This window comes from Lissotriton vulgaris, chromosome 5 (genome assembly GCF_964263255.1).
Source record: "Lissotriton vulgaris chromosome 5, aLisVul1.2, whole genome shotgun sequence".
Lineage (NCBI taxonomy): Eukaryota > Metazoa > Chordata > Amphibia > Caudata > Salamandridae > Lissotriton > Lissotriton vulgaris.
In genome coordinates, this window is record NC_141693.1 from 1563780398 (window position 1) to 1563852486 (window position 72089).

Below are 72089 nucleotides of genomic sequence, written 5' to 3' on the forward strand. Positions count from 1 at the left end.
TCGTTTCTTACTGTGGCCTGGTGACGATGTGACAAGATTGCGATGATCCAGTGCGATCCAGTGCGATATGATAAAATGGCATCTTTGATGCGATGAGACGTGGATGCGATGCGTGCACGCCCGACGGCCATGCGGCGAACTCTGTAACTTCTGAGCCGCAACATGCCCTGCGACCTGCTTCTCCGGTGATGCGACGGCGACCTCTGCGGCAGCGACACGCTTCTCCGGGGATGCGACACGCTTCATCGATAATGCGATGCGAATAGCTGTGGCACGCTTCTTCAGCCATGCGATGGCAACTGCTACGGTGGCAACATGCTTTTCATCATTGCGTTGTGCTCCCAGCAACACGCAGTTTTCTCAGAGGGCCCAAACAACAGTAGGCACCTCTCTGCAGGTAGAATTCCCAGCAAGGGAATTCAGGGGAGCTGGTGGTGAAGTATTGTATCCCTGAGACTTCAGGCAGGAGGCAAGCACACTTCAAGCCCTTGGAGATTGTTCGTCGAGATTGCATAAGAACACACAAAGTTCCTTTTCTCCTTTCCTTGGGAATAAAGTAACCACTGCAGGCCAACCCTTAAAGCACAGCACAGGGGCAGTCTCCTCCTTCAGTTTTCTTGGTTCTTCTCCTTAGCAAAGGTTCATCTTGATTCCCAGAAGTGATACAAAGTTCTGGGGTCTGGGTCCCCCTTCTTATACACACAACTCCTTTGTCTCTGAAGGCAGAGAGTGTCTGTACCTAGTCCAAACCAGTTCTGGGTGCATTCTGGCAGTGCACAGCTTCCTTTGTCAGTTTGGGCCAGGGCCATCAGATGAACCAGAGGAGGTGGAGCCAGCATTGTGGAAGGCAGGCACAGCCCATTTCAGGCACATGTGCTACTCCTCCCACCACTCCCAATGCAGATAGGTCTATTCCGCCTAGTGCTGACACCCAGTCTCCTGGAGCCGCCCCAGCCTCTATCACTCACAAACCAGACATGGAATACACAACATAACAGAGGCAGGCTGTATGGTTAGGCAAGAAAATGCCTACTTTCAAAAAAGTGTTATTTCCAAACACAGAATGTTAAAACCAACTTCAGTAAAAGACTAATTTTATCATTCTGAGTTCAGGCATACTAAACTCAAATTTCTACCTAGTTCCCTGAGGTAGTTAGGATTATAAGATGTATATTCAAACTGCCCATTCTGGCCTATGGGAACAGGTAGCCTTGCAATAGTAAAAGATGAAATTGGCTGTAATTCACTATCAGGGCATGCCAAACACATCAGGGCATGTCCTACTTATAAATAAGGCTCCCTGTTTTCCGTTTTTACTGATTTTTACAGATTAATACAGAGAGAAAACATTTATTTTTTTGTCTGTATTCTTTTTTAAATGTGGATAAAAACTGAAATTAGGGTGCTTTTAGAGTAATTCTAAACACGGTTTGCCATGACTGCCAAGCCAATAGAAGTGTGGATTGATGGATAAGGGGGTTAAAAAAAGAAAGGAATTTTAGTAAAGTGGCTTTAACAGCAGTAGATATGCACAAGGTGGATACTGAAATTCACATATTTTCATATAATGCACTGATTTATCTTCTGCGGGTGTTCACATCACTGAAACCTGACAGACATTGAAGCATGAGCGCATATTTATCGGTTAAATAAATGGGGAAATATACTAATTTCAGCTTAATTTTTCCACAAAACCCAAAATAAATATGAATATATACAGATAAAATTAGCAAAAAATAAATATGGATAAATACAGACGGAAATGGCAAAAAAATAAATTCCATAAAACAGGGAGCCCTACTTATAATCCACCCTACCCTTGGGCCTAACTTAGGGGTGTCTAACATGTAGAAAAGGAAAGGTTTAGGGACTGGTAAGTGGGTGCACATACCAAGTCGACATGGCAGCCCTGGGCTGCACACAGGCTCTGCAATGGCAGGTCTGAGTCACATTTTACAAGCTGCTTCTGTGGGTGGCACCACCAGTGATGCAAGCCCACCAGCAGCGTTTGATTTACAGGCCCTGGGCACACATGGTGCACTGTACTATGGTCTGACAAGTAAATCAAATGAGCCAATCATGGAGTCACTAATCCATTACAACAGGTTACAATAGGGAGCACTTGCACTTTGGCACTGAATAGCAGTGGCAAGGTGCCCAAAGCAGCTAGACCAGCAAAACACATAGCAACAATACAGGAGGCAACAGTAAAAAAAAAATGGAAGGGAGACCCACGCAAATGGTGCCAGGTCTAACAGTGAGTTATTCACATTGGAGAAGGCACAGCGTGTTTTCCTGATGACCGCATGATGCTGTTTGAGCTCCTTTTTATAGTTATCTCTGCTAATAGCAAAATAATCCTTCCGCCACTTGCGTTCTAGATGTTTACACTTTTTTTTGCCATAATTAGTTTCAGTAAACCAAGGCGAAGAGATCCTCGTCCTCGTCCTTTGTCCAAGGTGCTATTTCATCAAGTGCTTATGAAATCCAATTTTCAACATTCCTATTTGCCTTGTTAATATCCTCCTCCAGTTTGAGGCCAGTATTTGAGAGAATCTGGGAGAAGGTTTCAGAATTGAACTTAACCCTCTTCCTATGAGTAATTGGCTGACTCGAATTAGTAGGGAGGGGACAGTGGAAGGGAACAGAAAAGGCCATGAGACGATCTGGCCAATGGACTTAACGGGACATCCACCTCAATAATGTGGAAATAAGCAAATATTGGGTCAAAGATGTGTCCTAATTTGTGCATGGGAAAGTTTACTTTTTGAATAATTTTCAAGGTTTCTTACATAGCAATCGTGCCTCTGGATTGAGTTATTTATCATAATGCATATTCAAATCACCTAAGATTAACAGATTGATGTGAAGTAATGCTGGCTGAACCATTTTCTCTACCAGACTGGACATACATTTTGACGCCAAGCCTGGTTGGGGGGGAGGGGGGTACATTAAGAAACCTGCTATAGCGTAATAATTTATAAATTAACGCTAGTCCTCCTCCTCTTTTATTTGGGTGACCTGTCTAAGTAGCCCATAGCCTTGCGGTAGAGCGTCAAGAATGTCGGGTGCTGAACACTCGTTCATCCACATTTCCGTTAAAAACAAAGCATCTGGCTGTTTATCCAGAAGGGTCTCAAACATTCATTTTTATGTTTAACTAGAGAGTGGCAGTTAATTAGGAGAAACTGCAGTTTGTGTTCCTTGGGTGGGGGGGGGGGGTCTTTTTGGGTTTGAAGTTAAAATCAGAGTGAGGGCATGTAGACAGTCAAGAGTCTGCTGTAAGACTGTGCAAGCAGCACAGTTATATAAATGATGGACGCCTTACCACAGACAGGGGTTCAGGCCCCTGGCTCCATTCGGGAGCAGACGGGCCTGCCTTTGGCCCGCAGGTGGCGTGCCCACTGCACTTGTCCGCTGCTCTTCCGCACCGCTGCCATCCAGGAATAGTCTGCCTCCAGGGGCATTGCCAGTCACCAGCCAATTTGGTGTCAGTAGGGCGGGGAGTGGCTGCACTCGCCACACTCTGCAGTTCTGGCTCAACAGGTAAGATCCTCATAGAGTGATATAGCAGCAATCAAAGAAAGGTGGAAAAAACAGAAGCAGGAAACACCTGTACTGAGGTGCACAAGGAACGAAAAGTAAAAAAGTAAAAAATAGTGACAGAAGGGACCCAGGCACCTTCCCACGATAAGTGCTTACAAGGAAACAACAATTGCAATTTTAAAAACACTCCTATGTGAGTGCAGACACACTCAGGTGGGAGTGGAATACACGTTCCAAAGGAATGCTCCTACAGGAGGTTAAAACCAGCGCACCTGCATCCAAAAATAGTCCGCCTCCAGGGATGTGGCCAGTTACCAGCCAATCCGGTGTCAGTAGGGTGGGGAGTGGATGCACTCACCACGCTCTGCAGTCGCTGGCTTAGAAGGTAAGATCCTTACAGAGCGATACGGGAGTAATCAAAGAAGGGTTTAAAATAAAAAATAAAAACAAGCATTAGAAATGCAATAGGTCTCGCAGCATTAGAGTTAGTGCTTTTAGAATTGTTTATGGGTTTTTTGTAAATCTTTAGCATGAGGTTGAGGGTGAGTGAGGGTGAGTGAGGGTGAGGGGTTGAGGGTGAGTGAGGGTGAGGCTGAGGGGTTGAGGGTGAGGGTGAGTGAGGGGTTGAGGGTGAGGGGTTGAGGGTGAGTGAGGGTGAGGGGTTGAGGGTGAGTGAGGGTGAGTGAGGGTGAGGGTGAGTGAGGGTGAGTGAGGGTGAGGGTGGGTGAGTGTGAGTGTGAGTGAGGGTGAGTGTGGGTGAGTGTGGGTGAGTGTGGGTGAGGGATTGAGGGTGAGGGGTTGAGGGTGAGTGAGGGTGAGGGGTTGAGGGTGAGTGAGGGTGAGGGAGGGTGAGGGGTTGAGGGTGAGGGGTTGAGGGTGAGTGGGGGTGAGTGAGGGTGAGGGGTTGAGGGTGAGTGAGGGTGAAGGTGAGTGAGGGTGAGGGTGAGGGAGGGTGAGTGAGGGTGGGTGAGTGAGAGTGAGGGTGAGTGAGAGTGAGAGTGAGAGTGAGGGTGAGGGTGAGTGAGAGTGAGTGAGGGTGAGTGAGAGTGAGTGAGAGTGAGTGAGGGTGAGTGAGGGTGAGTGGGTGAGGGTGAGGGTGAGTGAGGGTGAGTGAGAGTGAGGGTGAGTGAGGGTGAGTGAGGGTGAGTGAGAGTGAGGGTGAGTGAGAGTGAGGGTGAGTGAGAGTGAGGGTGAGTGAGAGTGAGGGTGAGTGAGAGTGAGGGTGAGTGAGAGTGAGAGTGAGGGTGAGTGAGAGTGAGGGTGAGTGAGAGTGAGGGTGAGTGAGAGTGAGGGTGAGTGAGAGTGAGGGTGAGTGAGAGTGAGTGAGGGTGAGTGAGGGTGAGTGAGGGTGAGTGAGGGTGAGTGAGGGTGAGTGAGAGTGAGTGAGGGTGAGGGTGGGTGAGGGTGGGTGAGGGTGAGTGAGGGAGGGTGAGTGAGGGGTTGATGTTGAGGGGTTGAGGGTGAGTGAGGGTGAGTGAGGGGTTGAGGGTGAGTGAGATGGCCGCAGCTCTGTAGAGCTCTGTGTTGCTTGGGAGCTTCACGACTAAATGTCGGGACCCACGCTTCTATCATCTGACTTGGCAGATGACCCACTGCATTGGAACACAGCACCTTTCAAAACATGCCCGCATTGTCCGTTTTGAAGAAATGCTGACTGCGGGACAGCTGGAAGTCTGACTGACCATTGTGAGGCTGCCATCTTAAAAGCATTCCAAACAGCCTGAGGAGAGCGCATCCATAGCGCTTGCCACCTCCAAAACACGTGATTCAATTCTCAATGATTGAGGGAATCAGCGGAACAGTCGGCTCTGCGAGGGATATACCCCAGTGGTGAGGATTGCCGTGAATCAGACTCCAGACTGGTGGCCGCCGTGGAATCAAGATGGCGTCGGAGAGGGCGTAGGTGGAGGGCCCGTTGCCGGGGCGACGCGGAGGACCTGCTGCAGCATCGGGAGGGTGGCGGAGAACTGCAAGCCCCCAGGGAGCCAAGACACTGTGTTGGAGGTGAGCCTGGCAAGGGTCCTCTACCTGACATCACTGCACTGAAGTGGCAGCGGAGACTCAGAGCGAAGGGGAAGACCTGTGAGCCACACAATCTCCCGTGTGTCCCTCCAGTAACAGTGGAGAGTGCCGGGGAACACAGGGGGTGATTGATGGAGATGGCAGGCACATTCAACAACGTAGTCAGGAGGCCTGCGCCCGAGGCCCTGAAAGCTCCTGAACGTTCCCTGAACCGGTGAGTGAAGAGCGGAAGCGGCTCATCGCGGTGAGCGGGTCACTGGGGGCGCCTTGACTGCCTTATCTTTGGGGGCCTCTCTTTATCTAAAATTAAACTTCGGCACCACTAACCTCTAAATGGTGACCCGAGAGAAGCCCTTTACCCTCAAATGGTTATATTAGGGATCGGAGGGGCACCTTTACACACACAAGATACGTGTGACGCTGTGCTCTGCAGCTGGAGGACGGGCGGCACCGAGGGAGCTGCGACCGGCCTGTGGGAATGACTGGCAGGATCAGTGTGCCTGCAGCCCGGTAGATGAGCATGGCTCGCGGCGGACTGAGACGTAGTCTTGCTGTAGGCTGCGACACGGCGGGAAGGGGAGGGGGCGGAGCGGGTGAGCTGCGCGAGGGACGCAAACCGCGTGGAGTCTTACCGGGGGAGGGGGGGGTGGGCTTGGAGGACGGAGGGTTAGCCTTAGTGTTAGGAAAGACGAGTGATGTGACCGTTGCGGCGATGTTACACGGAAGGAAGTTAGATGGCGTTAGACGGAAGGAAGAGAGGGGAGGGGGAGGAGAAATGCGACACGGCGGGAGGGGGCGGAGCGGGTAAACAAAGACGGACGTGCACGCGCACGCGCTTTTAAGGTCAATGCGCATGCGCATAAGCTCAATGCGCATGCGCATTGACCTTAAAAGTCACGGGCACTGCAAGGAATCGCCACGATTCCTTGCAGTGTAGATAAAGAGTGGATAAGTCGCAATACTCTCGCTTGCTCGATGCGCATGCGCATCGACAGGCGAGACCTAAAAACAGAGCCAGGCAACACCTGCACTGAGGTGCTGCTAGGAAAGAAAATTTTAAAATAGTGACAGACGGGAGAGGGGAGCCAGGCACCACCTGCACTGAGGTGCGACAAGGAAAGAACATTTTAAAATACTGACAGACGGGAGCCAGGCACCTCCCTGCATTAAGTGATTACAAGGAAATGAAAATGGCAATTTTAAAAATACTCCTATCCGAGTGAAGACACACTCAGGTGGGAGTGGAATACATTTTCAAAAAGAATACGCTTACCAAAGTTGAAGTCGGATTTAAGATAACTTTTAATATAAAGGTGACTTTAGAAAGTAAACACTTTCTTTTCCTAGTTCTAGAGGTCATTTCTGACTACCTACAGCAGCATTCACTTGAGACAGCCTGCTGCTCTCCTGCCAAGGGGTGAAAAGGGGAACAAAAGGCCTGTTGGCGGAAGGAGGTGTGGCCTCCTCCTGAAATGAAGGCCGGATGGCCCAGCTTTAAAGTGGTTGCTGCATCAGATAGGCAATTCAAGATCTCTAGTGAAACATAAACTAGAAGTTGCTGACATGTTAGACTCTCATAAGCTGGATATTTTGTTACAGAAACTAGTGGGGCCAGGTTTTGTAGCAGACACACTACCAGGATATACGTCCTACAGGTTAGATAGAGAAATAAAGAGGCAGAGTCATTTTTTATTCCCTTCACAATAGTGAGTTTTAAACCGGTTATGTTATGTTATCGCATTGTGAAGCACTTTCTTTAGGCATAGAATTAACTAAAGCCCGGACATTTAACAGGCTACTGTTAGATTGCCTCTCCCCCCACCCGTAGACAACCGTTTTTCAGAGGTGTAAGTATTATCCTGGAATCTTGTACAAGCCACACTGATTTTACTCTCCTGCGGGACTTTAATTTTCATCTTGTAAACCTTATGGATAAAGATACTGAAAACTTAGTTGAGAAGACAACTAACTGTGGACTTAGGCAGGCAGTGCTAGGACCAACCCATTCTTCAGGGCACTCTCTTGATGATATATTTTCCATCAATTGAATGACTGATAGTATGGTTAATAATTACAATTCCTGTCTAACGGCCACTGTCATCCTATTTGCTCCACCTAAGTTATCCCTCAGCAAGAAATCACACCCTACGGCACCTTGGTTTACTGACTCATATATCCCCAAAAAAATGTACATAGGCAAAAGCGCATCTGGAAAAATAACTATTGTGACTTTCAGAAAACAAAAGTATAAACTAGAACTGTTCGTCTATAAATTACTGATAGGGAAGGAAAAGGCTTCCTACCTTACTCCAAAAAAATAAATGGCAAAAAAGTACACAAAAACACTTGACCCATGTCCTCCTTGTACTGTTAAGATGGCACCTGAACAAATTGCCCAAGACCTTATGGCATTTTACCGGCTCATGTTTAAGACAGGCAATTTTCCTAATAAATGGTAAACTGCTTTCATATTGCCTCAAATTTAAAAAAGTATCGCTGGACCCTACAGACACAAATAGCTACAGACCCATCTCAAGATTAACATTTCCTGCAAAAATTGCAGTAAAGATCATGAATCAGCAATTAGCAGTATCCATACAAGAAAATAATATTCTAGATTCAACTCAGTATGCTTTTTGAAACAGGTACAACACAGAAACTGCGTTAATTAAGGCAACAGAGAGATTGGAGAAACACTAGATCAAGGAGGTAGAGTAGCTCTTATACTACTCGACCTGTCTGCAGCATTTGACAATAAATCATGACCTACTGACGGGTTGTTTAGTGGACATAAAATCCTTCCTAACACGGCACAAACAATGTTTCGCTAAGACTTTTTACAGCAGATTTCTTTCCACCACCAGGTGGGGTACCACAAGGATCATTATCGAGTCCAACCCCGTTTAATGTCTAAGTTTCCAAACTAGCGATCTTGATCAGACAGTTTGGGTTCCCTGTAACCTCCTAAGCAGATGACAAAGAGACTGTTGTCTCGCTAATGGAGAGTGATCTCGACACGGACTTGAGATTTAGAGAATGTATGCTAACAGTCATAAGTGGTTCGCAACTAATTGCCTAAAATTGAAATTGAGGTCATTACGTTCGGAAAATCACCCTACTTTTGATCCTATTTGTGGTGGCCCTCAGAGTTAGGTATCTGCCCTATTCCGTTCAAATCAACCGCAATCTGAGAGTGATTATCTTTGAAAGACTCACTTACAAAGAACAGGTAAATGTGGTCTTTCTCCTCAGTTTTCTACACCATTAAAACCATCCACACAGTCCTGCGTTTTCTGCCTCCCTCTTTGCAAAAAACAGTAGTTACTATGATGGTGCTTTTGCAACGTGACTACTGTAATGGCTTCTATCCCAACTTACAACAAAAACATATGAACACACTTCAGACCATGAAAAACACAGCCGCTCTGCTGCTAATGGGCATTCACAAATTTAAATCCCTAGATGGTCCTCTCAAAACACTTGGTTGCCAATTAGAGAGAGTGTGGTTTTCAAGTCGGCCTGTGTTGTGTTTAAAGCACTGCATGGAATTGGGGGGCATTGGATTATGGAGCGATACCCATAGGCCCTTTCGGTTGTTTCAAGTAAGAACACCCTACTGACATTTAGACGTCCGATTCAGATTGATTTCCATACTATTTCAGATCACATGAGGGGGCAGAAACACATAGTCACAGGGTATCTGGCTCAGCGAGACAAAGGCAAAGGGAGAGAAGAAATGGCAAAACTGAAGGATGACAGAAGGATGGATGAATGGAAGAAAAAGGGAGAAAGTGCACTAGGGAAGATTAAACTAATGTCAGAAAGGAGTGTGGTAGCAAACAAAACTCGAAGTACGGGAGAGAATGTAACTGAAACACTAACCAGGTATACAGAAAGAGAAACAAAACACCAAAACAGCAAAAACACAATGAAGAAATTAAATGGAAAAAACAAAAGAAATAATGACAGAGAGTTGGGGAGAAGGAAGGGATAGTTTAATATAAAACCCTCCCTCTTCTGAAGGGGTGATGGACCTGCCATATGAAACCACAGATATACTTTATGGGTGTTAATGAAGTGGTGGATGGGGGTATGCTGGCAGTCTTGACTGTACAGAACGGCTCAAACTTACTAAACATTAATCACACGAGCATAGTAACGCAGGAGCCATTCCAGAACCTTTCAATACCTTCCTCATAAAATATCTTGTGCCATCAAGCTCATTTTTCGGCTTTCAAGTGTAGGTTTCTAGTACAGCCAAGTTTTAACTTTTAAAGAATGTTACAAAACATCTCTTATGGTAGACACCTCAGAAAACAGAAGTAAACAACTGCTGAAAGCAAAATAAACTACTGCTCAGAACCACGGTCAGGCATGGGTAAACATTGACTTCTGTCTAGTTGAACAGGCGCGGGCTAAAAGTCAATTGAAAAAAAGTGTCTGCAAAGGTGAAAGTGTTTCACTTGCGAGAGCGAGCAGTGCCAGGAGCAATAATTGCTACCATATGGCGCTGCGTGCTCCCGCAAGTGAATCGCCAGACGTGCATGTGTTGCAATTGAAGGCAATGGAACGCGTGCACGTTTTTGGCTGAAAAGCCGAAGCGATTGCTAAATGTCTTTTTGCCTATGCAGCGCATGCGCACTGCGTAGGTCGAGACCTAAAAACAGGATGCCATTGCTGCCATCTAAACAGAATATATGTCATTATGACCTGTATGGTGACTGTTGGATGAGACCCCTTATAAGGGCTTGCTTATCTTCTTGTGGTGCATGCAGCTTACATCCCCATCAAGTTTAAATAGTACAAACTGATCTGCCTATTGGCAATTGTAATGATAATGATATAATGTATTGCACGGCCACCAGGGTACCAAAACCCCCCACTATTAACAGACGGTAAAACGGGAGATTAAAGAAGGTTTTCCTGTAAAAGAACAGACCATCTGTTGAAAGTATTGGTAAGTTTCTGTTACCAATTCGGTCTTCAGAAACCACTTTAAATTCCTATAAACCGCGACTGCCCCACTTGTGAAACCAGTTCATTCACTGAAGAGACTTTAATGCATTTGGGCTGAATTCTGTTTTAAATTAGGTTAATGATAAATAATTCCAAACAAAGCTGTAAAAAAACACTTTTTATTATTTGGAAAAGACAAACGTTCTTATTTTATTCAAACAGTGAACTGAAAAAACAGCCACAATAAGGTGGAGGTGACACTGTCAGCTGGAGGCGCCAGATTATCTTCCTGGGAAAACCTGTAAAATATTAAAAATGGAGAAATAAAACAAAAGTAATAAATAATTAACACCAGAAAAATAATTAACAAACAAACAAGATCATGTACAAGAATATTGATTGAGCCTATTTGTGCCTGGGCACAATAAAAAGTTATGCAGATATTTGTATTCTGAAACTCACTGGTACAATCAAGTATGCAACGTCAGCAAAAACACATCTGCAAACCTGAAAAGATACAACTCAAATCTCAGACAACCCAAGACTTTGTACCACTCAGGCCCACAAAACACACAAGTAACACTAAGGTCAACTACTGTTGAATACAAGAATAAAACCAATCAAAGCTGTTAGAGGGGTCTCTAGAATAGTTTCTGCCGGAAGTTGGTTGGACTGGCCCTGGGAACCCCCAACTTTTTTATGCATGAAGAGCTTAACTTAGGTTATGGGGAGGATGCAATCAGATCCGCTCCTATGTTAGCGGTATCTAGCAACTAATTTACATCCCCTAATAGAGATCCCTCAATCGAGACGTGATTGAGGATTAGTTAAGTTGCAGGTCTGCTCGAAGAATCCTAAAGCTTGTGCATGTCAGGTGCTTTGCCAACTCCTTGGGTAGAGTTGGCAAAAGACTGAAGAGTACTCCTCCTCTCAGGACGAGTAAGAGTGCGTGCTATAATGAGAGAGCAAAATGTTTTTGGTGCCAAGGTAAACCGGGAAAGGGAGGCCCTTGGCAAAACCACACCGAGAGACTATGTGATTATTAGAAATAATGATGGGCCAGAGCCATACTGGACGCTTAAAAGGTGTCCCTGGGAAAGATCCCCGATTGAGAAATTTCAAATAGGATCCATTTGAAGTTACCTACGTTTAACAGCTGGTCAATTTCATCTTTCCCATATGCCCTCTTCTTTGTGTGACGGTATTTCCCCCCCAAACCGCTTGAGAACATTTATCTTATTCTGTAGTCATTATGCACTGTTTCGCCGTTGCCGTTTGCTACCTATTCTTAGAATCCGAGGTTTGGGCCGGTAAGCCTACTGCAAAGCAGACTGCTGGATCAGATAACGCACATAAAAAATATAGTGCCAGCCTTTATTTTTAGGTTTTGACTAGCCAATGCGTACGAAGTACGCATGGCTAGAAAAAACTTAATGATGTGTGTGTGTGAGGACTGGACCGTCCCCACTCTCTCATTGGCTAGCTCCATAAATGGAGGCTAGCCATTGGGAGAAGGCTGTGTCCGTCAATCTCGGACCAGATTCGGGGGCGTTCCTGAGAATTTTTGGCTTTTGGCTACGTCAGCCGAAAGCCTCTTCTCGTCAACGCCCCCGAATCTGGTCCGGTATTGAGGGCACCCGCCTTCCTGCTCCTGTCTCCTGTCTCCGGTTTGTGATTATGGTCCACAGTGAAAAGGCTCTCGTGAACTGTAATGTTTCCGCACTCATTGTGCACGGACTCAGTTGCTGACGAAGTGTTGAAGTCTGAGGCAGTCTCTGAAGGAGGCCTTTATGTCTTCTACAATTACACTGTAAGGAAGCCTGTTTGCATGAACCATCGTAACAAGGAAAATATTTTCAAATATAGGTTACGGCTGAGGCTTCGACTAGAGCGGGACAGAATTGTGTAAGAGCCAAGACAAGGGGGGTAGCTAGTGTGTTTCTGTTTACTTTGTGTCTTCAACGGAACTGGAGTGAGGAGCACCTGACACGGTTTCTGGCATACCCTATGGAACTGTCATTCCGCCACTTCCTTCCTTGAACTGTATTTTAGTTCCCCTTGTCTAAAGCGCTCCGAAGGAATCTCAAAGCTAGGCGCAGCGCTTGTGAAATTTTCTAGATTAGTAACTTTTCAAAATAGGACCCATGCGTCATCGTTTAGTGCAATACTACATAATACCTGAAGATGGCGGCAGCGCTCTTTGGAGTCCGATCTAACTCACGCAAGCAGCTCACTGTTCCGAGTTTGTTAGCCGGCTGCTGGCATCTGTCTCAGAGATGTCAAACACCCAGAGCCAGGTTTCTCCCCACCTTGTGGCTTGTCATTTTGACCTTTATCTGCATTCATTTGTTTCTTTAGTACATATAGTTTGAATGATCGCAGTTCTTTAAAAGCACCTTTTCATGTTGTTCCAACAGTTGTCATATTTCGGTTTATTTTTTCTTGTTCATAGAAAGCGCTGCAGAGCTCTCGTCGTCGCCTCGGAGCGCTCCATCATTTCTGATTCAGGAGTCGGAGCACGGGGCCGCGCATCCAGCCCGGTAAAAGTGCACGAGTACCATTTGTATGTGTACAGTAAAGTGCCTGTGATGGTGTAAACCCGAGTTGCAGCAGCTCCCTGGCACCGCCTCACTCGCACCAATGAAAAACCTTTTCCCAATGGTGTAAAGAGGCTGGTGTGACTCCAGCAACGCTAGCGCCTCCCTAAATCCGTTCCTCTCAAAGCCTTTGATAAAGTAAACAAAACTTGGCGTAAAAAAGTAAGACGCGTAACGAGCATGCCTTACTTTACTCCTGTGGTGTTGTAAACAAGGTGTAGGGCACCTGGTTTAAATCTAAGATGTTAATGTATCACCCTTACTTTTTACTCCCATGGATGTCTTTGTGAGAATGTTGAAAAACGGCTGGTGTAAATCTCGATTCCGAAATGGTACCTTTATTTTACTCCAGAGGGCGTCTTTGTGGACCCGACGGCTGGTGTACATCTAAACTGCTTAGACGCCATCTTTACGTTACTCCAGGGGGCGTCTTTGTGACTCGAATGTTACACCAGTAACCCCCCTCTCTCCCCACTGGTAGCCCATGTGTTTCTTTTAATATAAGATTTTTCATCCTGAATAAAGATGCAATCTCTAGTGATGAAAGACTTGTCGACTAGCGTGACGTAGGTTCCAGCCAGGGTATTTCACCAGGTTTGGCTATCCCCAGGGCTTTAAAGGACGGGCACTGAGTACCGGCACTTCTCAAGAGTGACGGAACACTTTGAATTGGAGAGTACCAGCACTTCTCAAGAGTGACGGAATTGAATTGGAGAGTACCTGCACTTCTCAAGAGTGACGGAACACTTTGAATTGGATAGTACCTGCACTCTTCAAGAGTGACGGAACACTTTGATTTGGAGAGTACCAGCACTTCTCAAGAGTGACGGAACACTTTGAATTGGAGAGTACCAGCACTTCTCAAGAGTGACGAACACTTTGAATTGGAGAGTACCTGCACTTCTCAAGAGTGACAGAATACTCTTCATTGGAGAGTACCCGCACTTCTCAAGAGTGACGGAATACTCTTGGAGAGTACCTGCACTTCTCAAGAGTGAAGGTACACTTTGAATTGGAGAGTACCTGCACTTCTCAAGAGTGACGGAATACTTTGAATTGGAGAGTACCTGCACTTCTCAAGAGTGACGGAATACTTTGAATTGAGACGGAATACTTTGAATTGGAGAGTACCTGCACTTCTCAAGAGTGACGGAATACTTTGAATTGGAGAGTACCAGCACTTCTCAAGAGTGACGGAATACTCTTCATTGGAGATTGGCGGCACTTCAAAGAAGCTAGCAGGTACTCTGGTGTAGGATTCCTGCACGTCTGTTTTTCTCCTTTCAACCACCGTCTCTCCCAGTTGTAAATAGAGACTTTCCGCTCTACAAAGCATTTTTCAAGCAGTGGCGAGCTGGCCTGGTGCTGGAGGGAGCCCCCCGGTGCGTCTAGGAGGGTGATGGGTCTGTCAGGCCTCAAACAGGGGTTCACGCGGTGCTGGTTTTTAGGTTTTGACTGGCGATGCGCACGTACGTGCGCATGCGCCAAAAAACCTTATGATTTGTGTGTGGGGTCGGGTATCCGCCCCAGTCTCTCATTAGCTAGCTCCATAAATGGAGGCTAGCCATTGGGAGAAGGCTGTGTCCGTCAATCTCGGACCAGATTCGGGGGCGTTCCCGAGAATTTTTGGCTTTTGGCTACGTCAGCCGAAAGCCTCTTCTCGTCAACGCCCCCGAATCTGGTCCGGGATTGAGGGCACCCGCCTTCCTGCTCCGGTCTCACGAGGCGCCGGGCCGTCACGTCCTGCTTCCAAAGGCGGGGGGTTTGTCACGGGCAAATTTGCGATGGCGCTTTAATCATGGCGCATGCAGCGCTGCCTCCTTCTGCTTCCCGCACCGGTCCGGGCTGCTGCGTGCAGTCAAAATCTAATAACCAGCACCGCGCCTAATTCAGTTACAGTCACTGCCACGGACGTCTCGTTGTGTCATGGGTGTGGTTTTGATGAAAGGGAGCCGACACGGGGGAAGCATTCGAGCGTCTGCGGAGCCAAGAGAGGGCAGAAGCTGAAGGTACCACCAGGGAGGGGCAGGCAGGGCAGGCGGCTGAACACGGGCTCGAGCCAGGAGATCCATTATCAAGGTGAGGAGGGGTTAGTGGGTGCTCTAGAAAAACATGCGTGTTATCGAAATGCTCAAAGGTCAGTGTTCACCTTCCTCCCTCTTTCACACTTATTTAACACAGCCTGTTATCGCTTGAGAGAACTTCTCGGGGGGGTGGGGGGTATTCCTCATACAAGTGCGAGTTCCTGTCGAGTACTTTGCAGCAGTGATAGCGCACATCTTTTACCCTCGCGCCGTTTACCTGCACACACAACAAACTGGGCCTCCATTTACTCGACCAGAGAAAGCCACCTGCGGCCCAGCCAAGAGGTGTAAACGGGCTGAAGGAATGCTGGAATGCACACAGTGCGGTGCTTGTTCAAGGGAGGGCTGGATGCCGCCGGTGTCCTCCAAGAGCAGGCTCCGAGCGGAAGTACTCGTGAATGAGTACCGTTTGTTTACATGGTAACGGGGGAGGACCGGTATTAGTGAATATGCTCTGCAGAGGCTGCTGTAGAAACCGGTGTGCTTGTGTAAAGAGGTGTTACTACAATTTTAGTGCTAGTGCTTCGCATACATTGGGCGCCTGCAGTAAAGGGCGTGGCCCCTTAGGGCTTTAATGCAGCCGGCAGCCAAGCCAAGCCCGATTTATCGACTTGCATTGACGTGAAGGGTTTTACAAGAGGGAGAAAGTTGAAGTACAGGCATTCTTAGCCCAAAAACTGTATAGCCTCGTGCCTAAATCGGGAATTATGGTATGTATTGCATACGTTGCGTTTCCACAACTCCCCCGGCTCCTGGTTCTCTCCAAACCCTTTCTCTAACATTACACAAATCAACAGCCATCTGACACACACACACGTGCATTTGTCTGCTCTCTGTGGACCGAACAGTACTATAGAAATAAAGTCACCATCTGTTGCGAGGTCCAGTGTTGTCGGGCCCGGTAATTAATGTGCAAGAAAGAGTATGCAGCGTTCAGCCTGTGGTACATGTGCCGACTGTACATGGTCAGGTGATTTCAGGTACGGCAAGCAGTGGTAGTGTGGCCAGCGGTTGATGTGCATTAAAACAAGCATTGGCAAAGCCAGAAGTTTTCGCATGTGCAAGAGCCATTAGGTTTGCCAATATGTTTTAGCCATGTTGTACACCAGAGTACCTTCTGTAAGGTGGAGTGTTGTAAGGTGGAGTGTTGTAAGGTGGAGTGTTGTAAGGTGGAGTGTTGTAAGGTGGAGTGTTGTAAGGTGGAGTGTTGTAAGGTGGAGTGTTGTAAGGTGGAGTGTTGTAAGGTGGAGTGTTGTAAGGTGGAGTGGTGTAAGGTGGAGTGGTGTAAGGTGGAGTGGTGTAAGGTGGAGTGGTGTAAGGTGGAGTGGAGTGAAGTGTTGTAAGGTGAAGTGTTGTAAGGTGAAGTGTTGTAAGGTGAAGTGTTGTAAGGTGAAGTGTTGTAAGGTGAAGTGGTGTAAGGTGAAGTGGTGTAAGGTGAAGTGGTGTAAGGTGAAGTGGTGTAAGGTGAAGTGGTGTTATGGAGCTGAGTGGGAGGAAGGATGTGTGAGCGGATGGATGAATAGGTGGAAGGATGAGTGGATGGATGAGTAGGTGGGCAGCTGGAGGGAGGGACGAGGGAGCGGATGTATGATGAGGTCGGCGGGCGCCTGCTTTGATAGATGAGTGGGTACCGGAATGGACAAGTGGGCAGCTGGGTGGGTGAATGAAGAGATTGGCAAGCGCATGCGTAGATAGATGAGCGGGTGGATCAGTGGCTGGGTGTTCAGATGGGTTAGATGAGTGGTTGAATTTGCTATTGTAAATGACAATGCCAAAAAACATAAATAAAAATAATGTCAAGAGCAATGCCAATAGCTCTAACTTTAACAAAGGCAAAACCATTGCATTGTAAATGCTTGTTTATGTATGTTATCTGATCCGGCAGTCTGCTTTGAAGTAGGCTCATTTCTAAAAAGTGTCCTTCATAGGCAGGACTCGTCAAATTATTATAAGATTTGTCTATCCACCTAGAGTTTCATTGAATTGAGCTATTTTAAACATGTTTTAATCGGTCCTGTTTTTAATCATGCCTTTGTGTCTTATGTATCATTTTATTGAGCATTTATGTTTCTTGATGTTTCTATGTATCATCCTTTTCTGATTATTTGTAATAATCAAATATAGATCAAAGAAAGATGGTTTCTCAACCTTTTCTGTAACAAGAGCTACTTATGTTTAAAGAAAATCATCCCAGGCTACTAATATTAGTGATGTAATATTGACCACTACATCCAAGATTGTCAGCAGTGATCGCATCAGTACATTTGGTAGGGTTCCAGTAAAAAAAAACCTGACAATTTTAAATGACTTTACATGGGTAATACATAAAAGTCATAGCGGCAATTTCCCTAGCACCAAGTTAAAAATATGAGTAATAAATCTCACAAATTAAAATATTATCTTTGAATCCATTTTGAAAAATTCACCTATTTTTCTTCGAAAGCAATTTATGAGTTTTATAAATAGACACATTTTCATCATGAATACATTCTTTTAAATGTTGGTATATATTTAATAATTCAACCTACCGAAAGCTTCTAAATTAGTAGGTTAGGCTGTACACAAGAGAGCTACTCATAGGTAGCTGGAGAGCTACTGGTATTTCACGAGCAACTTGTTGGAAATACTTGTGCTAGACACTGCATCAAAGCCCGTCCTACCGCTGTTAGGCCTGATATTCAGATCCTGAGGCACAGAGATACTGGCCAATCCTGTGACAAGTACTTTTTGTAATCTTGTGGTGCCAGAGGATACATCTACACAGCTTACTGAATGTCAAGAATCTCCTAATCAGTCTTCGACATTCACTGATAGGTGGTGTAGTTCTTGGAACTCAGGTCTAGGTAACTCATAAAAAAACACAACATAATTTGAGTGGGCTAGTCAGGGATACATTTGTATAAAAAGAATATGATTACTTAAAAAAAGCAAATAGGCAAATAATATAGTTAAAGGCAATAAACAGTAAATTATGGGATTGTTTAGAGCAGAATTTCTTAAATTCATTATTGGTCCGTGCAAGCCACGATATCCAAGAGCAAATACAGTCATCTGTATTCTAGGTGGAAGATCATACCACATTTTAGTTTGGTGTAAAAAACAGTGGCATAACACAAGCATCAGAGTTTAACACGGTCAAGGTTTTACAGTGTGTCATACAGGGGAGCCACACCGGATACCCACTTTCCAAAGAGAGGATTCCAGACCTCAGTAGTTCACAGTGGCAGTTTCAATTAGAGGTGGAGTTATTGCTATCTGGTTAGGGGTGTGGCTGGCAAAGAGTTTCACCAGATCCATAAATAAATAAAAAGTCTGCCTCTTTACTTCCTTCCTGGCCAATAACTAATTGTATTCCCTCACTCCCGCCCCACTTTCAGATGCTCCCAAACTTTGGGCACCGTCCAATACATTAGGTCATCTGTTAAGTACACATATTAGGGGAATGTCAAACTAAACAGGCCACAAGCGGGGACAATCAGCACCAGCAACCCTAGCCTAAATCAAGTACTCATTAACGAAGGAAGGGCAACGTTGGTGAGGGAAGAGCAACACAAAGGCCAAAACCCCGACTCCCCTCAAGAACTAACACTTATATCGTGGAACATAGTAGGGTTAAACAAAAAAGCGTGGATCAATGAAGTACAGGATTACCTCGCCAAAGGAGATATTAAATACTGCCAAGAAACCTGGTCAATGACATCAACACTCAGAGGGTTACCATGAACATCGGCTAAACGCAACAACAAAAAAAACATCTTTGGACGTCCCTAAGGGGGTTTTTCAATCTTCATAAGCCATGCGCATAAACTCAGAACCACAGAAATAAGAATAAATTCCCTAGACCTGCAAGTAATAACAATTGCTGGTTTCAATGAAGGCCACTGGCCGCTCAACTTGCTGCTCGCAAACTGTTACATCAACCCAGCAATGTCCGCTGCCAGCATTGAATCATTTACCAACATGCGGGAAGATATAATACTCAAATACGAACATTATCACGTAATCGATGCAGGAGATTTTAATTTTAGAAGTTTGGAAGGTGACTCCAGTATACAAAACAAAGGGCACAAGGCGGGCCCACTGCTCTCTCTTCTCAAAAATGTCAAACTCAAATCAACTCATCTCATGTTGAAATTACGTTCACTTTCGTGGTGCCCAAAGCCATCATTTCAAAATATATCTACTATCGACTATATTTTAATCAACGAGATAAGAATTACAGGTCGAGGACAGAGGAGAAAGCGACCACAGGCCTCTATGTGCAACATTCTACTAGGAAAGGAATCAGCAGACCTCCAGAAAATGATGGTAGAAACCACAGGGGAGGAACATTTCAGAGCCATTAAAAGAATAAAATGGTCAATCAAACTAGAAGGAAAAATGCAGGAGTGGGCAGCAACGTGGTAAGCTAGAGGACCGTGGGAGACCAACCAAGAGACGATTGGGCACCGAGAAGCATTAACAGGTGACCTGTGGCGGAAGCTGGGCAAAGACCAAGGCAAAAAAAGACCTTCCCACAAGGCCCCTTTCTTAAAGAACCCACAGATGCGGAGGAGCTTGAGCCAACGCAAAGGTGCTCTAAAAAAGGCTCTTAGAAAAAGGAAAAACATAGGCTCATTGGAAAAGGGGGCCTCCATAAGTGCACTGAGAGCCGCCTACAGGACGGAAGTAGGCGAGCACAAGAGGAAAGAATTGGAACAAAAATGGCTCACAGTATTTGCCTTGTTAAAGGAAAAGGACAATGCTAAATTATGGAGGTATATAAACCACCTGAGCTCTCAGCTCAGAGGCAAAGCTAATAACATTGCCAGCAATGAATGGGAAGTGTATGTAAGGGGTTTATATACCAAAGGCTTACTCAACTATACAACGGTGGCTCCCTTGACCTCAAGTTAATTGAAATATATAACAAGGACAGTGCAGAACTCAAACATCCCCAATTATTTTATGGATATATACCTGGTGATAAGAAGATTACCTAATTAAGTGGGTCAAATTCCCCAAATTGCACCAAACATATTGTGCTGCATAACTAAATACTTATAAGGTCCCAAAAGCTAGACCTATTGGCTATGCCAATGCTCCTTTTCCTAGTAAACAGTCCAGCTCAGTAGATGTGAAGGCAAAGGTAGCCTTTCAAATTTGTAGAGGGGGAGAATGGGTTTGGATAGGTTTTAGGAAGTGGCGCTCAGCGGGTACCTTGAGTGTAAGCCTTGGTGGATGACTTAAGTCCGGTGCATGCGGGTCAGGGGAACAAACCCAACGGAAAACCAGCCCTGCTAAGGTAAGGAGACGTGTCTACTATTCCACAATTCAAAGAGAGTCCCGTGCACACGACAATCTGATTGGTTCTCAAGTGAAAACCTTAATTTATCCAAGTAATTCAAATCAAGATTCAAGGGTCTGTTGTCTATAGCTATAGATATTTAATAGCGAGGTGATGATCAGTACATCCAAGCAAATAAAAACAAAGTAAGTAGCTGACACGTGTTTCGTCACACCGTGTAGCGGCTGTGACTCTTGAGGGCTGGAACGCTCGAGTTACGTTGGGTGTAGGAAAGTGCACCTGATTGGAGATCAGGGTACGGAGGATTGAAGGGATTGTACTAGGAGTCGTCTAGCGGCTCGTAGCAGGACGGATATGTCCTGTTCAGCGACTCTACGTATAACGCGGTCTGGCACGGATCTGTGCGAACGCGAGTATCGCAATCCGGGTCTTTCACATTTATTTTGTGTTTTCTATAGCGCGAACATGACCCTGCGAGAGGTATCAGAGCGCTTTACATCCATGTAATAGGAAAAAACATCTATTTCTTGACTTTTGCTATAATCGTGGCCCCCATGCTTTACTTTTTAACATTAAAAGTGAAGCTCGGGTGCCTCGATTATAGCAAAAGTAAAGAAATAGATGTTGTTTTCTATTCCTTTACTTTTGCTATAATCGCGGTACCCGCGCTTTACTTTTAATGTTAAAAAGTAAAGCAGCGGTGCAGGGATTATAGCAAAAGTAAAGACATGGACACAGACAAGGCAGAGCGAGTGGGCACGCGGCTGCAAAAGTGAAAGCAGGTGCAGCGTCCACACGCTTAATGACCCGTGAAAGACAGATGGCGGCTGCTCGCGTGAACGCAAGAGCTAGGCCAGCCATGGCAGCATTTTTTTAAGCCATTACTAAAAGTCTCGCCTGTCCAGTGCATGCGCTGGGTCAGGCGAGACCTAAAAAGGAACGACTCGTGGCACAATCTTTCTCAGGAAATGCAACCAGAATATGGAACTAATTACCTCTGAAACTATGCACCACCACCTCACTGACAATCTTCAAAACAGAGTTGGCAGCTCTCTTTTTCAAAGACATTTTAGCTCTCCACATCTCAGCCAACCTCTCCAGTTGATATGTGCACTCCTGCATCCTTAGCTTAGCCTCCGACCATTGCCTTAAAACTAAATTCTCTTAATAGACCTCACCGGTTGATCTCCTGTTCACTACCTCTAATTCTACCACCTTCTTCTTAGAACAGCTGTAACTCTGTACCTTATGTAACTTCCAATTCTTATTTATGTTGAACTTTCTGTTAACCTTATGATCTATGTTCTTATGTAATGGTCTATGTTCTTATTGTAAAGATCTTTAGCACCATTTGGTAATGTTCGCACTACATAAAAGTAGAAAAAAGAAAGTCCCTCAGCAGAAAGTAATTCTGGTATTTTACTGACATCTGCTGTTCGTTTTCTATCAAGACAGTTAAATAAAGGCAGTTGAACAGGAAAAAAAAGCCCTAAGCGGAAGCAAACAAGTCCTAGGGCTGATCTCCAGAGCCCACAAAGTACATACACATATAAGTATATACTAAAGTATATACTAAGGTATATACAAGAGGTCTCTAATGCTCGACCTTAAAAGGCATACATAAATCCTTTGTGTCCTTAAATTACCTCCAACTCCTGCCTTCCCACCTTTGGCTAATTTTAATTATCTAATTTACAAATCTCTAAAGTGGGGAATAGGCCAGAGGTTTCTGGGCATTGTAGCATGCAATATAAGCATACAAAATATATAGTTTGTGAACAAAAAATATCAACAAAAGATCTCGAACTCCAGCATACAATAGAACACCACTAGGAAAACTACAAACCAATTACCCATGTGTACCTCCAATTTTTTATTAGCAAAAGTTTCATTATTTTGCATGGCTCGAGATGTACAAGTAATGCAATCTTGGAAAAAAAGTTTTAGTAAGTTTCTGCTTGTAAACTTTTGCAGCCTTCATAAAAAGCACACAGTCCAGCTTTGTAGCACCACAGAGTTATAAATAAGGCTTTAATTTATAGAGTTGACAGATTTTTATGACCAATTACAAACAGATAACTATTATGCCCCCTGTCTGTCTTTATTTATAAAACAGAAAAACGTGCTTTGATTAAATGCAAAAACTATTTTTTTTTAATTAAATGATCATGTTTTATGTAGTCTTTCAGGAGTGTGGCTGGTTACAGCTTTCTTAATCTGGTGACATTCACATTAGCACAAACATTGGCAGCGTTATCCTATTTTTGGGTGTAAGCTGTACAGTAGTTCAATAAACTTCATAAAGCGTGATTTAGAACAATAATAAAAATGTACCGCTGCATGTACATGTCTTCTTAATACGGAAGGCACACAATAAAGGAAACAAGTAATTTTCACCTAAGTAAATATTGAGAAAAAAAAAGCGCAGCAACTTTATTTTTTCATTGACAAAAATAGATTAGGATACTGATTAAAAGTGAAAAAATAATAAGGATGACGGAATGCTCTTTACATTGACCGATTGCTGCGAAAAATTGAGAATACACTCAGGAGTGACAAGAAGAGGAGTCAGTAGCATCCACTGGATACATACAGCTATCCTCCGGAACAACAGGTGAGCAACCAGCAGCCCATGCATTAAATAAACCGAGCCATGGTAAATGATCTAAGAAAATTGCAGTCCACAAGGACTAACCCACAAGTGTGCACAGGACTATCTGGTCTTCAAGAACTACCCAGGAGTGACAGAGGCAAGGACCACAAGAGTACATGGCTATAGGCAAACAAATTAGAGGCTCTGTAGGGTCTACCCAGAAGTGAGAATTAATGCTTTATGGTCATGGACTAGATAAGGCCAATAAAAAGCATTTGCAAAGCTTACATGTATCGCCTTTAGGATCTAATGACTTTGTCAATGATTTTTAGCCATGCTCTACAACATTCCACAATGATCTGCAGCATGGATAAATTACACAAACAGGTACTATGATGCAAATACCATATCATTTTGTAGGTATACACACTACGCATGCCTACAAAATGAGGCAAGTACTTTTTTTTTAATAGCAAAATGGGATCAGGAAATGAAAAAATTATATGTAGCACAAAAGCATTTTTTTAAGCCTGATAAGGGGAGCATGACGGGGGGTAAAAAAGCAATATCTAGAATGTGGCTGGGAGGAAGAAGCAATAGACAAGGGAGAGCAATGTGGAGCTGCTGGGGTGAAACCCACAGGTGAGGAAGTAATGTGGGGGAGATGCACACAAGACTGAACGCAATATGGAGGGGGTGGGGGAGAAGCATATGCATGAAAGAGAGCAAAAAGGAGTGTGGCCAGAGTAGAGAAGAAGTACATGGAGGGTGACAGCTGGAAAACATATGCACTTGCATGAAGTGCTCAGCCCAAAAGAAAAAAGTAGTGCTTCGGAAGGCAAGCAGTGAAAGGACACATGTAATGAATCCATGCTCCAGGGGAGGGAGAAACACAAGAGGAAGGAAAGCTCACTCAAGCTAACAAACACAAAGTAAGCAAATGAGATTCTGTAAACCAATCATGGTAAGCAATGTGTGGGCTCTAAGTCCACTGTATACTGAGAAAAGGTATTTTCGGCAACAGACAGCATGTGCGGTCTGGTATTCAAGACCTAAAAATGTTTGTGGATCCTTGAGCAACATGGTTACAGGCAGCGTACATAAATGCTATATTGAGTTAACAGTAATGCAGATCATGGTATGCAATGGATACAAGCAGGTATTGTAATTTATATATAGTCAGTTTAAGAAAGAATAGCAGTAACGTGCACACCTGCAGAGAAAACTGAAGCAACGTTGAATTCTCTTTAGTGTCTACCCAGAAGGAACAGAAAGGCAAACTGTAGAGAAACACACAAGTCACTTCAGACCTGATTGACCCTAATATCCAGGAATATTGTCACCGGTGGGAGGAAAACAGTGTTGCACACAAATTAAACCATTTTTCCATCAACGAGGAATCATTGTGAAGCAACTAGCTTCCGTTCCTAATCAGTCCAATTACCAAAATAATAAACAATCAGAGCCCCCATCTGGCAGCAATATCATAATTTCAGAGTGTCAAATGCACTATACTGTTCTGACAAAGGAAAGTTTCCAGTGACCCTGTGTTTTTGAGCACATGGTAAACCCCATTCCGAAGACACGTTTTGGGACATAAAATACTATGAATAAATGAGGAACAGCTTTCATCTACAAAATGCGAGTATATGAAGGGTTTTGTCAGCGGAGTGCAAGACTGTATTTCCTACACAACCTATTTGACTTGGGAAAGTGGATAGAAGGCATCCGTATACTGTTTGACCATGGGGGTCTTTTTATTTCATGAATATGTTTCAAAATGGTTGATCTTGCCAGTAGCATATGCTTGTCTCAAAGATTAAGCCATGCACGTACACGGCCGGTACAGTGAAACTGCGAATGGCTCATTAAATCAGTTATGGTTCCTTTGATCGCTCCATCTGTTACTTGGATAACTGTGGTAATTCTAGAGCTAATACATGCAGACGAGCGCTGTATGGCTGACTTAACACCAAGGTTAGACAGGGTCAATTCTCACCCACAGCAGTTGGGTACATTACCACTAACACACTTGTCCTATGCAGACGATGTTGTACTTCTAAGCCATACGAGAGTTGGATTGCAACGCTCAATTTATGAGTTAGCCGATTACACCAAAGCAAACCTAATGAAAATAAATATTAAAAAACCAAAAAGGTCATGATTATAACAAATTGTCGACCAAAACATCCAACATTTATAATTGACAACACCAAGTTGGAGGTAGTTGATAACTAAAAATATTTGGGTATATATTTGGACTGAAGGTTTTCTTTTGCTACGCAGCAGTAAACAATTGAAAAGAAGCGAACTGCTCTACTTTTTGCTTTTTGCAGTATTCTGAAACAACTAGAAGGCCCATCGTTCGTCTCACTTCTTGCTGTCATGAAAGCAAAACTACTACCGACTATTGCATATGGAAGTGTGGTTCATCACGGCAAAAGTGCGCCATTATTAGACGAGATACAAACACGAGTCTACAAAAGAGTATTCCATCTGCCATGTGATGCCTTGCCAGCCCAAGTACGCCTTGAGTTTGGATTACAACAACAAGAAATAAACAAAAGGTATGAGACAATCAAATTTTGGTATAAAATATGGCTGAATCGGGATCTAGATATTAACTCTGTATTCTGGGAAGCTCTGCAAAATGGTTCAAAATCATACTATGCAAGGTACTTTAATTGCTCACTGAAAATAACTAAGATGGACGCCCTCTGGCAAAGGAAGCTGCCATGGACATCTTTTCAGATGATTATTAAAAAAGCGGCAAAAGCTTACTCATTAATTGAAGATAAAGCAATCTTAAGCCGACGTGCACACGCATGGATGGTCTTATAAGCATACACGAGGTCTGAGCCAGCAGCATATCTGGCCTTACATTCCCGCCGCATCTGAAAACTAAGTATATGGAGCTGCGCATGGGGAAATTGCCGTCCAATGCCGATCAACCGATCTGGAGGACGCCAGGCCAAAAAGATTGCGATCTATGTGGAGCAGCAGTACAGGATTTTAAGCACCTGATATGCATCTGCCAAGGCCTAGGGCGCAGCCGCCAGGATTTGCTTAAGAGAAAGTTTAATGAAAAATGCATTCGTACCTGCAGATCGGCAATATTAATGAGTATGAACTCAAAGGACCCACAATTAATTCGCTATATAATCAAATGTTTAACCCATTTTGAGAAAGTGAAGAAAGAATATTGTAGCAACACTAGGGGAATTTGTAAAATTTTAAATGTGACTTAAACTTGATATTAATCGTTTACATTTGATCTTTTTTGGTAGTCCGTGAAGGCAATATGTAATATATTTTATGTTATGGAACATTGTAATGGTTTTAATTACCTACATAATAAACTATTTAGACTAGACGTTTCAAAATGCGAAATCAGAAAATGAAGCAAATGGTTTTAAATGCCTTTGTTAAAATGTATTTCCCTACCTTATCTCACGATTTAATCAATCCTGTGGGGGCACAATGTGGTCCTTTGCTGTTCCCTGGGTGCAACACCACTGTGTATAAGACAGGCACCCTGTTTTAAAAAGGAATCGGACCTCCATAAGCAGCCAAAGGATCAAACACAGAGCACTAGTGATGTAATCTCAATTTCTAACCTCTACTAATAACTGGGAACCAGAATGCATTACAGCTCTAGGCAGAACAATCAACCCTTTTGTGTCCCTAGCGAAACTGCTATCTCTTTCTATCCAAAACAATACAATGTACTGCAAACTGACAAGATCCATAGACTTGGGGAAAAAAATCAATTAGGTCCCCTTAAAAACAAAGTGTACAGACTTACAAAGGTCATTGAGATGCTCCTGCATGGATATTAAAGAATTAACGATGTATTACAGTGAACCGATATCACAACCAAAGTAGTTGACATATTGTAATTGTAACCAGCATTTATAGAGCGCACTGTAACCCTACGGGTATCCTGGGCTTAATTGAAATCAGCCAGGGGCGTAACAAACACCCCCGCAACCCCCGCAGTGCGGGGGGGCCCCACTCTCTTCAGTAAATGAAGGGGGCCCCGGGCCCCTCAGCACTTCAGAGAGCTGTGAGAGAGGCTTGCGCTGAAGCGAGCCTCTCTCCCTCTAAAGCAGGTGCAGGCTGTCTGCAGCCTGCTCTGAGCCCCTCGGCCCCTCCCTTTGACTGAAGAGAAACAAAGTAACAAGTTGCAATGTTTCTCTTCAGTCAGAGCTAGCAAGGCCCGGAAGGAGGATGGGTGGGTGGGGGCCCCGAGCAGGAGGCAGCACAGAGCAATGAAGATGCAGAACAAGTCATGAGGTCAGGTCTACCTAGTTGTGAGAGGAGAAATGGAGATGGTGGGCAGGTTTTGAATGCACATACCACACTCATGACTAGAGTATGGATGCAAATATGCATGTTATTCATGAACTGGTTGCCATTTCCTAAGGAAGAATGGGCAGATGGGTAACACGCTGTCCCACACACTTGCAAGACTATGTTTTGAATTAATGGTTTCAAGATCCTATCTTCTCAATGTTGTCAAATATTGTAGTACTATTTCACAACTTTGGTTGTCATGTAACACCGCACCTTTAGCTGCAGCTCTCCACTGTGAAGTATTTTAAACAATAGCTTGATTCCTATAGGAAATCTTTGGGTTGGATATTTTCGAGCTGTCTGGTGAGGGTGGTGTGGAAAGTTTGTATTCTTTAGTGAATTTGCCTCTATAACATCAGTATATTGTTTCTCTGAATTTAAACTCTGAGAAAGGTGGAGTATGTCGTGAGTCGGTATACCCTTTGGGAGTGGGGGCCCTCAGAGCCAGACTGTCAGCATTCTCAAGGGCAAAGCTCATATGAGAAGGGATGAGGCAGCAAAATGGTGCCCTCAGGTAAGCACTCTTGTTAGAACGCGCCATGTGGGCGTCCGCAGGGGGGTTCGTAGGGGGGGGGGCAGAGAAGGGTGCAAGGCAGAGAGGAGATGGGTTCTAGGTCTTGTGAGAAGGGTGCAATGGGGAGGGGAGAAGGGTGCAAGGCGGAGGGGAGAAGGGTGCAAAGCGAGGGGAGAAGGGTGCAAGGCGGAGGGGAGAAGGGTGCAAGGCGGAGGGGAGAAGGGTGCGAGGCGGAGGGAAGAAGGGTGCACGGCGGACAGGAGATGGGTGCAAGGCAAAGGGGAAAAGGGTGCAAGGTAGAGAGGAGAAGGGTGCAAGGCAGAGGGGAGAAGGGTGCAAGGCAGAGGGGAGAAGGGTGCAAGGAAGAGGGGAGAAGGGTGCAAGGCAGAGGGGATAAGGGTGCAAGGCAGAGGGGATAAGGGTGCAAGGCAGAGGGGAGAAGGGTAAAAGGCGGAGGGGAGAAGGGTGCAAGGCAGAGGGTAGAAGGGTGCAAGGCAGAGGGGAGATGGGTGCCAGGTAGAGGTTAGATGGGTGCAAGGCAGAGGGCAGAAGGGTGCAAGACAGAGAGAAGGGTGCAAAGCGGAGGGGAGAAGGGTGCAAGGGGGAGGGGAGAAGGGTGCAAGACAGAGTGGAGAAGGGTGCAAGACAGAGTGGAGAAGGGTGCAAGACAGAGTGGAGAAGGGTGCAAGACAGAGTGGAGAAGGGTGCAAGGCAGAGGGGAGAACGGTGCAAGGCAGAGGGGAAAACGGTGCAAGGCAGAGGGGAAAACGGTGCAAGGCAGAGGGGAGATGGGTGCAAGGTAGAGAGAAGATGGGTGCAAGGCAGAGGGGAGAAGGGTGTAAGGCAGAGAGGAGAAGAGTGCAAAGCGGAGGGGAGAAGGGTGCAAGGCGGAGGGGAGAAGGGGAGCAGGGTGCAAGGCAGAGGGGAGCAGGATGCAAGGCAGAGGGGAGCAGGGTGCAAGGCAGAGGGGAGCAGGGTGCAAGGCAGAGGGGAGCAGGGCACAAGGTGGAGGGGAGAAGGGTGCAAGGCAGAGGAGAGGAGGGTGCAAGGTAGAGAGGAGAAGGGTGCAAGGCAGATGGGAGAAGGGTGCAAGGCAGATGGGAGAAGAGTGCAAGGGGGAGGGGAGAAGGGTGCAAGGCAGATGGGAGAAGGGTGCAAGGCAGATGGGAGAAGGGTGCAAGGTAGAGGGGAGAAGGGTGCAAGGCAGAGGGGAGAAGGGTGCAAGGAGAGGGGAGAAGGGTACAAGGCAGAGGGGAGAAGGGTGCATGGCAGAGGGGAGAATGGTGCAAGGCAGAGGGGAGAATGGTGCAAGGCAGAGGGGAGAATGGTGCAAGGTAGAAAAGGGTTTAAGGCGGAGGGGGAGAAGGGTGCAAGGCAGAGGGGAGAAGGGTGCAAGGGGGATGGTGATGAATTTAAAAATTTGCCCCCTTCCGCCCCTCGGAAATATCTCTGCGTACGCCCATGGCAACGCACAGTACTTTGTGAGAGAGAGTGGGAGAGAGAGTGGAGTGAGAGAGAGAGTTGAGAGAGAGTGGAGAGAGAGAGTGGAGAGAGAGAGAGTAGAGAAAGAGGGTGGAGAGAGACAGTGGAGAGAGAGACAGCGGAGAGAGAGTGGACAGAGAGAGTGTAGGGAGACAGTGGAGAGAGAGTGGAGAGAGTGGTGAGGGAGAGAGTGGAAAGAGAGAGAGTAGAGAAAGAGACAGTGGAGAGAGAGAGTGGCGAGAGAGTGGAGGGAGAGAGTGGAGGGAGAGAGTGGAGAGAGTGTGGAGAGAGTAGAGAGAGACAGTGGAGAGAGAGAGTGGAGGGAGAGAGAGTGAATAGAGAGTGGAGAGAGAGTGGAGGGAGACAGTGGAGAGAGAGAATAGAGAGTGGAGGGAGACAGTGGAGAGACAGTGGAGAGAAAGTGGAGAGAAAGTGGAGAGAGTAGAGATAGAGTTGACAGAGTTGAGAGAGAGAGAGAGTGGAGAGAGAGTAGAGACTGACTGACTCAGAGACTGGAGACTGAAGACTGAATGACTGAGAGACTGACTGGCTGAGAAACTGACAGAGAGAGAGAGAGAGAGACTGACTGACAGAGAGAGAGAGAGAGAGACTGGCAGACTGACTGACTGACAGACTGACTGGGAGACTGAATGACAGAGAGAGAGAGAGATAGACTGACTGACTGAGCGAGAGAGACTGACTCACTGAGAGAGAGACTGTGATGGAATTGGGGTCACAGTGTGTATGAAGCTATGCAATGCCTCTTAAGATTGCTATTGTCTACTAATAAAAATGTATTATCAAAATTTGGTCTTTGTAGTTACATCTGCTTTTGAAATACTGCATTGTCGCATTGTCTAATGTTTTAAAACGGAAATGAAAAGGAGTAGTGGATGCACTTTTGTCAAAACTGAACTATGAGTGGGCCCGATGTTGTACATCATGACAGGAGTCTGCATCAGGAAACCCACCTAGAATTGGGCAAACTTCCCCGGCGTACTGATGGCAGGAACCCTGTAATGAATGAACCACCACCTATGATAGTCTGCTGGCAGACTAAGCCCAACCTTTGACTCCACCATCCAGTGTTACTTATAACGGCTGGATTAGTTACAGTGGTGTAACAATAGCCCCGCATTCCCCGCAGTATGGCGGGTCACTGGCCTGAGAGCTCTAGACTGGCACGGAGGATGGGAGGGGGGGCCTCTCCATGTAGCTTGCAGGGGGGGCCCCCTTAAGTTTTGTTACGCCACTGAGATCAGCTAACCTCGGAGTATATTGGAGGGCACAGGGTCAGTGAAGCTAAAAAGACAACGGCTGATTAACTACAACAGAGAATAAGTGAAACGTAAAAGACTGTAGGAGGCACTTGAGCTTTTTGGGGGTTTAATTTCACTCCTTTTTCTCCCCACTCCTGCCATATATCACTCGGAACGCTGCCCTATTTCTTTGTCTAAGTAAGCTGCCTCCATCTAACAACAAATAAATTAACAGCTATAGTATAAAACAGTCTAAAGAATGAACAATATCCAGCTGAATGAAAGTCTTAAGACAAAGGGGGTCAGGAGAGAAAACCTAGAGGAAGTTCTTTACAAAAAAAGGTTTCCAATTTTAGAATTTATTTCGAGAATGATGTGGCAAAAGTGTTAGTAAGCTAAACAAAACGAGGTATGGAACAGACAGCGAGGATTTGACAGCAGGAGAGAGGATTGAGGTAATGTCTGGTGTAAAAGAAGGAAGAGTGAGCAGACTACATGGATTGGGCATTACTTGTAATAAGCTAGTATTAGTGGAAGAACAAACTCACATTGTCAGCGACATTCCCACTTGCTTTATTGCTCCTGGCTGACATAGCAGCACATGCAAGAACATACGCCACAGGAGAAAAGGTGATGTCTCACAAAAAGGATCCCTAAATCACTCAGTAACTGTCTTCATACCATTTGTTATTCTTCAATTGCTGCTGCCTGGGGCACTGAAGGATCATCCAACAAAGTTGATAACAACCAAATGCAGAATGGTGTTGGCAAAGAGGAAGTCTGCGAAGGCACGCTCGGGTGAGATGCCCTGGAAATCAGCCTTGTTCTGGGGGTTGATTTGAATTCGGAGGCACACTGTAAGTGGATAAAGAAAAAAAGAAGCATCAAAATACATCCTAGGTAAAATGGAAATATCTGCTGATCTACAGAACTGGCATGGTAAAATATATAGTCCAGTGCTTAATATATCAGTGCTTAATATACCCTGGAAACAAGGGATGACTATTTTACTCCCAGCTTCTTCTCTGGAAGTACACTGCATGGCCGTAGATACATTTCTTCATCTCCCTGTGACTGAGGTCCCTCGGTTTCTAAAATTATAAGCTATCAGAAGCAGTGTAACCCCAGTTTTTAATAAAATTTAAATATACAATAATATTCACCTATATTTTAAGCAAGGTATCTAAGAACATTCCACAGTGCCAGCACATGGAATCCAAGAGCTGGGGCAAAAGATTTATGCGCTTTAGACATAGAGGAATACAATAATCTGAACAGACTAGATAAAACACAAAGAAAGTTAGCATCATAGGGAAAGTCAGTGAAAAGAGCAAAGGACTTTCAAGATAACTGTCAGCTGTCTACAATCAATGCTGTATTTAAGAGTTGTACTCTCGCTTTGCCCTTTCAGGAAGCATTAGCTGCTGTATTCACGATGGAGAACACTTAAAGCTGTGATAAAAGAATTAAGTGACAGTGACACACAGAGGCCATTATAATATACCTAAGGGAAAGGGAGTAAAAGTTGACTCAAATCCATGTGGAAACATATTGGAAATAGGAGAGGCCAGAATAGTGGAGAATGGAAACATAGATATGAGAGGAGCAGAAATAAAATAATGAAAATCTTGCCCAAAGGTTGATACCACGTGGTGTGGTCTGGACAGCTGCTAAGATGGCCTGATAGTGAAAGATCTTCACCTATATGCCTGAATTATGGCATGGTTTCAACGTTATATGTCATCGAACATGTAGTATCTAACCCAAGCAAGTATGCTGGATGGCACATTTGGTGGCAATGTCTGGTCCGGCAGATGCTGACTGCCAGAACTCCTCAATGCAGTAGATGACATGAGGCCTACTGCCTTCGGCCTCCTTTAATGATCTACGGAACTGACTGGGTAGACTGTTGAAACACTAGGCCCATACGGGAAGAACTTATGTACTGGGCTGTAGATGGCGAAGTATGTGTGTGGCCCGACCCCTCTCGGCTGCATGGGGTGAGGCAGCAGCCTGTTACCAGCTATGTACGTAGAGGTGCTGGTGTCCCTTAGAATGGGCTGGCAAGTTGGCTACTGGTAAGCTTCACTGGGGACTGGAGCATGGCTACTCAACTGGGAGCTACAGTAGAGTCTGCTGGAGCGAAAGGGACTTGAATCTAGTTGATAGGTCAGACGGGTGCATGGCCTTGTAGACTGGCCCAACACAGAACATGAAACAAAATAACAAAAGATCCACCAAGGGGATCATTCTATATCTTACTGACGAAGTTGTTGCTGAAAATTCATCAATATTAAATCGCACAGAAAATTAATCTGTTGATATTGAGCAACAAAATGAGACATGGCAGAAAACCCAGGAGTATACAAATACAGCCGTTTATAGCAATCCAAAGTATTATAGTCCATTGACAGGTCACAGGCAGTGTTTATCCACTCTTGCAATGAAGTAAATAATCAGGAAACCAATCTGTAGATGAATAAATTACATGCACGTTGACAAAGAATGGCTTGATTATGCAGAAGCAAAGGGTGGATGGACGTCACTGTTTCGGTCTCTTAAATCATTAATATGGAAGACCATCTTCTGGACAATGCTTAGCAACAACACAAGACCATGTAGTTTAAATTTTTCCAGAATTTTTTCTATTTGAAAAGCTACTTAGTAATTTCAGATTTTCCAAATCGTCTAAATTAGTGGTTTTAAATGAAATTGTAAGTTAGTTTTTTTAAGAAAGAATTCAAAATTCAGAACACTGAGCACGGATCTGTGGCATTCATTTCATAATACCAACACGAACAGCAATATGGAATACCCTTGTAGGCCCGTATGGTATTTTGTTTAAATTCAACCAAGCCCTCAAGGGCTTATTGGGCTGCCCTTATCGGTTTCAACACAGAATATGGCGCTGTATTAGCTTCTCCTCTGGTCTTTTCTCTCCCTAAGTAGGTACAGGAGATAAATTAACTGAACCGTGGGACTAAAGAAAAGTAAAACCTTCTGACTACAGAGATACCTTGGTTCGAATTAAGAGAGGTACCCCCTGAGTTTAATTTGTAGTTCTGGGAGCAAAGGGGAACAAACCACAAAATTATGAAAAAAATCTCCTACATGACCTATATACTTTCTCTGTAGGCTTGCAAATGCTCTATGGTCTACGCACTGTCAACCACTTCGCTGCGGCGGCTATTCCGCCGGAGCGCTAAGTGGGCGGGGGGCCGCGCGGCGCGCCCATGCTGGTGACGGAACCGCTCCGTCACCAGCCGCGGTCGTGCTGTGCTCATGACGGAGCGGTTCAGTCACGGCACCGCCCGCTCAATGGAACGCTCAGCGCAGGTGCGGAATCCGCGCCGCACAGGCGTGCCGAGCGGGCTGTGACGGAACCGCTCCGTCATCAGCACAGCGCGACCGCGGCTGATGACGGAGCGGTTGCGTCACCAGCAGGGGAGGGTTTAAACATACAGATCAAATAGCTAATTGTGTGAATGTTATCATTTTATTATATTATTTAGTTTATACTTAATATTTTTTATAAATAACTTTTTTGGGTATTTCTCCGATTGTACAAAAGTTTAAAACATTCATGAAACCACAAAGCATTTTGAAGTACAAATGTACAGTTATTCAGTTTGGACATACATGTCACATTTGTTTTAATACTTTATCATAGTTTTTGAAAAATGCATATATATTGGAACATATGGTATATCCCCTGAATCAACAACACAACCATCCTGACCTATCACACAGCACCACACTAACAAACAAACATCACATACATAAACTACCCAACCAAAAATGGCATACATTGTTCGGAATCACAGAGAATACTTCATAGAATATCCGCGATTGTGTTGCTGGGTGGGATTGCACAGCAATCAGGTCAACGCACGTTTCAGTGGAGATTATAAATTGTATCCACCTTCATCCGGACCACCCTTTTGAATCTGTAAAGGTAAGTGGATGGGATCATAAAAAATCACTGATGCTTCTTTAGGATACCGGATTGGCTTCCCGAGGTGAGGAGGTAAACACGGAAACTCACTTGCAAAGCTAAGTAGTGGTATGATATTCATATTGAATCCACAGATGAACAGGAATCCGACGTTAAGATAACTTTAGTTTAATGGACTATGAGGTAAATGGCAGATCGCTTGGTATGGCATATGCTGGTGCCTATACTCGTTTGCAGCGTGTCTTGTTAAGATCACAGACCCATGGGTGCACATTCACTCAAATATTGGGCATCAAAGCAGCAATCACTGAATGCTTTTGCGTTCTACGTCACACGCATGGTTCACTCAAATATTGGGCATCAAAGCAGCAATCACTGAATGCTTTTGCGTTCTACGTCACACGCATGGTTCACAATACCCTATCTTAATAAGGTACGCTGCAGTACGAGTATAGGCACAAGCGTATGTCATGCAATGGCGACCTTAATTGCGGTCTCCTGGTGAGTAGCAGCTCTTGGCTACTGTTCACTCAACAGATCTGAAAGATTCAGAAAGCTATGAAACAGGAAAAAATAAAGATTTTCTGATATCATATTTGCAATTCAGCCATTTTACATTAAAAGTTAATGCTCTGACTTTAATTCTTGGTGCATGAGAATAGAACATTGGTGGCAGACAGAAGTCACGAGGCTCGGTTTCTTATCCACACCATGCATCTGCTTCACGTCCCCCTATTGCCACCAATCATTACCAGACTCTCGCCTTGCTGGCATAGGTGCGGCCCTTTGGCATCAATCAATCAAGGAACTTGTAAAGAGCGCTACTTAACCGGGGGGGGGGGGGGGGGTGAGGGGGGCGCCTCTACTGCTCGAAGAGCCAGGTCTTGAGGAGTCTTCTGAAGTGAGTAGATCCTAGGTCTGCCGTAGGTCGGTCGGGAGGCTGTTCCAGGTTTTGGCGGCAAGGTAGGAGAAGGATCTGCCGTCGGAGGTCTTTCGTTGGATGCGGGGGACAGTGGAGAGGGCGAGGCTTGCGGAGCGGAGTTGGCGGGTGGGGTGTGGAAGCCGAGTCTGCAGTTCAGGAAGGCTGGTCCAGCATTGTGGAGGGCTTTGTGTGCGTGGGTGAGGAGCTTGAAGGTGATCCTCTTGTCGACCGGGAGCCAGTGTAGGTCTCTCAGGTGGGGGGTGATGTGGCTGTGGCGAGGCACGTTGAGGATCAGTCGGGCTGAGGCGTTTTGGATGTGTTGTAGTCGGCGCAGGTGTTTGGCTGGGATTCCTTCAAAGAGTGCGTTGCCGTAGTATAGCCGTCTGCTGACGAGGGTCTGTGTCACTGTTCTTCTTGTTTCGGTTGGGAGCCACTTGTAGATCCTTCAGAGCATGCGGAGGGTGTTGTAGCAGGAGGAGGAGACGGCGTTGACCTGTTTCGACATGGAGAGGGAGGAGTCGAGGACGAATCCTAGGTTGCGTGCGTGGTCCGTCGGTGTCGGAGCTGTTCCCAGTGTGGCCGGCCACCACGAGTTGTCCCAGGCTGAGGGGGTTGGTCCGAGGATGAGGACCTCTGTCTTGCCGAGTTCAGTGGCATGCCACAGACAGTACTTTGTTTCTCTCTGGAAAATGTTTGCGAGTACCCATTGTATAGATCTTGATAATTTTGTGTACCTCAGATGAATGTGGCTTCATTGGCAGATGATGAAGGAGCTAGCAGACTGAAATATGGCAGGAATGTGCCAAAGGCTCATAACTCCCTGAAAAAATGTATGGCAAATTAAAGTGGAATGATGAAAAAGAAGTGCATTCCACGTGTTCTGTCACAGAACAAAGGAGGTAGAGTGTTGCAAATGGTTGTTCAAGAGACATCATGGTGAATATGTTAAGTTTACATGTGGATATTATAGTATATATGGTTAAAAAAGACAAAGGGATGCAGGCTTTATATGCGGCTGGTGGGTTGAACATTGGCCATAGCCTCTGTGTACTGGTTTAGCGTATTAGTGTTGCAGAATAATTAGAGTTGGCTTTGAGCCCCGCAGAAAGAAAGTGGTTTAAAGTGGGAGCTAGCCCAAGGTACTTGGTTCTATGGAATGGTTATAATGGAAATATTTACTGCTACAGCTAGGGCCTTTTCAATTACCTCATGAACTTGCAGCACTTGACACACATTTCACCCGCTGTAAATCATTTCAAGAGGGAATTAGGGACTTTATAAGAATACTAAACATGTTGTATCTCTTTTCAAGATCTTAAGTCTTAACTTCATATGTGCTTGCTGAGACCCATTCATAACAGACAGGAAATGTATTGTACTGTTCTGCAGGACACATTCTTAATAGAAAGACTTGTTCCCGGAGTCCATGTAGTGTGAACAGAAGTTAAACTGCAACTGAAAGCAAGTTTCGAAATATAACTGGAATGTATCAACAAAATGGGGGATGCGACGATTGGACGCTCAAACAAGTCGCTTTTATTAAAAAGACGTTTGTATGATTAGGCTTGTTTTCTGCTATGTACATTATTTATATCCTACATAATCTGTTTTTCTCTGGGAGGTAAAACGATACTGTTAATAAATTGACATTCATGTGCTTCAATGCAAATTGAAACGATCAAGTGTTGGTGAAAAATGTTTACATAAGATTGTTTTCAATCGGTATCGTTTTTTCTTTAAGAAATCAACAAGTTATGAATAGCGCTAGGTGTACTAAAATGTAAAAAGAGCTCTTCAATAACAACAAAGACTATGGGGCAGATTTATGAAGCCGTTGCGCCTCAATTGCGTCACTTTATTTGACGCAACTGCGGCGCAAACAATGCGCCCTATTTACAATGTGACGCATCTAGGAGATGCGTTACGTTGTAAAGCACTGCGCCATAAGGAGGCGTTCCTGCGCAGGGGGAGGCGTTCCTGCGCAGGAACGCCTCCTGAAAGTGGTTGAGTGAAATCTATGACATTTCACTCATTCACTTTGAGGGCAATGCTGCTTCAAAACCCTGCGCCTGCTTGAAGCAGGCGTAGGTCTTGACGCAGCATTGTGCACATGGTGTACCCCCGAGCCTTGCTGGAGCTGCATTGCGCTTGCGACGCAACTCCAGCAATGCGCCACATTTCCGGCACAGATGCGTCACGCATCTGTGCCATTTTTGCACCATGGTGCGCCGCATTATAAATGCGGCGCACCATAGGTGGCGGAGCTGTGGCGCATCTTAACTGGCGCATCCCTGGGGATGCACCAGTTAACATAAATCTGCCCCGAAGTTCTGTGATATAATGTCTATGGGATAATACGCCACATAGCATGCCCATTAATTATCCTTTCTTTTCCAGCACTATTAATGTATTCCTGTAATGCTTTGGTTCCTCCACTGCAGGATTATTCGCGTGGGCCTGGCTACATTGCAATGCCTGGTGACAGTTGTTTCGGGTCAACCCGACGAAACAGAAGTGAATTGACTAACTGGCTTTTGGAGGGTAATGCACCATTGTTCTAGATAGCTAGGTGGTTCAAAGTGCTCCAGAAAGCTACGACATCATTCAACATGCTAGTAGTAGTGACCTAGGCTTTCCGACATGTTCGTGACAGATGGTTTTGCTAGGATGACTGGATATAGCCTTGAATAATATGCCAGATGTATGATTGGAAAGGGTTAATACTTACCACCCAGAATAAAGGAACCCACGCAGGAGCTGAATCCAGAAAGGAAGGAGTTGAAAGGGAAAGTGCCCACCAGCAAACAGTATACAAATTGCATGCCCCCTGTCAGCAGAATGTACAGCAGGAAAGCATCCAGCAGCTTCAGCCGCTGCGAGGTGGTGCTCAGATACTCATCCAGGAAGCGGGACACCACTGACAGCACGGAGGTCGACATGTCTGATCGTAACTTCGCTGGGGCACTCACAGGTACACGGGTACAGCACACCAGTAGACATCAGCAGGGGGAGGCGACGATTTGACGCTCAAACAAGTCGCTTGAATGGAGAGGATGTCGAAGTACGTCAAGAAGGTCGCCATCTTTGACATACAACAATTGCTAGTCGTTTGAGAGAAGACTAGCGTATAGTCTTGATTTTTGTGACTTAAATGAAATGTTTTGGTCGAGAGAGATAAAATAAGTAGTACTGGCAAATTAAAAAAGCAAACGTGAAAGAGATTTAATATAACATGTTTTATCTTCTAAAGTGCACTATAACCATTCAAAATATTTCAACGATATTCTCAGTTACAAAATAATCCTGTTTTTTAATAAAGTGCATTGGAAGCACTGTTGTTTCCCGTGGCCGCATTGGTTTCCGCCCACCAAACGAATAGAGGAACAGCCATATTGTCCTTCTTTCCTCTTTAATATTGTATGTACATTGAAGTTAGAGAGTGACGTGGCGTGTATACACGGGAAGACGTGGAGCTAAATCATCGACATAGAAAATAAGGACTCAGTAGCCCGCCATTTCCGGAAGCCCGAATAAAATAGCACTAGTTGAGCGAGACTGCGCGACGTGTAAATTCAAAAACAAAATACATATCGTTCAAACTTTTTTGGGCGGTTTTGTTCAGCGCAAACTCGGCCCGAATGTGTGGGAGGGCTTTACATGAGACGACTTACATTACACAAGGACACATTCATTTTTGGTAGGCGCGGGGAGTTCAAGAGATTTGCCCAGCTTCGCAGGATGTTGAGCCGACGCTGAGGGTCGAGCCTGGTTCCTCAGCTCCACAGTAGTAGCTCTGGCCATTAGGCCATATATCCCCTCTACCAATGAAATGTAAAAAATCTTGCAATCCCTTCAATGTCATAATATGGCGAAGAACACTCCTCACTATTTTGGTGAAATATTTTTCACGTTTCACGTTACTAGTCGACCCTACTAGATTATTATAATGATATCAAGAAAAAGCAATTAACGTGAAGTAAAAATTTAATTGTAAATTCTTTTTCCTTCAACTGTTGATATTGCCATTCATAAATGGCCTTATCATATGTGATTATTTAGAGACTACCATTTCCGCGGCTGAACTACTGTAGTCTTTCTTCAGTTCTCTGAAGAGTCCCTGAAGAAGGAAGCACTGCTACCTTCCTGTCTGCTGTGAATTGGGCGGACTAAACGAGCGTAGTTGAAGGCTGTAGTATCTTTTTTTTTAGGTCTCGCCTGACCAAGCGCATGCGCTACCATGTCGAGACATTTAGTGAGGGCTCAAAAAATGCAACCATGGCCAGCCTAGAGCTACGGTGCATGTGCACGGGCGCACGCTTAGGAGCTAAGGCTCCAAATGGCAAACCTTGTCATACTCATTAAGCGCCCGCGATCACTTTAGCAGCGGCCCTTTGATGTTCTCGTTCAAAGAACATCAAGCATCAAAGAACACGTTGTGTTAATGCTTTGCTGCGCCTGTTTGACTTACAATGTGCTTTCTCTTTCCACAAACTCGATGTTTGTGTTCCTTTATTTTGAGATGCTTTTAGTATAACTGTCACACACACAACCACACATACAACCACACACACACACAACCACACACATACAACCACACACATACACAACCACACACATACAAACACACAACAACCATACAACCACACACACACAACCCCACACACACTTAACCAGACCCATACACACAACCACACACACACACACAACCATACAACCACACACACAACCACACAAACACACAACCACACACACATAAACACACACACACCTAACCACACCCATACACACAACCACACACACACAACCACACACACACAACCACTTACACAACCACACACACAACCACACACTCAACCACACACACAACCACACATACAACCACACACACAGCCACACACACAACCACACACACACACAACCACACACACACACAACCACACACACACACAACCGCACACTATCATACACACAACTTAACACGCAACCACAATCACTCACACAACCACACACACACACACACAACCACACACAAACACAACACACAAACACAACACACACAACCACACACACAACCAAACACAAACAACCACACACAACCACACACACACACAACCACACACTAAACCACAGCCACACAAAACCACAACCACACACACAACCACAAACACCACACATACACAACCATACACACAACCACACATACAACCACACACACAACCACACAAACACACAACCAAACACACAACCACACATACAACCACACACGCAACCACACATACAACCACACACACACCCACAAACCCACACACACACAACCCCCCACACACAACCAAACGCACACAACCTCACTCACACAAGCACACATACAACCACACACACAAGCACACATAACCACACATACAACTACAAACACAACACACACAACCACACACACAACCACACATACAACCACACACATAACCACACACACAACCACACATACAACTACACACACACAACCACAACCCCCCACACACAACCACACACACACACACACACAACCTCACACACACACAACCACACACACATAACCACATACACACAACCACGCACACACAACCACACACACAACCACACATACAACCACACACACAACCACACAGTCAGTGCACACTTTCACCAGGCACAGACACCAACAGTCGTCAGTGCACACTTTCACCCGGCACAAACACCACCAGCCATCAGTGCACACTTTCACCAGGCTAACACCACCAGCTGTCAGTGCACGCTTTCACCAGGCACACACACCACCTGCCGTCAGTGCACGCTTTCCCCAGGCACACACACCACCAGCCGTCAGTGCACGCTTTCATCAGGCACACACCCACCACCAGCCATCAGTTCATGCTTTCACCAGGCACACACCACCAGCTGTCAGTGCACACTTTCACCAGGCACACACACCACCAGCTATCAGTGCACACTTCAACCAGGCACACACACCACCAGCCGGCAGTGCACACTTCTACCAGGCACACACACCACCAGCCATCAGTGCACACATCGATTGTTAACGCATCCACAATTAACTATTGTAGCAAACGCAGTATGGCGCACTTTACTTTTAAACATATTCATCTAAAGCGCAGCATGCCACCATTGCTACATAAATAAATACCCATTTTTTTGGTCGACAATTTATAGACTTTTGTTGCAGTTGGTGTTGCAATATTTAGCAATGCCAATAGCTCAAACGTCATTAATGCGAGACCTATTCCATTGCAAATGCTTGTTCTGAGTATCTTTTTTTTCTGATTTGGTGTGGGTCTCACTTCTTTTCAGTGCGAGAGCATTTGGGGAAGGGATTTGAAGGAAAGATTACAAGTTGAATTTGTGTACATTAAAACTCTGATTGTCGTTTCACAGATGAGCACCTGTTATGTTACTCAAGGGCACGTTTATTTTTGTGGAGTCGACCCCGAGGCTCCAACCTCGGTTTCCCAATTGTAATGTGTAATATTTGTCAGCACTTGGCAGGATGTTACAAACATTGCCAGAGCCAAATAGGCTAATGCCAGAGTGTCCTTTTCAGATGTAAAATAGTTGCTATACATTACAGAGGAAGCACTTAAGAAGTTGGAATGATACACCAAATAAGGAGTAACATAAGGTGAGAGAGCACGCTCCTGGGTGGAACTAAAACTCACTGCGTATATTCTATAAACATAATAACAGCATGCCTTTAAAAAAAAACTAGCTTCAAAAAAGAACTTCAAATAATTCTACAGGGGGTTGTGGGTTTTCCTTTTAGTTTTTTTTCTTTCCCAGAAATCTACTGTTGGAGCTGACTTCCGTGTCCTGCGCTAAAGAAGACGTGGACCCGTAGTTGGGTGCACTGCTTCTTTCTTTATTTAACTCTATCCCTGACTGGAGTCCTCTCGCTCTGCCCCTCCCTTCTGGTTCCTGCCATGCCTGACTTGGAAGTCACGGACAAAGTCAGGTATTGCGACACAACATCACCCCCTATTTTAGGTCTTGGCTAGGCAGCGCACATGCGCTGTCTCTCCGAGACATCTAGTAATCCATATGAGTGTTGAAACTCCGCCCATTGCTTGTTAGTTTCTCCTCGCTTGCGATTTGTTAACTTGTGCATTCTTTTTGTTATCAGCCTCATTATTGGTTCTTCATGCCATACCTAACTTCCGTTCATTCCGGAAGCAGCACAGCCTAACTTCAGTATCCTTAAGCTTACACATCGTAATTGTTTTTTAAAAAAAATTGTGCGCATTAAAATGCGCCCATCCCGGCTGCCGAACGCAGTCCCGGACTCGCCCCTCCCGGCCCCCACTGCTCCCTTGTTTACCGAGGCCCTGTTAATTTTTAAAATAGTGCACACGGCACGTCTGCAGTTGTTACAGCAGACACTATCGCTGAGTTTGGGAGGTCTTGTTCCCCCAAGCCTATTGATTCATTGTGGGACCTTTGGCATTTGTTTTCTTCCTCTATCTTGCCATTTAATTTACAAACTGGTAGGTCGCGGTCGCTGGGCAAGGAACCTAAAGGAAAGTCACGGTACTCCGATGTGTGAAAGCTGAGAAGCCAACACGTACTTTCCTTACCGGTTTAGTTTACCGAGCTCTGAGATGGGACACCCTAATTTAGAGCTCGGTTACACCCACTGCACACGCTCCATTCTGGGAAACAATGAAGGATGACGTGGGTGTGGGCCGCGAATGCATTGCACGAAGGTCACTCATACTTTTAGACTGCCGTTACTTTTAAACTTCGCAACAAAATTTTCTAAAAGGCATTAAAAAAAAATATAGTACTAGATATATATTGGTGGTACTTTTCTTTTTACTCAGATTGCAACTGATGGTTGTATCGTGTACCCTTGCTAGTTTGCTAATGTCCATAAACAACATGAGCTTCATTTGAAGGCCTGCTGCTGAGTTTCTGCCCATGTAACCGATCTGTGCTGTATGTGAATTTTAGTGAAAGTATTCTATAAAAGGATTTTCGGTTGTATTATGAGATATTGTAAAATTATGTGAGGATGTATGTTGGGTTTTCGAATTTTTACTGTTTGAAAGACACCATCTCAAGTAAACAAATATATCATTGCAGCACTCTCCCAGTGCAGTGCTGTACATCATCCTCAGCTCTGTCAGTCGATCTGGGAATGAGAATTCACTACAACCCAGCACAGAGCTGTGAGACAGGGCACAATCACCAATGCCCTATAGCGCCTTATATTGCGACACACAGCCCTAGCAGCAGCGTACTGCAGCATCTGCAGTGCTGTGCATCATACGCAGTTCTTTGTTAAGTTGGGGATAGCGCTTCTCTACAACCCAGCGCAAAGTGGTGCCGAAAAAAATCACCAATGCACTCTAGTGCTGCAACACAGCACTAGGCGTCACCACTATATGTAGAATACGCGCAGCACAGAATCGATCAGTTAAAGTAACCATCACTCTCAGAGCAGGCACATCGTTTACTGCATCAGAACAGAATTCTTGTCGAGCGCAGCATCTGGGTCTGATGAAAAAGTCACATATAGCACAGACGTCGACACATGGGTTGAAAAGCGCTACAACAAGAGACAGGCGAGAGCGACCCTCTCAAACGAAACAACAGTGATGCATGGAGGGGAACCTGGGTGTGTCCCAGCTTTGGCACATATTTCAAATGTAACAACAAGCAGAATGTTGAGAATTCACCACAATGCTGTAAGAAAACCCTCCTTGACAAAGCCAGGTGCTCTGGCGGGCGTGCAATGAATAGTTCTTAATCTGCAGTGTACAGGTAAGGTGCCAGGCTGGCAGCAGCAGTGGATGCCTTTCCTTATTCGCAAGACAGCAAAAGCCCAAGCAGCAATAGTGCAGTACACATTCAAACACGCCCAACAGGGGCAGCAGCAGTACACATTTACACACACAGAACAGGGGCAGCAGCAGTGCAGTACACATTTACACACGCAGAACAGCGGCAGCAGCAGTGCAGTACACATTTACACACGAAGAACAGGGGCAGCAGCAGTGCAGTAAACATTTACACACGCAGAACAGGGGCAGCAGCAGTGCAGTACACATTTACACACGCAGAACAGGGGCAGCAGCAGTACACATTTACACACACCGAACAGGGGCAGTTAAACAAACGTAAAAAGTGTTTCTTCTGCTGCCTTTTCCAAATTAACACTACTTCGCTCTAATAAGATTTTTTATTGTTGTTGCTTTTTGTTCTTTACTTCACTTGGGTGTAAAAAAGCTTTTTACGTAAAGTGAAAAGCCTAGAATGGTAGAGATTGGTTCTGAATTTAAACTGGGAAAGATGTGAGGTTACTGGATGACTGTCTCCTAGGCTGCTGTGCTCGAGTACAGGAAATATGTTTAACAACTTAAAGCCTGTATGTGTGTGCTGCATGGCTAAACACTTTAAAGGTCTCAAAGGCGAGACCTATTGGCTATGCCAATGCTTGTTTGATTAGTTAACTTTCTCAGATCTTTTCTTTTCTTTAGAGTTCCTCAATGAGTCTCACTGTTCTCCGGATGGTTCTCTGGGGCTGACGGGAAGGACGTCTTTTTCTGGCTTCACTCGCGTCGCTTGTGCAAGGACGCTCCTTGCAATGATCCATTTCTCAGCTCGAAGTGTCCGTGTCACAGTCTGCTTCCTTTTCTTGACTGTAGGCCTTTGGGTTACACTTCTTGAAGTGCGAGACATTTCTTGTGATCTTCTTGGTTGCGGAGGCAGCTGTGATCATAGTCCTTCTTTTTTGATTGCTTAAGCTGGTGAGCAAATTTGGGCTGTCCGCTTTGGTTTTCCGCTCTTGCTTCACCAGTACCCAGTCTCCTTCTCGGATGTCAGATACTTTCCATGTCGACGATCATCAGCGTATTCCTTCATCTTTGCTTTCTTGTCCTTGTCGATGTTCACTAGTGTCTTGTGGTCCGATGTCGGGAGTCGGGACTGTGTGACTGTTTCTGAAGTCGGTATCCTGGTGCACGGGTTTCTCCTGAGCATCAGGGTGGCATCACACCTGTTGGTGGTGCTGTGTGGTGTAGTCCTGTATGCTCTCTGCACTTCATTAAGTGCTGGTTGGATGTCACATTGGGACAGTTCAGCTTTTCAGCTTGTTGTATTGATTTCTTCAGGGTAGCCATGAAGCATTCAACCATCCCATTGGCTTGGGGCCTCAAAGGAGTAATTCTCCGGTGTTTGAAATTCAGGTGAGCAGCGAACTCTGTGAATTCATGTCCGTTGAAAGGTGGTCCGTTATCTGTCTTCACTACCTTGGGGATTCCCCAGGCTGCAAACACTTAGTCAAGGATGGGTATGACGGTGGACACTTTTGTGGATGAGAGTTGATGTGCAATGGGGAATCAGGAGTATTCGTCCATAATGACGATGACATATTTGCCGGACTTCAGCGGGCCGAAGAAATCGACAGCTACTTGTTGCCACACATTGTCTGAGAGGTCCGACATCTGCAGTGGAGTGGGTGGTTCTTCTCGTGCTTGACATTGTGGGCAGTGTTGAAGTGAGGCTTCCACCATCTGGTCAAGAGAGGGGAACCAGACCCTCTCTCTCAGTGCTTTCTTTGTGGCCACTACGCCTCTGTGTCCTTCGTGTGCTAGATTGATAGTCCCTTGTCTTAGTTGGTGAGGAATGACAATCCTTCTGTCTCTCAACAGCAACACATCTGCACTGATCGTTAGATCATCCTTGACGTCCCTGAAGGATGAGAGTTCTTGCAGATTGATGGCGATTTTCGTTTGCGGGTCCTCCAGGTGTCTCCAGGAGTTGGTGCGGATGCGTTGCATGACGTTTTGGAGTGTGGCGTCTTTGGCGGTGGCCTCAAATTGCTTCCAGTGGTCAATGACAAAGTTGAGGTATCCTTCGGCTAGTGAGTCTCATGTTTGTGTCAGCCCTTGGGGATGACAGGATATGTAGTCCGCCGGGTTCTCCGCCTTCCCCCGTTTGTGAATGATGGTGTACGTGTAGTCTTGCAGGAGTATCCCCCAAGTCTGAATCCTTGGAATCATTTTCGCTCATGGGTTGCCAAAGATGATGATTAGGGCCTGATGGTCGGTGATGAGCGTGAAGTGTTTCCCGTACACGAATAGATGGTAATGCTTGCATGCCCACACGACTTCCAGACTTTCCTTCTCAGGTTGTGAGTTTGCTTTCTTCGTGTTGTGGAGACTGCGGCTGGCATAGGCCACAATGTGCCGTTGATCACTCTCGTCATCATACTGGGCTAGAATGGTGCCAAGTCCCACAGGGCTGGCGTGGACTGTAATCGCCGTCTTTCTTCTTGGGTTGAAATATGACAGATGTGAAGCAGAGCTCACAGCTTTTTTGATCTTGTTAAAGGCACGTTCACATGTGTTAGACCATTGGAATGTTTGACCTTGTCTCGTGAGCTCTCACAGCGGGTTGCTGATGGTTGCATAGTCTTTGATGTATCGGGCACAATAGCTGGCCAGGACTGACCGAATGCCGCTGACATCGCAAGGTTGTGGAGTGTCAGCGAGTGCTGAGACTTTTTCGGGATCCGGTCTCATGAGAAGATGTGGCCGTAGAATTTAAGAGTTGACTTGTGGAATTCACACTTGTCTCTGTTGAGTGTGAGGTTGGCGTTAAGAAGGACATGACACACGCAGTCTAGGGCTTTGTCATGGTCTTCGTGTGTTGCACCAAATACAAGGATGTCGTCACTATAGTTGAATGAGTTTGGAATGTGGTGGATCACTCGCTGAACGGCTTATTGAAAGATTTCCCCCACTGAAGTGATACCAAAATTAAGGCGTTTATATCTGAAAGGTCCTTGATGTGTGGTAAACGTGGTGATATATCTCAATTTTTCATGGAGTTCCAGCTGGTGGAATCCTTTATTGAGATCTAATTTTGAGAATACTGTTGCTCCGTTCAGGCGAGTAATCATGTCGTTGATATGTGGTCCAGGGTGTCTTACCCGTTCTATGGCTATGTTTGGGGCTCGCATGTCCACGCAGAGGAGCCCTTTGTTCTCATGTCCTCGCTTAGGCATGACTACCATGGGTGACACCCACGGAGTAGGTCCCGATGACCGTTATATGATGTCCGCTCTGAGCAGGTCTTGAAGCTCATCATCGACTGCTTGTTGGAGGTGGAACGGTACTTTCCTGTGGTGTTGGGCCACTGGCGTTACTTGCTCATTTATGAGTAGTTTGACTTTGACATTGGCTAATTTTCCTAGTCCAGAGAACAGCTTCTGGAATTTGTTTATTATATCAGGTGAGTTGTCCACTTTGAATAGAATCTCTACCAGCTTTAGCCGTTCTGCAGTGGGTAGGCTGAGGAGGCAGTCAGCAGCTCCAGGACCTTCTATTACGTGAATTTAGGCCTGGATTGTCCTGTCCTTGTAGGTTAGCATTGTGGGAAATCGTCCTAGGCACTGCAGTAGTTACTTGGACATCCACGTGTAGACACGCATTGCAGCTGGTTCTAACTTCGGGAGCATTTTCTCATATTCTGTTTTGCAGATGTAGTTGAGTGACGCTCCCGTGTCCAGAACAAATTTGACGGAGTAGTTTCCCATTTGAATGTCTAGCTGGGGGTATTTCTTTAACGGTCTGGATCTGCCACCAGGCACATGTATTCATCACTGTCTTGTGATATGGATATGAGGGCGGATGATTCTCTTGATGTTGATCATCAATATCGATATGATGAGCGTGACTGGGTGCTGGATCTGGATGAGCTCGTTGAGCGGTCTCTCCTTACTTGCACCACCCTCACGTGGTGACGTGGCCAGTGCTTTGGTTGGCCGATTCCGCTTCTTTACGACAGGTTTGGCACATTGCTTCGAAGTGATTATCTCTTCTGCATCAGTGACATTGTTGTTCCATGGCCGGGAATGTGCCTGTGTGAGGATAGTCCAAACCACAGCGATAACATTGAGATGGCTGTTTCTACGTGTTGCTGCTTCTGGTCCCGCCACGGGACAAGTTTGTGTACTTTCCAGGCCTCCGATGATCCGGCTGACGTCCCGCTTCTGTTTGAGATTGTATTCGGAAAGGTTGTTCTCGTTTCTCTGTCTTTTCGGCTTCCATTTTTTTTTTGCTTGCTCCTCTGCTTGATCATTTATCCGTTTGAGTTCCTCGATGTTGTCCAGCGAATAGTGTTTTTTTAAAAATAGTCGACGTCGTAAGGATTCTGATTGGCACCCTTCAATAATGCGCAGACGAAGCGCGTCCTCTGGGCTGACATTATCAAATTCGCAGTAGCGTGCCAGGCATTTTAGTCGGGAGATGAAGTCGCCCATGGACTCATCCCGTTCTTGGGACGCGGGTTGAAGGTGTAGTGCTCGTAATCCAGGTTGCGCTTGTATAGGAATTTATCTGTCTAAGGCTTCTCTCACATCTCCATATGAAGCGGCATTTGTCGGAGGCAGCTCTTTGATGATCTGTCCGATGTCTTTGCCCACCAGGTTTTTCAGCGCTATACGTTGATGGTCGGGTGACTGACTCGTGAGCCCTTCATGAAATCCTCAAAGTCTTCTATCCAGCTCTTCTACTTGGGGCCAATGCTGTTCCCAGACATCCGTGCCAGGGGTTCAGGGGGACGCAGAAATGATACCCCCATCAATATGGGTCCCTGCGGCATGACTTGAGCTCGACCTGTCCGTGCGTCTCGCGTGGAGTCAGGCTGAGTGGTCATAGTGGCGGGTTATTGGCTTCACTGCTTGCTTGGGGGATCCCAGTGGCACCTAGGACGCTTCAGGACGTATTTTGGCAGGTCTAGGGGTATTGCCTGGTTTTCACCTGACCTTAAGATGGCCACCAGGCTGGCAATAGTGTTCCCCCAAGAGGGATGCCTGACCTCAAAGTGGCTGCCGAATGCGACCGTTCATGGCGGTCTAGTAAATGAAAAATTCAGTGTTCTTACCCAAGTTTTTGGGCATAGTCACTTGGGGTTCTGGAGGCTCGTGTCACTGGGCGCTCCTGTCACTGGCCGGAGTGTGGACCGAATTACTGCGTGTGCTTCCTCCGACGAGGCGGTTTTCTCTTACGGGCTGCAAATGCCTCACATGCAGCTCTTCATGCTCATGCGTGGTCCTGGGGTGTCTTTGCATCCCACCCTCGTTGCCAGGTCTTCGTGTCCCGCGCTAAAGAAGATGTGAACACGGAGTGGGGTGCACTGCTTCTTTCTTTATTTATCTCTATCCCTGACTGGCGCCCTCTCGCGCTGCCCCTCCCTTCCAGTTCCTGCCATGCCTGACTCGGACGTCGCAGACAGAGTCAGGCATGGCGACACGACACTGACTATATTTCATATTCAAATACCCAGATGAAACAGTTTATAGTGGCCTGCCAACTTATTGGCAAACTATACATTCCTAAACCAATTATTGTACCTAAAATAAGATTTAACCGAAGTTGATATCCAACTATGTAATGTATTTTGAGTATAATGGTTGTAGATTTTTGACCCGCACTAAAGCATTAACATCACTTTTACCTAATGGTGCTTGAAGATCACTGTACAAGGGAACTTATGAGGTTCTCTCTAAGGGAATTAAGAAAGGCAGTGGTGAATGGCTCTTTTTAAAGACCTGTGGGCCTGTCTATTGATTGTTTTTTGTGCGTGATTGAGCATTTTGTTAATTATCCACCTGGGAACTTAAGAAAGAAAGCAGTATATTTTGCATTAATAAAAACAGTTAAGCCTTGTAAGTTTGGTCAGAACTAGAAAGACTTAGTAAGCACTGAAGTTGGAAACTGCATTAATCCACACAATGTAGCCACTGCCTGAAATGTCAGCTGCCTCATTTACTGCAATACAAAGGAGTTGTCAATATCGTTGGTTAAATACATGCAGAAGAAAGCACCCTAAATAGTGAGGGCGAAAAGTACGATGGAAATCACTGGATGAAACAAGTCACTCAAATTGTGATAATGGTGGGTTACCAGCTGTTTGTCTGCCAACGCCATAAGCTCTGATAAAACCAAAACATAGGCCTTGCACTTACCCATGTCATATAAAAGTGTGTGCCCCAGAATAATTTATGGAGGATTTGCCTTTGATTTGGGATTCTTCTAAAGTAAGCAGAACTCTCCCCGTGTGACCTCTAGACACATTTTCAACTAGACTGCTTTAGCTAATAAGAAATAGGTTAAAATTCAATCCATGACAGGAATTTGTTTCTTTCCAAATGAGAGAGCTATAAAATAAGTGTTCATCCCTAACCTTAAGAATCAAGTAACATGTGGAGACCACAGCACAGAGGAATGTAGGTACAAGGTGTACTATATATATCCGTTACTCATTCAAATATGGGTTTAGATCCTACAAGGGTGGGCCCCAGAGGAAATGAAATGGAGATGTAGCTAGCTTAACTATTGGAAGATATGACCAAGCCCCACTTAACGCCAATCAAGCAAGCATTAAGATAATTGCTTGTCAGTTAAATCAAGAGGATTAACTTGTGTAATCTGTCTGTTGAGGGATGTCTCTTTATTGCAAACAAAATACATTTGGTAAATGAAGCACGTATTGCTTCCATTGACTTGCAGAGAAGCCTGCAGCAAGGAGGTGGACCTGAAACATAATGGGCAACCTGCTCTAGCTGCAACAAATAATTCAACCTTATGAAGTCAGTTGAAAAGCTCTTTGGCAACGAAATGTCTTACATTTACATTGAATGCTTTACACCTGTTTTTAGGTCGAACTTACTGCATAGGAGGTGACCTCTTGGAATCGGTCTGTACTTTTTCGAAAACTCATGCATGTACTTAACTGTTTCCAATGAGCACTCATGCATGTACGCCATCGACCTTGCGGGAGTGAGCCGCTGCGCCATCTGTTTCCAATTATCGCGCCCGCCCTTCTTTTCATTTGCCTGTCTCGTGACTGCAATAATTGGAAAAAGATGGCGGTCGCGTTCACTTTTGCCCCTCCGCGTTTCTTTTAACTTTTATGCTTATTCTTAGAAATCAGTCCCAATGAGACAACTGCTCTCACAGTATTTTAGGCACCGTCATTGTAAATGTTGCTGTGAAACAGCCTTAAATAAAAGTATTTGTTGAAACTAATGAGACTTGCCTCTTAAAAATGGTTAAAGTTTACTGGGATTTCCACTTGAATTTTTGGTAAAATGTTTGTTGTTCAAATGTGGCCGCCTCTTTAAATTTCAAAAGCTTTTACCACAAGGCGAAGTATCTGCTTCCGACGAGCGCCGCCTCCCTCCAAAAAGTCGGATACCTGACCGAAATGCGCCCCCTCCTCCCGACAATCACTGATCCTGCCCCCATTGGACTCAGGATCATAGCTCCACACTTTTTTCATGCACTTTGACCGCTGCTCTCTATCAACCAAAAGTGCATTAAACATCCACTGAAAAAGAGCAGGCTCCTACTCATCCACACAGAACTGCTTCGGGTCTCCACACAACCTCGTGTCTGTTTCTTCTGCTGCTTCCACCCGTCCCTGTTTCTTCTCCCCCTCCCCAGCAGCATGCTGTGGCTGAGCTGTTTTATTTGTGCACTTCCATTTCATCGTTGTTACATGGGGATAAGTTCACTCACGGACATGGTAGGATAAGCCAGAGCATTCATCACAGCGTAATCAAGGAAACATTTTGTAATAAAAATAAATGCCAGTGTTGAGATTGTGATCAAAGGTCTAGCAGGGTCTTTTTTCCTGTTGCACGCCACACAGAGAACAGGATTCTTTCGTTCAAAAACATTTGATAATATTGTTCATATTGTTTAATGAGTGCAACAGCGGCTGCATCCACTTATCAGTGTTGAGATTGTAGCATCAAGCCCCATTCTGGTCACACCTCCTCTATTGGGCTGCTACTAAATGTGCCTAATTGTACTTTATTTTTACGTTTCCTAACCTCTTGCAATTAACTTCCGATGAATGTCCCACTTCGAAACAATGGCTGCTTCTCTCATACTGGTAGGTCCCCGGCAGGCAAGACATTACACGTACATGCCAAACATATTGCTTCTTCTCCAACCAGAGAAATCCATTTTTAACTGACACGAGTCCATGCTATATGCAAAACGTTCAGACAGCGCTGGCCTTTTAACAATGCATTGCATTCTAGGACTTTTGGTATTGCTTTTAATATTGTTGCATATGGTATAAAAATATTATTTTGTTAAATGTTGGCTGGTTGAGCCATAGCTCATTGAAGATGTGATGTGTGACATGGATCGACTTGACAATTATGGTACCATGCCTTCAAATCGTTATGAATGTGTAGCAAAATGGTTAAACAGCTAGGTGCTGTACTTCTCGAGCGTTTTGGCTCATGAGTCCCTCCCCTTCTTGTTTTTTTTTTTTTTAAAATTTTTGAAAACCTTTATTGTGCATCAAATAGAAGAACATATACGGGCCCACAACCATCAGGCCGGCCACGGATACACTTGAAGCACCAGCGCAAGCAATACGGCGACACAGTAACACATTAGTACCATAAGCAAGTATTCAAAAGTTACACTGTAGATCATCGTAATACCATGTCACAGGAGCAATGAAGGTTAATTTAAAATTTTTGTTGTTGCAGCTATTAAAGTTCGACTTTCTCATTTTTAATTTTAATATAAGAAAAAGAAAATAAACTAAGAAACCAGAGTCCGTGCAGACGTAACATGTCATTAGAGATAAATTCACCACATGATCAACAACCCAAAAGTCAAGTGCCCCCAGGCGGCATGGCGGCTCGAAATTTTGTGCAGCAAAAATGTAATACCCAACAACCTAAACGGTGTCCACCGCCACCCACCCCCTAGCAATCCCAGACACGGACCCAAGATAAGAGAAGGAAGGAGAAACGAAAACAAAGGAAAAAAAAGGCACCATAGAAACTGAAACCGGGAAACTAAAATCCCATCCCCCAACCCCCCACCCTACACGCATGCAGAGGCTACGGCCTACCCCCCCCCCCCCAGCAGTGTGTCTGTCGCCCAATAAACCCGAAATATAGAACAAGGCAAGAAAGAAGAGAAAAAGAAAAAGAAAGTATTATAATAACCGAAAGATATAGAGAGTAAGAAAAGAAGATCCTAATCTACAACTCTCATAGAACACATAAAACCGGAGGAGGGCATCCAAAGTCTCCCGACTCCCAGCCAGACTTGCACACTTCCACCCCAAACACGAAATTACCACAGTATACAGCAATAACAGAATGAGATGTGAAGAGTCCTTACTGCATTTCGCGCTGAGGAAGCGCCCCAGTCCGAGACCCCACCAGACAGACCAGCCCAAGTTATAGTACGAAAGCCCCTAGCCCTGGCCAGATCGCAAGCGGCCATCCAACCATGACACCCGGCAAGAGCTCGCCTCAGATAGGACAAAGAAGCAAGATGGCCACCCTCGGCAGAATCGAGATGTCCAAGAGCAAAATGGAAGCGGCAAGAAAAGTCCAACCGGCCAGGAGAGGACCTCGCAAAGGGGGCCAGGGAGTAACGTCGCGTTGTACGTTGTGAAGCAGATCGCCGGCCTCCCCCCAGCTCGACCGGTTCACGGTGCTCCTTCAAGCGCCATCTTAGCGGAGCAGCCCGGGTCTCAGCTCCGGGTCCAGGGGCGGTCGCCAACGTAGCTCGACAATTTCTCCGGCTGGGAGGCTGGCAGGGTTCCCAGAGAAACGGCAACAGCCTCAGCGCACTTTCGCCGTCCTCCCGCAATCACGCAAAACCAGGATAGAAGGCAGGATATACCAGCGGGAGACAAAGGCTCGGGGAGCCGGGAGACTACACGTCCGGCACCGCCGCCATCTTGGCTCCTCCCCCCTCCCCTTCTTGTTAATTTAAATAATAGATCGAAGCAGCATGGTGAGCGAGACGTGTTACTAGGTCCTGTACTTTGCCAAAAGCTGGTTACTTCTGTGGTGTGCTGCTTTTGACAAGTTAATGTTGATTATCCACACCACACAATTCAACTCCACACATTTCCAATCCACACCACAAAATTTGACACCAAACCACATAATGCAACTCAACAACACAATTACACAACACACCACATACATCCAACCCACACCACAAACGTTTTCCCCAAACCACACAATTTAACTCAACAACACAATTACACAACACACCACAAAATTCCACATCATGGCACAAAATTCAACAGCGCACCACATAATTAAACTACACCACATACCACTCCACAGAACAAAATGCCAATCCACATAATTACACTATATAATACACAATCCCACTCCACATATTTCTAGTACACTTAAAACCACACAATTACCATCAACATATTACCACTATAAACTATGCCACATAAATCCACTACACAAATCCACTTCACACCACAAAATTCTACACCACACAATTGCCCAACTAATAATTCCTATCCAACCCACATAATTCCATTACACACCACATACATTACATATAGGTAAACAAATTGTCATTTACAGCACCAATAGCTCTAACTCAAGCAAATGCAAAACATATTGCATTTCTAATGCGTGTTTAATAGGGTGGCTCAGTTGTACTTAATGCCTTCCTGGTTATATATAAGGTTAAAAAAAAAGTATAACACGTTTCTGTTATAACTTTCCAACATGCTGCACAGCACGCACACTGCTCTACACCATGGCTTAAAGACATTGGCAAAGCCAATATCTCCGGCTAAACACTTACAGGGTCCCAAAGGCGAGACCTATTGGCAAAGCCAATGTTTGTTAACACTACTTGTTCACCTCAAAGATAGACGGGCAAGCCTTATAGCTTCCTTAACTTACCAGCTTTGAAAACGTGTGAAGGTTTGTAGCAAACTATAATTTCCAGAAACAGAATCAGGGTGGTTGCGGTATGCTGAGGAATGTATAGAATGCTGACATGACCCATATGGAAATGACTTATCAGCAGAAGGAATAAGAGAATCTTCAGAAAACATCAAAGATAGGTTGTGGAGCATTAAGAAGTAAGATATCTCCCTTTATCATTCAGTGCAGGGGGTTTGTAGCAAACTATAATTTCCAGAAACAGAATCGGGGTGGTTGCAGTTATGCGGATGAATGTATAGAATGCTGACATGACCCATATGGAAATGAATTATCAGCAGAAGGAATAAGAGAATGTTCAGAAAACATCAAAGACAGGTTGTGGAGCATTAAGAAGTAAGATATCTCCCTTTATCATTCAGTGTAGGGGTGCATGCCAACTTTCTACCACAACTACTAGCAACTTCTCACAACCGAATAGAAGAGGATGATTTGTGCTCCTCTGATAAAGACCACTAAAGGAATAGATTGGTGACTCAAAGTGGAGAGAGGATGGAGAAGTTTCTCATGATAATGAGGAAAATAATAATACATAGTTTCTCTGCGTTAAAAAGTAAGACTAAGAAAACTTTCATTATTGAATTAGTCAAGAACTCTATAGAATCTTTAAAGCAAAAATGGCAACACAAAATGGCCCAGGAAAAAAAGACAACTACTTTTCAGCCATCTGCTCCATTTAGGACAATGTGGCTAACGTTTAACAAGAAGATACATCTGGGTGCATTGTGGATATGAACGCTCTAAATGGCAAGGATAAATAGTTTGCCCGTATTAAGAGGATTCCTGCCAGATGAGAATACATTGTAGACAAGGCAGTGAACAAGGAATCTGGGATACGGTCTAGGGTCCCTGTAAATAAAGACTCTGAGACTAGATAACCTGATAACAAAGATGCCAAATAAGTGTACTATTTAGAGGTTTGTTAATAGGTTTTTCCTTAGTTTGTGGATGAGATATGGAATAAGCATTACATTCCACTCACAACAGTTGAGAATAATTCCTCAGGTTAGATTTAAATATTCCCTAGGCATTGAGAGGGTTGGTGTTTCACCCCTGGCATTGCAAGTGACCAAGAATGGAGGAGGGCACTTTTAATTCAGTTGTGAGAATAGAATTGGAAAACTTTGAAGATCATTTTTTAGGCTTCGACCATCAGGTGCTTGTGTGCCAGTACCGTTAGCAATATATATATTTTTAATAATAGGAAGTACGAATATTCTACTAAAGATGTGTCCTATGATAACTTGTTTTCAGGTTCGTTCTGGTACAAAAAATAGGCTCAGGCACCAAAATAAAAGTGGCCCCTATAGTGCTTCAAATAGCCAGAAAAATGACCCACATTTGCAAATTATCCCAGTTTTGAACTTGTAAAGACACACTGTATAGGTACTTTGCAAGGAAAGAGAGACTTCATGCATTTGTGTTTGTTGGGCGCAGTTTATGAGGTAATGTGAGGGAAATCAGCAGTACAATGTGGCCCACCTGGCCAGAAAACAGGCCTACAAACAGCTATATAATGGCCCACATATTGACCTATCTGACCAGCCCATTGGGCAATGTCTGTTGGCAAGTCTGACCCTGCTTGTTTTATATTATATTTCTTACCCAAGTTGGCAGTGGAAGAGCTGTAAAACAGGGTTTAGTTGTTATCCAAGAAATGGCAATAATTGAAGATGTGCTCTGTAGGTAACTGTTATACCTGGCATCCTTGGCGTGGTTTCCCCTGTCTTCTTGCCTCTACCTCCGGTATTTTGGACAGTGTGCTGTACTTCGTTTTGGTAGGACCAAGGTACGCCCATGGGCAAGCTGCAGTGTATGTGAAAGGTTGGCCAGGTAAAAGTGTGTTTTACATGTCCTGATAGTGAAATACTGCAATTTTAATTTCTCATTAGTCTAAGGACTAGCTCTCCCGTTGGGTATCATTGGAGCTGCATTGTAACCTTTTACAAGTGTAACTCTCAATTGGGAACAGCTAGAGATTTGAAGTTTGGGCTCCCTGAGCTCAGGGTTTTAAAATACACCATTTAGTGAAGGCGATTTATACATTTTGTGCTTGAAAATGCCTTTTTTAGAAAGTGGGGATTTCCTTGCTTTACCATTCGGTGCCTCTGCCTACCTGTGGAATCAACATCTGGTTTAGACTGATAGGGGCCTGTTTCTGCATTCCCTCTAGACAGTCTCACATAAGGGAGCTGAGGTGTGCCCTACATATCCTGATCGCCCATTACCATACTGATGGGTCTTCCTGAGCTTAAGTGGTGGGAGGACTTGTCACTGACACCTGAATAGGACTGTGTCTGCCTTTCACAATCCTGCCTCCACCCCCTGTAGTGTGGCTGGACCAGGGAGGATATAAGTGATTCAAATAAGTGAGAGAGACTTTCTCTGTAGCCTGCATACTTCAGAGGATAAAAAGTAGTATAAGTAGGGGGGCTCTGACCCCAGAACTTCAGAACACTTCTGGACTGAAGACTCCACCAAGAAAAAGAGCTGTTAGGAGGAGTACTGGCCCTTTGCTATGTGTTGCTTTGCTGGTTTGGCCCGCAGTTGCTGTTTCTGTCTATGGGGAGTGAAGGAACTGGACTTTGCTATTTTGATCCTGTTTTTCAAATCCCCCCCAAGGGCTTGTACGTGCTTACCTCCTGTTAAGAAGTCTCAGGGACACAAAACTTCATCTACAGCACCTGGACTCCATTGCTGGGAGTCCTGAACCTGCCAAGTGGTGCCAATCCCAGTTCTGGGCCACTGGAGTTGTTTGCTGAGTTGTAACTGCAAGGAAAGCGTTCCCGTCGCCTTCACCGATACGTCTACCTGCACCAACATCGTGGTCACTGCTTGCTGGGTGAGTGCAGCATTGACCTCGACTACATCAGAACCCTGGTCTCATTGACAATGACGCATCTTGCTGAACTCGCCTTCAAAGCTTGCACTGTGGATGTGGGCACGACCTAGTCGCATCAACTTCGACAGCACCGCACCGTTGGGCTCACTCGCACGACACCTTAGTACTGTCACCGCCCCTGTGCACCGCTGCCATGCTCACCATTTCGCCGCACTGCCTTGACGACACCAGAGTCTCAGGCTGTAGACGATAGCAGCATCTACTCCTATACCAGCGCTCTGCACCAAAGCCACACTGCTGTCTGCACCGAAGCCAGGGAACCTGCATCGTAAAGTGCACAACGCACTGCCTCAACGACACCGCAGCCGCAGCACTGCTGATGTCAGCGCTCCTGACTTTGATGTCACGGAGTTCGATCTGCAACGAGTATGAGTCTGAAGGAATCACCGACCTGCGGCACAGACGTCCACAGCGCCTCACCGCCAGGTCCTTGAGGCCTCTTCAATTTCCAAGGACACCTTAGCCGGCCCTCGACTCCATTGAGGTCTGACTGAACTGTTGGACTTGTTGGTCACGATGCCCTGATAGCCCCGGTTGTGGCTATCAACTTCAAGGAACCGTATTTTTGCTTATTCTTAAGAAATTCATATCTTTGCTTATATATGTCCAATGTTTATTGTATTGGTCTTGTTTTGCTTAGATAAATATTGGATGTTTTTCTAAACTGGTGTGGTGTCCGTTTTGTAGTGTTTTCACTGTATTACTGCGTATGTTTTGTACAAATATTTAACACATTGCCTCTGAGATAAGCCTGACTGCTCATGCCAAGCTACCAAGGGGGTGAGCAGGGGTTATCTTAAGTGTGTAATCCCCTTAACTGGACTAGAAAGAAGGATCCCTATTTGGACAGGGTGCAAACCTCTGCCAACTAGAGACCACCAATTTCTAACATTTGTGATCAGTGGAGAGGATTTATACATGTGTTTGTACTTGACATATAGGGCCCGATGTAGGTAAATCTCATTTACCGACTCTAGAATACCGAATTTTACTGATTCAGTATTCTAGATTCGGTAAATGAGATTTAGGAAATAATTTGGTAATTTTTACAGAATCTGTATGATTCGGTAATTACCGAATCGGTATTTACCGATTCGGTAATTGGCATTGATTCCTATGGGCCTTGAAGCCCATAGGAATCAATGTCAGTTACCGAATCGGTAAATACCGATTCGGTAAAATTACTGAATTGTCAAGGGGGACAGGGTGTCACTTTGACACCCTGTTGCACCCCTGATTCTGGCTTGTGTGCCATGTGACACACATACATGCCCTAAGGGCATGTATGTGTCTCACATGGCACAGGGGTACATGCACAGATGTGCATGTACACTGGAATTCGTTATTTACCACGAAATATTATTTCGTGGTAGATAACGAATTCTTAAGGGCCTGTGGCACTGTTTTCAGTGCCACCTACATCTAGATTTACCGATTCGGTATATTTACAATATCGGTAAATTTATCGATTCTGTAACTTTTAGGCCCCCTACATGTCACATACCAAATACCGGTCGGTAACAGCCGAAATCGGCCGTTACCGACCGGTATTTGGTGTCCTACATCTGGCCCCTAGTGATTAGTGTACACTACTACCTAGTACAGACCAATATGCAACCACATACTGTTTTTATTTTCTTGGACGTCTACTTTGTTGATTTTTCCACATCATCATGCCTCGGTCTGGAACATTTTCAGTTGTTATCACTGGAGGTGGTTTTTGAGGAGGATAGGTTGAATACCTACAATGTGCAGCAATTGAAATCCATCTGCAAGAATTTAAAAAATCTCTGTTAGAGGGCTCACCAGAAATAGGAGCTACAAAACGTGCTGAGTGCATTGGTATCAGCAAGAAGTGCCAGTTGGCATTCAGAGGATCCTATGGTGGAGGCTGGGGAGCCAAATCTGCAGGAAGAAGTATTGGCTACAGGCTTGCCTTGTGAGGAGGTGCTTCGCAGAGCAGTCAGTAGTGTCTCTTCGAGGGGTTGGTCTCCAGAGGAGCTGGAAGACATAAAAATGCCAGAGTACATGAGTTTGAGCTGGAAAAGCTCAGATTGGAAAATGAAAGGCAAGGTAAGGAGACTTGCCATGGAGGACAAAAAGATGCTTTTGGACCATGAGCTGAATCTGAAGTAGCTAGACATTAAAGCCAGAGTGTGGAGTCCGGTTCATTAGGTGGCAGTAAGTCTCCAGTGCACACAGAAGGAAAGGCACATATACTTAAGGAGGTGGTGAAAGATTTCTTGGTGGGGGATGCCACTGATCAGTCATTTAGTGCTTACGAGGTAGCAGTGATGTCCCACAGGGGCCCAGAAAGAAATTGGCAGTGGCTTACCACCAGAGGATCAGATGAAAAACCCCCTCATAAAAGAGGTCCTGGTCAGTAGGTAAGGGTTAACCCCAGAGAGATATAGACAAAAGATCAGGGCCTTTAAGAAGCTTTAGTCACAAAAATGGGTTGAATGTTTTGCTTCCTTCTGCAAAGCAATGGATGGTTGGGTGAAGGTCACTCAGGCGATTGATTATCATGGGCTTTATGATTTGATTGCATGTGAACACTTGTCTAATAGTTTTCCAGACCCGCCCCAGCACTTGATTGACTGTAAGCTTACTGACCCCAGAAAGTTTGCTCAGGAGGCGGACTGCTCAGTCAGCACCAGGGTCTACAAGTGTATGTGGGAGACTCCAACAAGGGTGGGCAGGGGCTCCAGCAGAAAAGTTTTCTTAAGGGCCCCAATCTAGTGTCCAGGGTAAAGATTCCCATCCCCCAGGTGAGAGGAAGCCTTGGGTCTCTACAGGGAAGCCTGCAGAGAAGGTTTAGCACAAGTGTTATGCTTGTGGTCAGGAGGGTCAAATGAGTGGGAATCCCAAAGCGGCCACCAGCACCCTCTGGTGCATGGTCACACAGGTTGGTCAGTGTAGCTCTTGGGGGGAAGTTAGTTCCAGAGGGAGGGTGCGAGTCAGCTGAGATTACCCTTGTCTCACTAGGGGAAAGTGGTATGGTCCAGAGAACCCTGGTGCTTGAGAACACTAAAAAGTACAGATAGTGGGTGACCGTCAATGGACAGAGGGTGGAGGCTTTGAGAGACACATGGACAATGTTACCACTGTCGGGTGCCTTATTGTGTCTGAAGAGCATGTAGTTTCCAATGTGTTCCACCAAGTAATTCTACTACAAGGTGGCACATATCCCTTTGAGTGGGGGGGGGGGGGGGTCTCAGGTTCCTTGAGGGTAGCTGTGAGGCCAACCATGCCTGTTGATTATCTGCTGGGAAATGACATGGAGGATTCCCCTTGGGGTGAGGCGGAAGGCCGGTCACACTTAGAGTTGGTGGGTTTGCCTGAGTGGACATGTGTGACCACTCAGTCTATGGCAGCCAAAAAGGGTGATCAAGAGGACCTGGAGCATGAAAGATTGCCCCAGGCACCTGCAAGAAAGAGAAGCGACAGGACGCTTGAGAAACCTGCCCCAGAAGTTCTCACGGTCTGGGAAGAGGCTGGCCCTGAGGGAGATGCCCCAGAACCTACAGGGGAGCAAGTGGCTAAATTGGGAGACTTGCCTGAGCTGACCCATGAGTAGCAAGAAGGGGGTCCTACCAGGGAGGAATTCTGCAAGGAACAGCAGGTGTAATTCTCACCTTGTGTTTCTGCAGGAGCGGTATGCAAGTCACGAAGCAAGGTCCCAACTTCTCTCACCCACCAAGAATGCCCAACAAGGTCAAAGCAAGAAATGGTGAGACGGGGGAAGAAAGAAAAAGAGAGAAAAGAAAAAACACTCGTTCCATGGTGTATTTAGGGATAAAGGTAAGGTTCAGAGTATTTCTATGAGATCCCTGCATGTAAAGAAAAGTATATGAATTCTGAATGTAGCTATGGCTTACTGCAGTATCTACCTGTTTAATTCCCCTCTTCAATGTATGACTTAGTGGCTGCATATACAGGGTCAAAAGTACAGTCTATGTGATTGAGAGAGAGAAAATTAGGAGTTTATAGCCATCAGTAAGGAGAATATATAAAGAAAACAAGAAACAGTATTTTAACAAACCTAATACGTGGTATAGCAGGGAATCAAGGAAAATCCTAAAAACATATATCCGGAAAGGAGGATATATTCCCAACTTGAATTGTTCCTCTATAATCCAAAACAAAGAAATCACACAAAATATATATCGGGGGGCTCGAGGTTCGATCCCCGGCAGCAGCTCAGCTCCGCATCGTGTGACTGTGGGTAATAGCTCACATAGGGCCAGATGTAGGTAAGTAACATTTACCGAATCTTAATTACCGAAAATTACCGAATTTTACCGATTCGGTAATTAAGATTCGGTAAATGTGAGGGGTTGGTATGTAGGGAATCCAGATGTTCCCTTTTACCGAATCGGTAAAATTCGGTATTTACCGATTCGGTAAATACCGAATCGGTAAAGCCTATTTATTCCTATGGGCTTCAAAGCCCATAGAAATCAATAGGCTTTACCGATTCGGTATTTACCGAATCGGTAAATACCGAATTTCACAAGGGTGCAGGGGGTGTCACTTTGACACCCCCTGGCACCCCCTAAACAGGCACAGGTGCCATGTGGCAGGCATACCTGCCCTAAGGGCAGGTCTGCCTGTCACATGACATAGGTGTGCATGCACACATGTGCATGCACACCGGAATCGGTATTTTACCATGGATTTGTATTCCATGGTAAAATACCGATTCTGTAAGCCATGTACACAAGGTACATTGCCTACCTACATTGCATTTTCGGTAATTTTACCGAATCGGTAAATATTACCGAATCGGTAATTATTTTACCGATTCGGTACATATTACCGAATCGGTAAATTTACCGATTCGGTAATGATACCAATTCGGTAAAATTACCGAAAATGTGCCCCTACATCTCAATAGCCCTTTACCGATCGGAAACGGCCGAAAATCGGTATTTTCGGCCGATTCCGATCGGTAAAGGGCTACCTACATCTGGCCCTTAATCTCCCTATCAGCCCCCAGCGCCTTGAAACCATTAAAGGGTGATATGTTTGTGCTTTACAAAATAGGAATTATCGGGACCAGGTTTCACGTGTGGAGAAGAATTGCCGCACTGCAGCCCGATGAAGACGCTGACAGCGACATGTGGTGATACCAGAAGCGAAAGATAGTGGAGGACAGCGCATCAACTATAATGTAAAATGCTCTTCTGCCCATGCCAGCTGACTTTATGCCTGCACTGCTTCGTCCCCGCCTAATACTCGGCTGGGGGCAGAAATGGCATGACAGCAGGAATGCCCTTCTCTTGTGGGTCCATGGTAGCAGGCTTCAGATGAGGCAGCAGAGAAGGAGTCTGGATCTACTGGGAGAATAGTATCCTTTATAGTGGGCCTAAGGTTGCCTGGTTCACCTGTATGCTGGTGGCAACCCCAATGTGCTGGTGGTACCCCAGTGCTTCCGAGCCTTCATACTTGGTTTGGCTCATGATGTGCGTTTGGCAGGACATTTGAGGCAGTATTAGATCTTTGAACAGCTTGTCACCCACTTCTGGTTGTCCCAGATACAAAAGCAATCTGATAACCATTTCAGGTTGTGACAAACTTGCCAGGCAGGTGGCAAGAGTGGAGGGAGATGAAAGGCTCCCCTCCAACCTTTCCTTGTCGAGAGCACCCTTTTTGAGCGGGTAGGCATTGACTGCTGCTAGACACCTAACCCCTAAACAACGTCGGTGGATGTTGTTATTTTCAGAATATCAATGTTAAGCATGGGCGAATTTTGCGAATTCGCGATCCGCGAATTTGCGGATTTGCGAATTCGCGATCCGCAAAATTCGCGAATTTGTGCGAATTTGCCGAAATTTTGTTTTTTGCGTGTTCGCGGGGTTTTTTGCGTGTACGCTGGTTTTTTTGCGTGTTCGCGGGGCTTTTTGCGTCTTTGCGAGCCGCTTGCATAGCGAAGTTACCCATGCAATCGTTTATGGGAGAGGGAGAGAGAGATAGATAGATAGATAGATAGATAGATAGATAGATAGATAGATAGATAGATAGAAAGAGAGGGAAAGAGAGAGGGAGAGAGAGAACAAGAGAAAGAAAGAAAGGCCGGATCTCTGAAGGGCCAGATTCCTGAGTTGCCCCTACAGAACATACAGCTTTTTATTTTTAGCAAAATGCATATGAAAATTGTGCTGTAAAGGTCTCTTTTAGTTTAACCCCTCCTGACAACTCAAAATGGGTGTATTTGCCATCCTCTCCCTTCTTCCTGTTTTTTATATCTGTAAGTGCTTCCTGATGAGGTTTAATTCCTTGGACAGGTGCCTCGTTGCCTACTTGTAACTATTCTCTGACCCTGCTTCAAGGGTCAGAGCAGGGTCAGAGAATAGTTGCAAGTAGGCAACGAGGCACCAGGAAGCAATTAGCAGCAGGTGTCCAAGTTGAAGTTAATTTGTTCGTAACCCTTTTGTAAAAGGTTACAAAGAAATTAGGTTCAACTTTTGCACCTGCTGCTGTAACCCTTGCTTGGCTGAAAATTCGTCCTTGCTGATTTGCGGATTTTACAGCGATTTCGCGAGATTCGCGGATCGCGAAATCGCGGAAAATCCGCAAATTCGCCCACGAAACGGATTTTACGCCCACCCTTAATCAATGTATCATTACCTACAGACCCGGTAGTGATAACAAAAAAGCACATGCTCTTATTAGACAATCGTTTACTAATGAACAGGAAACAATTCAGAAACATTCAATAGTTGATCCTAAGAAAGTGCTCTGTATCATACAACCGGATACCTTCTTCAAAAAGGTAATAAAAGGTGTGAACACCTTCTCATGGAAAGCATGGCTAAAAAGACGTACTGAATGGCAACTAAAAGGAGGAATCCCAAAGAAAGGAAACCGCATTCTTGTACCTACAGTAGCACTTTCTAGGAAGGTCTTTCACTGGTGTCATGAACTATCAAGCGCAGGCCACAATGGAATAATAAAGACCATGGATTTAATAAATAGACAATTCTGGTGGCCGTCTCTGTCGGTAGACATTAAGTCGTGGATACAATCGTGTGAAGTTTTTGCTAAGATGAAAACCGATCATCAACGGCATTCAGTATTGTTACAGCCAATGCCCACACCTGGATATCCTTGGGAAGTCATCTCGCTGGACTTTGTTGTTGGACTTCCAAATGACAAATGATACACTGTCATCCTTGTAGTGGTAGATTATCTTACTAAGATGGGACACTTTATTGCCTGCAAACAAATTCTATCAGCAGGTCAATTGGCCCATTTACTCATGATACACATTGCACCTTTACATGACTTACCAAGACCCATTGTGTCAGATCGCTGTTCTCAGTTCACGGCCCAATTCTGGAAGGTGTGGTGCACATCCTTTCATGTCACCACAGCTTTGTCCACGAGTTTCCATCTGCAAACGGATGGTCAGACAGAACGCCTGAAGCAAACACTGAAGCAATATCTCTCCTGCTATTTGACAACAGTACTGAAGCATGGGTGGACTACCTTTGGTTGGCAGAGATCGCCTACAACAGCGCCACACACAGTTCTACTCAAGTGTCTTCTTTTTACAGTTCATTTGGTTATCACCCCAGATTCCTACCATTCATTCATCCCACAGAAATTACCAAGATACCTGCAGTATGTAAAAGAGTGGCTCGGATTCAGGAAACACTAAAACATGCTCACAAGTATTTGAGAGAAACTAAAGTCAAGTACAAAAAATCTGCTGATACAGTCGAAGACCAGGGCCTTTGTACAAAAAAGAAGACACAGTGTGGTTGTCCACCAAGAACATTAGTTTCAAGAAACATTGTTTTTTTAATCCGAGGTACATATGACCATATAAAATAATGAAATGTATCAATCCGGTGGCTATGAAACTGGCCCTGCCATCGCACCTGCGAATCTATCCTGTCTTTCACGTGTCTTTGTAAAAACCTTCCACCACATCAGTGAAGATATTACATTTCCAGTTCTGGTTAATGATGACATTGAATATGAGGTAAAGAGAATCATAGATGCGAAAATGTGTAGAAACAGACTATGGTACCTAGTGGCATGTAAAGGGGATGGGCCAGATGAGAATTCCTGGGAATCAGCTTCTGGGGTTCATGCACCTAGGTTGGTGTCTTCTTTTTATAGAAAATTCCCTCTAAATCCTGGTCCTGCAGCGTGCTCTCGCTAAGGGAGGATGTACTTTTACGTACTAATTGCTCAAGCGCGCCTTACGTGGGTACTGACATGCCTTAGGGTGTCTCACAAGAATACAACATTTTCTAGCTATCGCAACAAGAATTTTAGATTCTATTAAGGACACGGAGGCGAGGATTATGCTTTCTCATTTCTTTACTGCAAAACACAGCAGCCAATGAAAGTAAAACTACAAATGTAAAAAACTACAATATCCATGAGGCTTTGAACCACGCCTCCAATATAACGTCCAATCACATCATGAACAAGCATACAAAGTAGAGAGACACTAATCCTGCCTCCTCTTTCTTTGCGCGAAGAAGTCCGATAAGAAGAAACAAAGTCTTTGAATTCTCAAAGGAGAAATTAACAGTTCCTGTAATAGGTTCTCAACGGAGAACAATCCAACACCAGCGAAAGCGTCTGTTTCCATCCTGAAGGCACGTCCACTCCACCCGGAGAAGGCACTCAACTTTTGTTGAAATCATTTCCTACAATAGAAAAATAAGTTTGAGAAAGGGAGCCCACAACTACATTTCTCTTTGGGTGCGCATAAAAGTTATTAAACAGCATGATATCAAAACAACTTTACAGTTGAATAACTGTCCCACCGGGGGGGGGGGGGGGGGGGGATAATCCTCGCCTCCGTGTCCTTAAAAGAATCTAAAATTCTTGTTGCGATAGCGGACCGGAGGCTTCTGATTATGCTGGTTCAAAGCTCATCAATCACAGCATCAGAAACATGAGGAATAGGTTTATAAAACACTTTAAACATTGAGTCAGACGACCAATCAGCTGCTTTAAGAATGTCCTCTAAGCGGGACCCTAGTAAATAGGCCTTAGAAGCTATAGCTCCTCTAGCGAAGTGAGCACCATAAACAGAATCATCAATGCCAGATTCAGACATAATCCACCTGACCCACCTAGCTAGAGTAGCAGCAGCGACTGGTTTGAATGGTTTTTGAACAGAGATCAACAACTGACCCAAAGGGTCCACCCTGTGAGAGATAGTACATTCTTCATACACTTTTAAACACTGTAACACACATAACTTGTTATTGTGAGGAAAAGCAGGATACTCCACCGACCTAGACATGGTCTTAGTCCTTCTTGTGATAATGAAGGAGACACCTTGCGGAGAGAACATCCTACCAGCCAGGTCGAAGGCTCTGACATCTGACACCCTTCGACACGAAATAAGACAGAGCAACATAGTAAGCTTGGCAGAAAGCTGCTTCAAGGAAAGATCAACATTGTTGGGCCAGGATTCTAAAAGAGTGAGAACTTCAGTAACATCCCATAGCGTGGAATACCTAGGCCGAGGGGAGTTAGCCACCCGGACCCCTTTAAGTAATTTACAGACCAGGGGATGCATCCCCACAGGCTTACCATCAACATGATCGTGACCAGCAGAAATAGCGGACCTGAAATTATTAACGGACCTGTAAGCAAGTCCTGACTCAGCACACTCAGACAAGAAATTCAATACTTCAGTTATAGATGATCCCACGGGATCCACCTGTTTTGAAAGGCACCAACCCACCCATTGCTTCCATGAAGCAGAATATCGTTTCGGGGTTGAAGGAGCCCACGATTGTTGCATAAAATTGGCAGCCGCCTGTGAAAGTCCTGCAATGCTCTCGTCTCTCCGGAGAGCGTCCACACCATCAATGTTAACAGGTTCTGCAGGACTAAGGGATGACATGACCCCACTGGGTCCTGGAGAAGCGTTGGGAGAGTTGGAAGCTGGAAGGGAAGGTCTACAGACAACTCCAACAGAGTGGGAAACCAAGACTGAGTCGACCAAAATGGAGTCACTAGTACTAGAGAAGCTCTCTGGCGCCGGACAAAGGCCGCCACCCTCGGAATCAATGCAAACGGGGGAAAAGCATAATTCCTCTGTTGCCCCCAATGTTGCAGGAACGCATCAGTTCCCATCGCCATCGGATCCTGTCTCCAGCTGAAGAACCGGGGAAGCTGGGCATTGAGGCGCGAGGCAAACAGATCTATCTGGCAGGGGCCTCGCATATCCATGATCTGCGCAAACAGCGAGGGTAGAAGTCTCCAATCGCTGAAGTCATGCAGAAACCGGGAGTTCCAATCCGCCACCTGATTGAACTTCCCGGGCAGGTACTCTGCCACCACTGAGATCTTGCGATCCAGGCAAAACTGCAAAAGCTCTTTCACAATGTGTACTAGCATGTGGGACCTCTCCCCCCCTAGGCGGTTGATGTATCTCACCGCTGAGACATTGTCCAATCGCAGCAGAATGCAGCAGTTGCTCCTCAGCGGTAAGATAGACTTGATGGCAAAGGACCCTGCTAATAACTCCAGACAATTTATGTGTAAGCTGAGTTCGTCTGCGGACCATCTTCCTCCTGTGGTAAATTCTCCACAGCGAGCGCCCCAACCCCACTGACTGGCGTCGGATTCGATCACCACGTCCGGGTCGGAGCCGAAGATGGCTTGCCCATTCCAAGTTGTCATGTGCTCCCACCACCATAGAAGTTCCTCTCGAGCTTCCGGAGATAGGGGAATGAGATGGTCGTAATGATAGTTCTTCCTCAGATAAAAGATTTTCAACCTTTGAAGGGCTCTGTAATGTAAAGGTCCTGGGAAGATAGCTTGGATCGAGGAGACCAGGAGGCCCACAATTCTCGCCAGCATTCTCAAAGAAATCATCTCCTTGGCTAAGGTGGATCTGATTTCCCTCTTTATGGACCTGATTTTGCTCATTGGAAGAAGGAGTTGAGTGGATACTGAATCTATCATGAAGCCCAGAAATTCCATCTGTTGGCTTGGTAACATCACAGATTTCTTGGCATTGATAATGAACCTCAGATTCTGTAGCAGGTACGTCGTCCACTCCAGATGAGTGAGGAGGAGATTTCGATCCTGCGCCAGAATCAGCATGTCGTAGAGGTATACAATGAGGCGCACCCCCATCTCTCGAAGGCGAGAGACCACTGGTTTGAGGAGTTTGGTGAACACCCATGGTGCTGAGGAGAGGCCGAAGGGGAGTGACAATATCGGTACCATCGCCCTTTCCACGGAAACTGTAAGAATTTTTGATGAGAGGGGCAAATGGGGACCGTTAGGTAAGCATCTTTTAAATCCAGGCGGACCATCCAGTCGTTCTCCAGCAGGAGATCTCGCAAGAGGTGAATATCCTCCATCTTGAAGTGACGATACACTACAAAGGGGTTGTAACCTCTCAAATTTAGAACCAGGCGCTGGCCGCCACCCTTTTTCTGGACCAAAAAGACATTGCTGCAAAAACCTCCTGGAATGAAGAGTCCTACAGCAATGGCTTGTTTGGCTAGCAACTCGTCTAGCTCTGAGTCTATAAAACTCTGCTCTAGATGGGAAAAAAGGAGAGGTTGAGAGGTAAGGCTTAACGAGGACACTCAGTCATCTCTATGTAATACCCCTGAACCGTTTGGAGGATCCAAACGTCTGACGTGAGGGTCTCCCAATTCCTTACAAAATGTCTCAATCTGCCCCCCCAGAGGCATAACAGGACTCATCTGACTTACCAGAGGACTGATTATCAAAGTTCTTGTATCCTCGGTTGACCCCTCGATTAAAGCGGCCTCTGAATCCGCGGGATCTGGACGGGTAGAACCCCGCTTGGTCGGGCTCCTGGGTGTATCCCCCTCTGCCACGTTGAGGGGTGTATCTTCTCTGGGGATTGTTATTAGAGAAGCGGCCGGTCAAACGTCCCCTGAAAGGCCCAGCCCTTCCAGAGATCTGATGTAAAACTCTCTTCAGAGATGCTTGCGACTTGTCAAGGGCCACAAAAGTACTAACAAATTTTGCAATGTCTTTAACAAATTTGTCACCAAATAATTGCCCTTCGGCCAGAGGTCCTGGCTCTGAAGAGGCCAACTCCACCAACTGTGGATCAATACGCAGTAGGACAGACTTCCTTCTCTCAGACGCAAGGGCGCAGTTAGCGTTCCCAAGCATGCAGATAGCTCGTTGCGCCCAGCCAGCCAGAACCTCGGGGTGGATGATAGCACCGGTCTCTTGAGGCTGGAGTGCCAATTCGAGTATTTTTGCCAAAGGGCCAGAAAGGTCCACGACCTTGTCTTGGCACGCACTGAGCGCGCGATCAATCCCCTTCTTGGGGTCCTTCTTGTATTTCTTAAGGAAGGTAGTCATAGACGTATCAATTTCAGGGGTAAGGGCTACCTTGTGGGCAAGGTCGGGACGGGGACATTCGGACTTCAGGCGTGCCCTGGGTTCTTTATCAAATCCCTTGCGCAGGTGGGTTTGAAGATATTCCGCCACCGCAGGGGAAGGGACCCTGTCTGAAGATCTGGGGTGGACAATGTCCGCAGGGTCAAACTAAAAGGGGGAGGGAGTAACTGGGGAAGAAGAATGTTTGCGCTTCTTGGCGCATTTACGTGGCTTGGATGCCGGGGAGGAACTCGTGTCCGTGTCTGTGTCAGTTGAGGTGTCAGTGACCGGAATAGGGGAGGACTGTGGAGGAGGAAGGGAAGGGGCGACATCCTTGGCGCTACCCTTGGACTTACATAGTTTTGAATAGGAATGCGCATGAGGCCACGAGGACTCAGGGGGCGCATGGGGAATAGGGGACGGGGTCTGACCTGGGTTAGAAGGCGTGGAGTCCTTGGGAGCACCAGGGACAAGCAATTCCAGTTTCTTTGCTAAGGGAAGCAGGGCGGTTGACAAAGCTTTTTCTAGTTTGGCATCAAGCTTCTTGTCAATGAGGTCCTCCATGGACTCCTCATCATAATATTCCTCCTCGCCCTGTTCAGTACACGCAGGTACCTCCTCCTGGTAGTAGTCAAACTCTTCCATGATGACAATGGAATTGCAATTCCAATCAAATCCCAAGAGGGAAGCTCAGTTCACAGCCCTGGTATAGGGCGTCAGTCGGGAGTAGTGCCAGGCACAGGAGCAGGGAAAAAGAATGAAAATATATATATATATATATATATATTACCAAAAAGGAGATATCAAGTCCTATTCTAGGACTAAAGGAGATAAGTAGCCCCTATTAATGTAAAAAAGGGCTTCTAAAAATTACCCTACTTCCGCACTCTCAGGGAAGGTAGGGGTTAATGTTCATAGCCTTCGATTTTAATCCTGGGGAAAAAATGCTGCCTTTTATGTCCAAAAAACGGCCTACCGGCTCCTGGCCAACTGCGTGATTCCCCACTTCAGCCGGGGGTAGAGCGTCTGCTGGCACACAAGCGCGCACAAGGACATGCACGAGCTCCCGAGACGCACGCTGAAAGCCGGGCAGGCCTCAGTGTGCGTCTCACTCCCCCAGGGGGGGCCCAAGTCCCTCCTGGATGCGGACGCGATCAGAAGGCAGCCGCGGCTGCAGGCAGCTACGTAACACGGGCTTAAAGCGCAACACGCGCTCATAAGAAAACCTTGTAAGGGCTTAGAGCGGGCCGGAGAAGCCGCGCTCCAAGTCCGGGAGGGAAGGAGGGAGGGGGAGAGCGCGCCACGAACAGTACCGGCAGAACGAGGCAATAAGGCACAGCCAGCAATAAAATAATCGGACAAAACACAGTGTACAGAATAACATTAGCATATAAGCATATATCAGACGCATCAAGCGTTATAAAACTTGCATAAACTTTGGGTTGAGTCAAACAAGTATACAAAGTAA

General features: G+C 45.5%; 1 protein-coding gene across 1 annotated transcript; it reads right to left on the reverse strand.

The window, feature by feature from the left end:
- Window positions 1-10687: 10687 nt before the first annotated feature.
- DAD1 (defender against cell death 1) lies at window positions 10688-38590 on the reverse strand. Its single transcript, XM_086923638.1, has 3 exons — window positions 38302-38590; window positions 31378-31551; window positions 10688-10823 (listed from the first exon to the last, which is right to left on the reverse strand). The coding sequence occupies exons 1-2, from the start codon at window positions 38510-38512 to the stop codon at window positions 31421-31423; spliced, it is 342 nt and encodes a 113-aa protein (XP_086779764.1). The 5' UTR covers window positions 38513-38590; the 3' UTR covers window positions 10688-10823; window positions 31378-31420.
- Between the last annotated feature and the right edge of the window lie 33499 nt (window positions 38591-72089).

Excerpts from the sequence above, each read along its gene's own strand:
- DAD1 (XM_086923638.1), bottom strand. The coding sequence starts at position 38,512 with ATGTCGACCTCCGTGCTGTCAGTGGTGTCCCGCTTCCTGGATGAGTAT. Across the intron at positions 31,552-38,301 it reads GGGTTCCTTTATTCTGGGTG|TGTGCCTCCGAATTCAAATC; the intron begins GTAAGTATTAAC and ends ATCCACTTACAG.